Below are 72,089 nucleotides of genomic sequence, written 5' to 3'. Positions count from 1 at the left end.
GGCATACAAAGTGAAGTTTGTTGCCAAGAAGAATCAGAGACATCAAGGTAATTCAAGAGGCAGGATGCATAGTGACATCACAATTGTTATAGATGGTAAGAATCTTCGCACAAATTGAGCAGAAAAATGGATAACATACATCTGTAATAATTCCATTGACTGTTGGACACCCTCATATCAATATTGTCCCAAATGGCATCAGGTATTACTGGCATGAATGCTGGAGGCCTGAAGTAACATGAACATATACCGATGTCTGGTACCACAATTGATATGTTTTCAACATAACATATGCTAGAATATGTAATTCAACATGACAATAGGCAACACTATTGTACTTGAACTTCACATTTTTCTGATGGTCTCAGGGACCCTTAGCATTAACAATACCTCCAGAAGCAACATAGGTTATATGTTTCAAGAAAGCTAATGGTGGCCCTGCTGGTCCACTCCAGCACTGGGGTTCCTTGCCCACAGAGTCTCTGGACACGTGCAAGGACTCCCACAGGATCCCCCATGGGATCTTAAGACCTGTGATGAGGGGAACAAACCATCTACTCCAATCCAATCACGTGGGACATGTGACTGCCTTAATTAGGGAAGCAGAAAAACCAGCCTCATCAGGGTCACAATTCCCTTCTTGTCCATACCAGCACCGGGGTACCTTGCTCACAGTGTCTCCGGACACCCGCAAGGACCCCCACAGTGTCCCCCACGGGATCTTAAGTCCTCTGGTGAGTGGAACACAGCATCTGCTCCAATCCAATCGTGCGGGATCTGAGACTGCCTTAATTAGGGAAGCAGAAAAACTGGCAAATCAGGGTCACAAGTCCCTTCTGGTCCACACCAGCACTGGGGTTCCTTGTGCGCAGAGTATCTGGAGACCCCCAAGGTCCACACAGGACCCTACAAGGGATCTTAAGACCTCTGGTGAGTAGATAACAACTTCTGTCAGGAGGCATGTTCGAACACCAGATATCTGGGCACTTTCCCTGCAAGAAGAGAGCTTGCCTGCAGAGAATACTCTAACCACTGAAACTGAGGAGAGAGCTAGCCTTCCAGGTCTGCTGATAGAGGCTAACAGAGTCACCTGAGGAACAAGCTCTAAACAGAGACAACTATAACAGCTAGCCTCAGAGGTTACCAGATGGAGAAAGGCAAACGTAAGAATCCTACTAACAGAAATCAAGACCACTCACCATCATCAGAACGCAGCACTCCCACCCCACCTAGTCCTGGGCACCACAACACAACTGAAAATCTAGACCCAGATTTAAAAGCATATGTCATGATGATGGTAGAGGACATCAAGAAGGACTTTAATAACTCACTTAAAGAAATACAGGAGAGCACTGCTAAAGAGTTACAAGTCCTTAAAGAAAAACAGGAAAACACAAACAGGTACAAGTCCTTATAGAAAAACAGGAAAACACATCCAAAAAGGTGATAGAAATGAATAAAACCATACTAGACCTAAAAAGGGAAGTAGACACAATAAAGAAAACCCAAAGTGACTCAACGCTGGAGATAGAAACCCTAGGAAAGAAATCTGGAACCATAGATGCCAGCATCAGCAACAGAATACAAGAGATGGAAGAGAGAATCTCAGGTGCAGAAGATTCCATAGAGAACATCGACACAACAATCAAAGAAAATACAAAATGCAAAGGGATCCTAACTCAAAACATCCAGGAAATACAGGACACAATGAGAAGACCAATCCTATGGATAATAGGAGTTGATGAGAACAAAGATTTTCAACTTAAAGGGCCAGCAAATATCTTCAAGAAAATAATAGAAGAAAACTTCCCAAACCTTAAGAAAGAGATGCCCATGATCATACAAGAAGCCTACAGAACACCAAGTAGACTGGACCAGAAAAGAAATTCCTCCCCACACATAATAATCAGAACAACAAATGCACTAAATAAAGATAGAATATTAAAAGCAGTAAGCGAGAAAGGTCAAATAACATATAAAGCAGGCCTATCAGAATTACACCATACTTTTCACCAGAGTCTATGAAAGCCAGAAGGGCGTGGACAGATGTTATATAGACACTAAGAGAACACAAATGCCAGCCAAGGCTACTATACGTGGCCAAACTCTCAATTACCATAGATGGAGAAACCAAACTATTCCAGGACAAAACCAAATTCATACATTATCTTTCCACGAATCCAGCCCTTCAAAGGATAATAACAGAAAACAACAATACAAGGACGGAAATCAGGCCCTAGAAAAAGCAAGAAAGTAATCCCTCAACAAACCAAAAAGAAGACAGCCACAGGAACAGAATGTCAACTCTAACAACAAAAGTAAAAGGAAGCAACAATTACTTTTCCTTAATATCTCTTAATATCAATGGACTTAATTCCCCAATAAAAAGACATAGACTAACAGACTGGCTACACAAACAGGACCCAACATTCTTCTCCTTACAGGAAACCCATCTCAGGGAAAAAGACAGACACTACCTCAGAGTGAAAGGCTGTAAAACAATTTTGCAAGCAAATGGCCTGAAGAAACAAGCTGGAGTAGCCATTCTGGTATCGAATAAAATCTACTTCCAACCAAAAGTTATCAAAAAAGACAAGGAGGGACACATCATACTCACCAAAGTTAAAATCCTCCAAGAAGAACTCTCAATTCTGAATATCTATGCTCCAAATGCAAGGGCAGCCACATTCATTAAAGACACTTTAGTAAAGCTCAAAGCACACATTGCACCTCACACAGTAATTGTGGGAGACTTCAACACACCACTTTCATCAATGGACAGATCGTGGAAACAGAAACTAAACAGGGACACAGTGAAAATAATAGAAGTTATGAAACAAATGGACTTAACAGATATCTACAGAACATTTTATTCTAAAACAAAAGGATATATCTTCTTCTCAGCACCTCACGGGACCTTCTCCAAAATTGACCATATAATTGGTCATAAAAGTGGCCTCAACAGATACAAAAATATTGAAAATGTGCCATGCATCCTATCAGACCACCATGGACTAAGGCTGATCTTCAGTAACAACATAAATAATGGAAAGCCAACATTCACGTGGAAACTGAATAACACACTTCTCAATGATACCTAGGTCAAGGTAGGAATAAAGAAATAAATTAAAGACTTTTTAGAGTTCAATGAAAATGAAGCCACAACATACCCAAACCTATGAGACACAATGAAAGCATTTCTAAGAGGGAAACTCATAGCTCTAAGTGCCTCCAAAAATAAATTGGAGAGAGCACACACTGGCAGCTTGACAACACATCTAAAAGCTCTAGAAAAAAAGAAAGTAAATTTACCCAAGAGTAGTAGACAGCAGGAAGTATCAAACTCAGGGGCTAAATCAACCAAGTGGAAACAAGAAGAACTATTAAAAGAATTAACCAAACAAGGAGTTGGTTCTTTGAGAAAATCAACAAGATAGATAAACCCTTAGCAAGTCTCACTAGAGGGCAGAGGGACATCATCCTAATTATCAAAATCAGAAATGAAAAGAAAGACATAACAACAAATCCTGAAGAAATCCAAAACACCATCAGATCCTTCTACAAAAGGCTATACTCAACAAAACTGGAAAACCTGGATGAAATGGACAAATTTCTAGACAGATACCAGGTACCAAAGTTAAATCAGGATCAATTTTATGATCTAAACAGTCCTATATCCCCTAAAGAAATCGAAGCCGTCATTAATAGTCTCCCAGCCAAAAAACAAAAAAAACAAAAAAACAAAAAAAAAACAAAAACAAAAAAAAAGCCCAAGACCAGATGGGTTTAGTGCAGAGTTCTACCAGACCTTCAAAGAAGATCTAATTCCAGTTCTGCACAAACTATTCCACAAAATAGAAGTAGAAGGAACTTTACCCAACTCATTCTATGAAGCCACATTTACTCTGATACCTAAACCACAGAAAGATCCAACAAAGATAGAGAACTTCAGACCAATTCGCTTTATGAATATCGATGCAACAATACTCAATAAAATTCTTGCTAACCGAATCCAAGAACATATTAAAGCAATCATCCATCCTGACCAAGTAGGTTTTATTCCAGGGATGCAGGGATGGTTTAATTTACGGAAATCCATCAATGTAATCCATTATATAAACAAACTCGAAGACAAAAAAACACATGATAATCTCCTTAGATTTGGAAAAAACATTCGACAAGATTCAACACCCATTCATGATAAAAGCCTTGGAAAGGTCAGGAATTCAAGGCCCATACCTAACCATGAGAAGAGCAATCTAGCAAACCAGTAGCCATCATCAAAGTAAATGGTGAGAAGCTTGAACCAATCCCACTAAAATAAGGAACTAGACAAGGCTGTCCACTCTCCCCATACCTATTCAACATGGTACTTTTAGTCCTAGCCAGAGCAATTCGACAGCAAAAGGAGATCAAGGGGATACAAATTGGAAAAGATGAAGTCAAAATGTCACTTTTTGAAGATGATAGGATAGTATATATAAGTGACCCTAAAAATTCCACCAGAGAACTTCTAAATCTGAAAAACGGCTTCGGTGAAGTAGCTGGATATAAAATTAACTCAAACAAGTAAATGGCCTTTCTCTACACAAAGAATAAACAGTCTGAGGAAGAAATTAGGGAAACAATACCCTTCTGAATAGTCACAAATAATATAAAATACCTTGGCGTGACTCTAAATAAGGAAGTGAAAGATCTGTATGATAAGAACTTCAAGTCTCTGAAGAAAGAAATTAAAGAAGATCTCAGAAGTGGGAAGATCTCCCATGCTCTGGGACTGGCAGGATCAACATTGTAAAAGTGGCTATCTTGCCAAAAGCAATCTACAGATTCAATGCAACCCCCATCAAAATTCCAACTCAATTCTTCAACGAATTAGAAAGAGCAATCTGCAAATTCATCTGGAATAACAAAAAACCTAGGATAGCAAAAACTTTTCTCAAGGATAAAAGAACCTCTGGTGGAATCACCATGCCTGACTTAAAGCTGCACTACAGAGCAATTGTGATAAAAACTGCATGGTACTGGTATAGTGACAGTCAAGTAGACCAATGGAATAGAATTGAAGACCCAGAAATGAACCCACAAACCTATTGTCACTTGATCTTCAACAAGGGAGCTAAAACCATCCAGTGGAGAAAAGACAGCATTCTCAACAAAGGGTGCTGGCACAACTGGTGGTTATCATGTAGAAGAATGTGAATTGATCGATTCCTATCTCCTTATACTAAGGTCAAATCTAAGTGGATCAAGGAACTCCACATAAAACCAGAGACACTGAAACTTATAGAGGAGAAAGTGGGGAAAAGCCTCGAAGATATGGGCACAGGGGAAAAATTACTGAGAAAAACAGCAATGGATTGTGCTGTAAGATTGAGAATTGACAAATGGGACCTCATAAAACTGCAAAGGTTCTGCAAGGAAAAAGACACCTTCAAAAAGACAAAAAGGCCACCAACAGATTAGGAAAGGATCTTTGTCTATCCTAAATCAGATAGGGGACTAATATCCAATATATATAAAGAACTCAAGAAGGTGGACTTCAGAAAATCAAATAACCCCATTAAAAAATGGGGCTCAGAGCTAAACAAAGAATTCTCACCTGAGGAATACCGAATGGCTGAGAAGCACCTGAAAAAATGTTCAGCATCCTTAATCATCAGAGAAATGCAAATCAAAACAACCCTGAGATTCCATCTCACACCAGTCAGAATGGCTAAGATCAAAAATTCAGGTGACAGCAGATGCTGGCAAGGATGTGGAGAAAGAGGAACACTCCTCCATTGTTGGTGGGATTGCAAGCTTGTACAACCACTCTGGAAATCAGTCTGGTGGTTCCTCAGAAAATTGGACATATTACTACCAGAGAATCCTGCAATACCTCTTCTGGACATATATCCAGAAGATGTTCCAACCGGTGAGAAGGACACATGCTCCCCTATGTTCATAGCAGGATTATTTATAATACCCAGAAGCTGGAAAGGACCCAGATGTCCCTCAATAGAGGAATGGATACAAAAAATTTGGTACATTTATATAATGGAGTACTACTAAGCTATTAAAAGGAATGAATTTATGAAATTGGTAGGCAAATGGTTGGACCTGGAGGGCATTATCCTGAGTGAGGTAACACAATCACAAAAGAACTCACATGATATGTACTCACTGATAAGTGGATATTAGCCCAGAAACTTAGTATAGCCTAGATGTGAGATACAATTTGCAAAAACATGAAACTGAAGAAGAATGAAGACCAAAGTGTGGACACTTTGCTCCTTCTTAGAATTGGGAATAATCGCCCATGGAAGGAGTTACAGAGACAAAGTTTGGAGCAGAGACGAAAGGATGGACCATCTAGAGACTGCCATATCCAGGGATCCACCCCATAATGTGCCTCCAAACGATGACACCAATGCATACACTAGTAAGCGTTTGCTGAAAGGAACCTGATATAGCTGTCTCTTGTGAGACTAGGCTGCGGCCTAGCAAACACAGAAGTGGATGCTCACAGTCAGCTATTGGATGGATCACAGGGCCCCCAATGGAGGAGCTAGAGAAAGTATTCAAGGAGCTATAGAGATCTGCAACCCTGTAGGTGCAACAACATTATGAACTAAGTAGTTCCCTGTAGCTCTTGACTCTAGCTGCATATGTATCAAAAGATGGCCTAGTCGGCCGTCACTGGAAAGTCCCATTGGACATGCAAACTTTATATTCCCTAGGACAGGGGAACGCCAGGGCCAAAAACTGGGAATGGGTGGGTAGGGGAGTGGGGGGAGGGTATGGGGAACTTTTGGGATAGCATTGGAAATGTAATTGAGGAAAATACTTAATAAAAAAATGAAAAAAAAAAAGAAAGCTACTGCTAAAAAGGATGATAAACATTATCCACGTTTCTTCAGACACTTTGGTTTACTGATCTTAACATGGGTTCCAGTGGCAGCATGGATCACTGACCACAATGTTGACAAAGGAAGTATGTATTATGGGCAATAAATACCATGGTGTCTATTGCCAGGTATATACATGTGACATCAGCATAAATTTGGTGAAAACAAATTTATGGGCATAAACTTCTTCTCCAGTGGCAGGATTGGTAGTAGACATCACTACTAATTCTGGGGGCAGTGGCGATTTTATATACTACATGATCAACAGCAGAAAGTACATGCATGCATCAGGAACATCAACTGAATTTCCTGTTAAAGATAGGATGTGACATCAATCTGATCTCCATTGCCAGCTAAGAACACTTACCTCAGTATGCCTTCAGCATTAATTAGTAGGGACCTTGGAATTTTTCAGATTCTCAAGTAGCAACACAGATCATAGCCATCACCAGGATCTCCCTCACCAACAGGAATAATGGACTTCTGCACAGTTGCTGGCCAGAGAATGCACCACTGACATCAGCAAGGCTTCTTGTTACACGTATAATCATAGGCATCAAAATAAATTATATGTTTGACTTTGGTGACTATATGCATGGATAAGGAACATCAACAGAATTCCCTTTGACACTTTGGATCTCCAGTGCTAGTTCTTAATACTTACCTCAATATGACCTCTTGTGTCAGTACAGACCTTGGAATTCAGCATGTTATCCAAAATCAAGATAAATCATAGCCTTTACCAGGGTCTCCATCACTAATAAGAACAGTGAATCCATCATGATTGCTGATCACAGCTCCAGCACTTTCATAAGAATAGCTTCATGTTTTCGGTAGGGTCACAGGCATCAAATTTCTCTCCAGTAGCAGCACACAGCACTTATGTCATTGTGATTTAGACAGCACTACTGAGCATGAATTACAGAAAAGACTCCTCTGGTTCAAAGATCTCACATATCAAGGAGCTCTTCCAGGACAACACTGACTTTGGTTCTCTACATGGAGACCAGTAGCCTCACTGATGAGTGACACAAATATATTTCCCTTTGCAGTTGGGATCTAGTCCAAAGTGGCAGTAAGGTCCAAAGTGGCAGTAAGGGTCACTCATGACCTTGGTGCCTATGGCAGAATTTATCTGGGTATACCATCTTGTCTTTGCCAGGAAATATCATGCACATTCAGACATTTTCAGATACCTAGTAGGACCTTGTAGAGAAACCTCTTTTCTAGTGGTAGGATGCATCATGACATCAAAATGGTTAGGCTGGGAGTATACTTCATCTAAAATAGACAGGAACATGGATAATTGATGTAAGTAAATTTCCATTGATATTCAGAGACACTCATATTATTATGGTCCCACATGGGAGCAGGGATAACTGACATCATACCTGCTGGAAACCTGAAGTCTAATGGATATACAATGGTGATAGTTGCCACTATATATGTTACTCAAAATAACATCTCAGACCCCAAAAATAAAAATATTCTGAGAAAACTGTATTGTTAAATTCTCTGTGGACGTTGCTGGCCTCAGGGATCCTTGACATTAACAATCTCCCCAGAATCATCATGTACTATGGGTTTAAATGGGGTTTCTGAATGATGATTGACATCAACATAGTTTCTGTAGGCACTTTGGATTACTGTTATTAACATGGCTCTCAGTAGCACAGTGATCACTGACAAAGTTGTTGCCAATGACATCGTGTCATGGTATCTGTTGCCAGGTATACAACACTATGTTTAATATCTATTAAGAGTGCAGAAGATATTATGGCCATGCACATCCAGTGGCAGGATAGTGTTTTTTTTTTTGTTTTTTTGTTTTTTGTTTTGTTTTGTTTTTGTTTTTATTTTGTTTTGTTTCATTTCTTTTTTGACATCTCTGTTTCTTTTGGTAGTAGTATAGATCTTATAAATTACATGGTTAACTATGGGCCAACATGAATGTAGTAGAGTCTCCAACAGAATTTCCTCTGGATTGTTTGATCTCAAACATCAATTGGATTGCAAGTGCTAGCTCAGAGATACTTACCTCAATATCACCTTGAGAATCAGGATGGACTGTCAAATTCACCAGATCGCACCAACACAGATCACCGCCATAGATTAGGTCTCCATCATCAATGGGAATAGATTCCATCATTATTGCCATTCCTATCATGCCACTCTGACTTTAATATAGCTTCAGGTTTCAGGTAGTAACATAGGCATCACAGTACATTTCATTTTTAACATCTGGGGCTATATCCATTCATCAGTAAACATAAAGAGAATTTCCTGTATCGGGTATTATCTCAGACATCAGTCTGATCTTCAGTGCCATGTAGGAAAATTTACCTCAATATGAATTCAAGCATCAGTAAGGACTTTGGAATTTATCAGATTCTCAAGCAGCAACACAGATCATAGCCATCATCAGCATCTCCATCAGCAATAGATATAATGGACTCCTGCCCAATTTCTGTTCCCAAAATGTATCACTGACATCAGTATAGCTGCTTCTCACAGGTAGGACCACAAACATCAAAATACATTGTTTGCTTGAAATTGAGGTTGAAATTGATAAATCAAGAACATCAACAGGATTCCTTATGATATGTAGAATCTCAGCCACTGATCTGTTATCCAGTGCTAGCTCAGAATACTTACCTCATAATGATCTTGGGTATCAGTATGGACCATAGAATTCAGCAGTTTCTCCAGAAGCAGTACAGATCATAGTCATCACCATTATCTCCATCAGAAATATTAAAAATAGACTCTATCTTGTTACTGGTGACAGCATCCCGCTGGTATGACCATGACTGAAACCTCTTATCTAGTGACAGAATGAAAATGGACATAAAAATGTTTATAAATGGCAGAACACTTATCATGAATGTGGCAGAATTATACATAATTGACATCAGTAATTATTCTAATGCAGTACAAGACTGTCATATTAATGTGGTCCCATAATGCAGCAGGGATCACTGACATGATTGCTGCTAAAGGCCTAAAGTATCATGGCCATACATTGTCTGTTGCCAGTATATATGTGACCTCAACAAAACATATATCAGAACATTTAACTCAACATGACCTGAGGGAACAGTACTGACTGTGAAGTTCACTGTAAATTCTGATGGTTTCTGGGATCCTTGACATTAACAATATCTTCAGAAGCAACATGAAATGTGGGTTTCAATATGGCTACTGATGGCAGCATGGATAATTGTGATTGTCATAATTTCTGGAGACACTTTGGAGAGTCAGGTTCTAATGAGAAAGATTAATGTAGAAGGAATAGGGAAGAAGGTAAGATAAACTAAGGATATCTGCAAAAGTCATAATAAATCTCACTACTAACTTCATAAAAACCTATACCTCACATAAGCTATAAGTGAATGAGCATGTACAGTTTAATTAGAACTTTACAGTTTCAATTTACTTATTAAACCAATGTATGCAATTGTTTATGTATCTTTTATTTCAAATTATATAACATTTTCTATTTATATATGTTTTGCTCAAATAATAAAATTAGGTTCATATTACTGCTAAATATTACCCAAATATGCATGATGGTTTTTATGTGGGGATTTATTGATACTGTATACATATAGCTAAAAATAATAACAATAGGTTCTCCCCTATGTCCTATCACACCCTGAGCTATTGCTTTTTGGTCAATTTTGCATTAATGAGCACGGTTCCTCTCCTGTGTAGTGAACCTTGAATCTAATAAGAAGCCCAATATCTATTGACTAAAGTCACTTAATTTTCTTATTCTTAGGTCAAGGGTGTTTAGGATCCACTCCCTGTTTTATCCATTCTATTCCTTCCATATCCCTGTAGGAGTAAATGTCTCCTTCATATTTTATCTGTTCTTTCTGTTAAACCCAAGTATTAGCTCCTTTCCAGCTGCTATGATAAAATAACATGACCAAGGCACCTTACAGAAGGAATAGATTTTGACCATAAACTTTCAGATAGAAAAGACTTGATGATGGTAGGATTGTATGTCAGCAAGTGTCAGGAATAGAATGAGGAGGAAACACTGAGCCCTCTTCTTTAACAAGCACAAAGAAGGGGACTAAATTGGAAATCCAGCAGTGTTAAGTATTCTCAATGCCTGCCTCCAATTACACACTTCTTCAGGCATCACCATAAATAACTGCACCTCCGTAAATACCAGCACCAAAGTAGGATAAAGTATTCAAATGCCTAAGCCTATAGGAGACATTTCTCATTTAACCCACCATATTGAGGTTCTTCTGTCATTAGGTGCATCCTTCATATCCTGAAAAAAAAAAAAAAGCTAACTTCCATCTCCCAATTGTGACCAGAAAAATAAAAAGTGGTTAAAATTCCTTAGCTAGCAGTGGGATGTTCTAAAGATCTCACCCCTAAATGCTGGGCTTTGTCTGGCTTGATATTGAATTTGTCTTCTACATATAATTATAGTCACTATCATTTCACATGTACAAATGCCTTATTGTTTCTGGAAAACAGACTTTCTTTGTAATCATTCACTACCTTTGGTTCTTGCAATCTTTCAACTATCTTCTCCATGGTGACCTCTGAACCTTGAGAGAAGAAGGTAGTGTTGTGATTTAAGTAAGAAATATTTCCCATAATCTTTAGAATTTATACAATTGGTCCCAAATGGTTAATATTGCTTGCAGGTTTAGAATAGGGGTTAGGAAGGAGTACATTATTGCAGGCTGAATATCAGGGCAATTACCATCTCACTACCACGAATTAATTCTCTCTGCTTTCTGCTTTCAGTTCATGATGTGAGCTCTCACTATCCTGATCTAACATGTATAAGCAAATGAACCTAAGAAGCAACTTGGTTTATCCATTCTAATATCAGAGAGAGAGAGAGAGAGAGAGAGAGAGAGAGAGAGAGAGAGAGAGAGAGAGAGATTTCAAACCAAAATAAATTAATGCAAACACAAAAAGACACTTCATATTCATCAAAAGAAAAAGTTTCACCAAGGTAATCTTTTAATTTTTAGCATCTATGCCATAAATGGAAGGGTACTGGCATTTGTAAACAAAATGAACAGCATTAAAGCTTAAATTATACAAATTCTTATCAGACTGCTAAAGGACTGATAATGCCAATACTACTGGAATCCATTCACAAAATATAAACAGACAGAATATTTCCAAGTTCATTTTATGAGGCAACATTTATCCTGACACCTAAACCACACAAATATTTAACAAAAAAAGTATATCACAGAACAATTTCCCTCATGAACATTAATGCAAATATACTCATAATAAAATACTCACAAAACAAAAAGACATTATATCACACACCATGATAAGGTACATCTCCTCCCAAAGATGCAGAGGTGGTTCAACATACAACAATCAGAAATGTAATCCATCATATAAAATACTGAAACTGTCATGGTTCCCTGTGAAGCAGAAAAGATTCTGTAAGGCAGAGAAAAACACCGAGTGGCAAAACAGTAACCCACAGAATGGGAAAATATTTTCATCAAGCCCAAATCTGACTGAGAGCTAATGTATAAGAAACTCAAGGAACCAGATATTAAGAAACCTAATAATACAATTAAAAATGGGTTACCTTATCTAAAATGAGAATTCTCAAGAGGATATCAAGTGTCCAAGAAACACTTAAAAATTCTCAATATCTATAGCCGTCAGGAAAATGCAATTTAGAACTACTTTGTGATTCCATCTTACACCTATCAGAATGCCTAAGTTCAAACCACAAGGAATAGCAGATGGTGGCAATCAGTTGGAACAAGGGGAATATGTCTCTATTGCTGATGGAAGAGCAAACTAGAGAGCCAGAGAACCGGACAGCTTCTGGGACAGGCGGAAGCACAGAGCCGCTGAGGCAGCACCCTTGGCGGGCCACAGACAGCCGGCCACCGTCTGGACCAGAGGACAGGTGTCTGCCTGGCTCGGGAGGCAGCCTCAGCCTCAGGAGCAGCGGTTGCCATCTTGGTTCCAGGACTCCCTGGAACTTAGGAATTTAGTCTGCACAGGTGAGAGTCTGCACCACAGAAGCTGACAGCTTCTGGGAACTGCCAAAGCAACACAGCTTCTGAGAAAGGCCCTGTTTTGGGCCTTCTTCTTCGACCAGGAGGAGGTCCAAAAACAAGATATCTGCGCACCTTCCCTGTAAGAGAGCTTGCCAGCAGAGAGAGCTCTGAACACTGAAACTCAGAGGAGAGAATCTGTCTCCCAGGTCTGCTGATAGACGGTAACAGAATCACCAGAAGAACAATCTCTAAACAGAGTCAACTATAACTACTAACTCCAGAGATTACCAGATGGCGAAAGGTAAACGTAGGAATCCTACTAACAGGAACCAAGACCACTCACCATCATAAGAACCCAGCACTCCCACTTTGCCCAGTCCAGGGCACCCCAACACACCCGAAAACCTAGACCTAGATTTAAAAGCATATCTCATGATGATGGTAGAGGACATCAAGAAGGACTTTAATAAATCACTTAAAGAAATACAGGAGAACACTGCTAAAGAGTTACAAGTCCTTAAAGAAAAACAGGAAAACACAATCAAACAGGTAGAAGTCCTTACAGAAAAAGAGGAAAAAACATACAAACAGGTGATGAAAATGAACAAAACCATACTAGACCTAAAAAGGGAAGTAGACACAATAAAGAAAACTCAAAGTGAGGCAACACTGGAGATAGAAACCCTCGGAAAGAAAACTGGAACCATAGATTTGAGCATCAGCAACAGAATACAAGAGATGGAAGAGAGAATCTCAGGTGCAGAAGATTCCATAGAGAACATCGGCACAACAATCAAAGAAAATGGAAAATGCAAAAAGATCCTAGCTCAAAATATCCAGGAAATCCAGGACACAATGAGAAGACCAAACCTCCGGATAATAGGAGTGGATGAGAATGAAGATTTTCAACTCAAAGGACCAGCAAACATCTTCAACAAAATTATTGAAGAAAACTTCCCAAATATAAAGAAAGAGATACCTATGAACATACAAGAAGCCTACATAACTCCAAATAGACTGGACCAGAAAAGAAATTCCTCCCGACACATAATAATCAAAACAACAAATGCACTAAATAAAGATAGAATACTAAAAGCAGTAAGGGAAAAAGGTCAAGTAACATACAAAGGCAAACCTATCAGAATTACACCAGATTTTTCACCAGAGACTATGAAAGCTAGAAGAGCCTGGACAGATGTTATACAGACACTAAGAGAACACAAATTCCAGCCCAGGCTACTATACCTAGCCAAACTCTCAATTACCATAGATGGAGAAACCAAAGTATTACACGACAATATCAAATTCACACATTATCTCTCCACGAATCCAGCCCTTCAAAGGATAATAACAGAAAAAAAAATACAAGAATGGGAACAATGCCCTAAAAAAAACAAGAAGGTAATTCCTCAACAAACCTAAAAGAAGACAGCCACAAGAACAGAATGCCAACTTTAAAGACAAAAATAACAGGAAGCAACAATTACTTTTCCTTAATATCTTTTAACATCAATGGTCTCAACTCCCCAATAAAAAGACATAGACTAACAAACTGGCTACACAAACAAGACCCAACATTTTGCTGCTTACAGGAGACACATCTCAGAGAAAAAGATAGACACTACCTCAGAATAAAAGGCTGGAAAACAATTTTCCAAGCAAATGGTATGAATAAACAAGCCAGAGTAGCCATCCTAATATCTGATAAGATTGACTTCCAACCCAAAGTCATCAAAAAAGACAAGGACGGGCACTTCATTCTCATCAAAGGTAAAATCCTCCAAGAGGAACTCTCAATTCTGAATATCTATGCTCCAAATACAAGGGCAGCCACATTCATTAAAGAAAATTTAGTAAAGCTCAAAGCACACATTGCACCTCACACAATAATAGTGGGAGACTTCAACACACCACTTTCACCAATGGACAGATCATGGAAACAGAAACTAAACAGGGTCAAGTTGACATTCTAAACAGTCCCATATCCCCTAAAGAAATAGAAGCAGTTATAAATAGTCTCCCAGCCAAAAAAACCCAGTACCAGACGGGTTTAGTGCAGAGTTCTATCAGACCTTCAAAGAAGATCTAATTCCAGTTCTGCACAAACTTTTTCACAAGATAGAAGTAGAAGGTACTCTACCCAACTCATTTTATGAAGCCACTATTACTCTAATACCAAAACCACAGAAAGATCCAACAAAGATAGAGAACTTCAGACCAATTTCTCTTATGAATATTGATGGAAAAATCCTCAATAAAATTTTCGCTAACTGAATCCAAGAACACATTAAAGCAATCATCCATCCTGACCAAGTAGGTTTTATTCCAGGGATGCAGGGATGGTTTAATATATGAAAATCCATCAATGTAATCCATTATATAAACAAACTCAAAGACAAAAACCACATGATCATCTCGATAGATGCAGAAAAAGCATTTGACACCCATTCATGATAAAAGTTCTGGAAAGATCAGGAATTCAAGGCCCATACCTAAACATGATACAAACAATCTACTGCAAACCAGTAGCCAACATCAAAGTAAATGGAGAGAAGCTGGAAGCAATCCCACTAAAATCAGGGACTAGACAAGGCTTCCCACTTTCTCCCTACCTTTTCAACATAGTACTTGAAGTATTAGCCAGAGCAATTCGACAACAAAAGGAGATCAAGGGGATACAAATTGGAAAGGAGGAAGTCAAAAATATCACTTTTTGCAGATGATATGATAGTATATATAAGTGACCCTAAAAATGCCACCAGAGAACTCCTAAACCTGATAAACAGCTTCGGTGAAGTAGCTGGATATAAAATTAACTCAAACAAGTCAATGGCCTTTCTCTACACAAAGAATAAACAGGCTGAGAAAGAAATTAGGGAAACAACACCCTTCTCAATAGTCACAAATAATATAAAATATCTCGGCGTGACTCTAACTAAGGAAGTGAAAGATCTGTATGATAAAAACTTCAAGTCTCTGAAGAAAGAAATTAAAGAAAATCTCAGAAGATGGAAAGATCTCCCATGCTCATGGATTGGCAGGATGAACATTGTAAAAATGGCTATCTTGCCAAAAGCAATCTACAGATTCAATGCAATCCCCATCAAATTTCCAACTCGATTTTTCAATGAATTAGAAGGAGCAATTTGCAAATTCATCTGGAATAACAAAAAACCTAGGATAGCAAAAACTCTTCTTAAGGATAAAAGAACCTCTGGTGGAATCACCATGCCTAACCTAAAGCTTTACTACAGAGCAATTGTGGTAAAAACTGCATGGTACTGGTATAGAGACAGACAAGTAGACCAATGGAATAGAATTGAAGACCCAGAAATGAACCCACACACCTATGGTCACTTGATCTTCGACAAGGGAGCTAAAACCATCCAGTGGAAGAAAGACAGCATTTTCAACAATTGGTGCTGGCACAACTGTTTGTTATCGTGTGGAAGAATGCGAATCAATCCATACTTATCTCCTTGTACTAAGGTCAAATCTAAATGGATCAAAGTACTTCACATAAAACCAGAGACACTGAAACTTATAGAGGAGAAAGTCGGGAAAAGCCTTGAAGATATGGGCACAGGGGAAAAATTCCTGAACAGAACAGCAATGGCTTGTGCTGTAAGATCGAGATTTGACAAATGGGAACTAATGAAATTCCAAAGATTCTGCAAGACAAAAGACACCGTCAATAAGACAAAAAGACCACCAACAGATTGGGAAAGGATCTTTACCTATCCTAAAACAGATAGGGGACTAATATCCAATATATATAAAGAACTCAAGAAGGTGGACTTCAGAAAATCAAATAACCCCATTAAAAAATGGGGCTCTGAAATGAACAAAGAATTCTCACCTGAGGAATACCGAATGGCAGAGAAGCACCTGAAAAAATGTTCAACATCCTTAATCATCAAGGAAATGCAAATCAAAACAACCCTGAGATTCAACCTCACACCAGTCAGAATGGCTAAGATCAAAATTTCAGGTGACAGCCGATGCTGGCGAGGATGTGGAGAAAGAGGAACACTCCTCCATTGTTGGTGGCTTGTACAACCACTCTGGAAATCTGTCTGGCGGTTCCTCAGAAAATTGGACATAGTACTACTGGAGGGTCCAGCAATACCTCTCCTGGGCATATATCCAGAAAATGCCCCAACTGGTAAGAAGGACACATGCTCCACTATGTTCATAGCAGCCTTATTTATAATAGCCAGAAGCTGATAAGAACCCAGATGCCCCTCAACAGAGGAATGGATACAGAAAATGTGGTACATCTACACAATGGAGTACTACTCAGCTATTAAAAAGAATGAATTTATGAAATTCCTAGCCAAATGGATGGACCTGGAGGGCATCATCCTGAGTGAGGTAACACATTCACAAAGGAACTCACACAATATGTACTCACTGATAAGTGGATATTAGCCCAAAACCTAGGATACCCAAGATATAAGACACAATTTTCTAAACACATGAAACTCAAGAAAAATGAAGACTGAAGTGTGGACACTATGCCCCTCCTTAGAAGTGGGAACAAAACACCCTTGGAAGGAGTTACAGAGACAAAGTTTGGAGCTGAAATGAAAGGATGGAACATGTAGAGACTGCCATATCCAGGGATCCACCCCATAATCAGCATCCAAACACTGACACCATTGCATACACTAGCAAGATTTTATCGAAAGGACCCAGATATAGCTGTCTCTTGTGAGACTATGCCGGGGCCTAGCAAACACAGAAGTGGATGCTCACAGTCAGCTAATGGATGGATCACAGGGCTCCCAATGGAGGAGCTAGAGAAAGTACCCAAGGAGCTAAAGGGATCTGCAACCCTATAGGTGGAACAACATTATGAACTAACCAGTACCCCGGAGCTCTTGACTCTAGCTACATATGTATCAAAAGATGGCCTAGTCGGCCATCACTGGAAAGAGAGACCCATTGGACACGCAAACTTTATATGCCCCAGTACAGGGGAACGCCAGGGCCAAAAAGGGGGAGTGGGTGGGTAGGGGAGTGGGGGTGGGTGGATATGGGAGACTTTTGGTATAGCTTTGGAAATGTAAATGAGCTAAATACCTAATAAAAAAATGGAAAAAAAAGAGCAAACTAGTACAGCCACTATGAAAATCCACATCATGGTTCCTCAGACTATGGGAAACTGTTTTGTCTCAAGATCCAGATATACCTATCTTGAGCATACACCCAGAATACTCTCCATATTACCACAAGGACACTTCCTTAATCATCTTCATTGCAGCTATACTCATAGTGGCCAGAAATTGTAAACAACCTAGATGTCCCTCAACTGAATAGTAACTAAAGAAAAAGTGGTGAATATACACAATGGAACACTATTCTGTGAGGAAAAAAAAAGATACCATCCTTAAATTTGAAGACAAATGGATGGAACTAGAAAAAATTATACTGAATGAGGTAACCCAGACACAGGAAAACACACATGGAATGTACTCATTTATATTTGAACATTCGTTTTTCTTTAAAGGAAAATAATACTACAATCCTCAGATACAGCAAGCCTAAGCAAAACATGAAGAGCTCAAGGAGGGGGAACTTATTGATCTCCTTAGGAAGGGAAACAAATTTTGTAGGTAGATTTGAGTCAGGTGCGGATGAAAACATGAGGAATGAGTGAGTGCATGAGAAAGATGGAGGAACAGAGTACTAGGAGAGAAACTGATAAAAATACAAGAAAAATGAACACCATTGAAATCATTTGACAGTAACAAAAAATGAAATGTCATTAAGGTACTTTGAAAACCAAAGGATACTTAATACTACTCTTACACTAATAAGCACTGATGGGAAAACAATTGAAGTAATATTTATCTAAATTTAATTTTTAATAAAGATTTGTATCTTAAGGTAGCAGGTTCCACGAATAAATAATAAAGCTTATATTGATAAAACCAAACCAACATAGCATATATTATTATATTCAACATGTACATTAAAACCACGAAAAGAACTTCATTGGTAAATAAAATATAAAAGTTTATATAATAAAGGAGTGGGGGTAGGGGAAGAATTGGCACAGTTACACAAACATGGGCAATTTAAACATCAGAGAGTAACTCTAAAGGGAGGGTGTTTGTCTTGGTGGGCAGGACATCTGGCTAAGCTCAAACCATATCAGCAGGTGGTCCACTACTCATCTTGAGCTTGTCTGGGGGATTATCCTTGCATGCCTTTCTTACCTCAAAGGCTAGTTGGTTCCTGGGATGACTTTACATCCTTTGTTCTTTGCTCTAAGCCCAAAAAGCCCTCCTAACTAGCAAGCTGCATGAGACATGGACCTTGAATAAACTTTCTGGGTAGGGCTTTAAAGTCTTGAATTTAGTTTTCTTTGTTTCAATAGGAACCAAATTTGAGATATTAACATAGTCTTTCCTTTTATGGTTACATTATAATTGGCTATAAAGGAGTCTCCATTGTTCTGCACAACCTTGATAAAACATTTTACCATGAACAAATGTAACAATTTTTTTTAAAATTACAATTATAAAAGAAGCAACAAATATATATATATATATATATATATATATATATATGTTTGTTTGGGGTGACCACAACATAGGGAACAGTATTAAAGGATTGCCAGCATTAGGAAGGTTGAGGACAACTGCTATAAATGGTACAAATAAGCTACCAGATGCAAGGTAATAACAAGTGAGTTTATAGTAATAGTCCTCTGAAAATACTACAGGCCTTGATACAATGGTCAAGATATGATTAGATATTTCCTAATAAACAGACTAGTTTTATCTAGTTGAAGTAAGACTACACACACTAACATTTTCTGTACCTTGCTTTTTGTCTTGTTGAGAGTGTCCTTTGCCTTACAGAAGTTTTGCAGTTCCATGAGGTCCCATTTATGGATTGTTGGTCTTAGAGTCTCAGCTATTGGTGTGTTATATTCAGGAAATGTCTCACTATGCCATTATATTCGAGTTTACTTTCCACTTTCTCTTCTATTAAATTCAGTGTATCTCGTTTCATGTTGAGGTCCTTGATCCACTTGAATGTTAGCTTTGTGCATGGTGATAAATATGAATCAGTTTGCATTCTTCTACAGGCAGACTGCCAGTTAGACAAGCACCATTTGTTGATGCCTTATTTTTTTCCACTGTATGGTTTTAGCTTTTTTGTCAAAGATCAAGTGTCCATAGGTGTATGTGTTTATTCCTGGGTTTTCGTTTTTTATCTCATTGATCAACCTGTCTGTCTCTGTACCAACTCCATGTGGGTTATTATTATTATTATTTTTTTTATTATTAATTTTTCTTAAGTGATTCTTCTAGATATTCTTTTATTGTTCAGAATTGTTTTGGCTATCCTGGTTTTTTGTTTTCCCATATGAAGTTGAAAATTGTTCTTTCCAAGTCTGTGAGGAATTATATTGGAATAGTGATGGAAATTGTATTGAGTCTATACATTTTCAACCTAAAATTGTTCCTATGTAAAAGAAATGCGGGGGAAAATGAAGTAATAACTAAAGGAATGGCAGACCAGTGACCAGCCCAACTTGGGATCTATCTCATGGGCAGGTACCAAACCCTGACAGTATTACTGATGCTCTGTTGTACTTTCAGAGAGGAACCTAGCAGAGAGGAACCTGATCTCTGATATGCTATACCAACAACTGAATGAGACAGATGTAGATGCATATATCCAACTACTAGACTGAGGTCAGAGACATGTATGGAAGATTTAGGGGGAGGAATGAAAAAACTGAAGGGGTTGGCAACATGGAAGACCAACAGTGTCAACTAATGTGTACCACTGGGAGCTCCCAAAGACTAGGTCACCAATCAAAGAGGAAATAAGTCTGGTCTGAGGCCACCAATATATATGTAGCATTGGACTGCCTTGACTGGCCTTAGTGGGAGAGGTTCTGCCTAATCCTGTAAAGAGTTGCAGACCCAGGGAAGGGGGATGCCTATGGTGATACCCATCTCAGAGGCAAAGTGAGAGGGAATAAGGTGAAGAACTGTGCAAGGGGGTGCAGGAGCAGGACAGTATTTGAGATGTAAATAAAACAATGATAATGGTAATAATATGCTCTTTAAATAAAGATGAAAAATAACATTTTTCTGACTTCACTGGATCTCAGAACAAAGGAAAAAAAGGACCAATGAAAAAAGAATATGAAAATATTATGGAAACATAGAAAGACAGACTATGTGTGAAAGAGAACTTGGTTGGCACAGCTGGAGACATTGAAGTCTCAGTATATTTCTACTGTGTCTTACATGATCATTTCTGGGGGAATCTAATCTTCACCTTTATCCAACAGAGTCCTTTGAAAATATAAAAATTATGCCTTTTTTAATAATAATAATCACATAACATATATGCACAGTGTGTGTATAAATAGAACCAATTGATATGAAATAATGATTATTAATTTTTAGGCAGATAAGGTAATAAAAGACCAAACAGTTAAAATAGTGTGTTCCTGGAGACATTAAAGCCTGAGTATCATTGGTCTTAGGAGGATTGCATTATAATACATTGTGACTGGTGCAAAAGCTAGAAGGGGAATTGGGGTTGGTATAAAATAAAAATAGAAAATAAAAAGATAGTAGGGGATAAAGACTGAGTATCCAAATACCACTCATGCATTTTGCTTACTGAGAGATTAGACCATGATTGATAGAGATTACAAATGGATTGTCAATCTTTTCCAATTGTTAAAAAGCACCACAGAAAGACATAGGAATCAGTGGACTACTCATTGATAACTTGTGAGTTTGGACATTTGATGGAATTCACTTTGGGAGTTGAATGTGTAGTGTGCACATGCTAAGTGTATAGTTCCATGAGAGAGATAAACAAATAATGCAAGAATAAAGCCAAAGCTCCTGAACAACAAACTATATTAACTATTCTGCTTCTAAGTAACTAACAAAATACACAGGCTGGATCTAGGCCTCTCAGCTTAAAGGTAATAGATGTACAGCTTGGTCGTCACGCGGGTCCTGAAGAACTAGAATGGGGGTTATCTCAAAAGAAACAACAATTTGAAAATTCATTGGGAATAACAAAAAACCTAGGATAGTGAAAACTATTCTCAACAATAAAAGAACTTCTGGTGGAACCACATTCCCTGACCTCAAGTTGTATTACAGAGCAATTGTAATTAAAAAAAAAAAAAAAAAAAACTGCATGGTATTGGTACAGAGACAGGCATGTAGACCAGTGGAATGGGATTGAAGAACTAGAAATGAGTCAACACACATATGTTCACGTGTTCTTTGACAAGGGAGCTAAAAATAATCCAGTAGAAAAAAGACAGAATTTTCAACAGATGGTGCTGTTTCAAGTAGAAGTTAGCTTGTAGAAAAATGCAAATTGATCCATTCTTGCCTTCTCGTACAAAGCTCAATTCCAAATGGATCAAGAACCTCCTCATAAAACCAGATACATTGAAACTAATAGAAAAGTAAGTGGGGAAGAGACTTGGGCACATGGGCACAGGGGAAAATTTCCTGAACAACAAGAGTTAACAAATGGGACCTCATAAAATTGCAAAGCTTCTGTAAGGCAAAGGACACTGTCAATAAGAAAAAATGGAAACCAACAGAATGGGAAAAAAAATTTTAACAATCCTACATCAAATAGAAACCTAAAATCCAGTATATACAAAGAACTCAAAAAGTTAGATGCCAGAGAAAAAATGACCCTATTAAAAATGGGGTACAGAGCTAAACAAAGAATTCTCAACTAGGGAATATCTAGTGGCTGAGAAGCACCTAAAGAAATGTTCAACATCCTTAGTCATCAAGGAAATGGAAATCAAAACAACCCTGATATTCCACCTCACACCATTCAGAATGGCTAAGATCAAAAACTCAGATGACAGCAGATGCTGGCAAGGATGTGGAGAAAGAGGAATACTCTTCCATTGCTGGTGGGGCTGCAAGCTGGTACAACCATTCTGGGAATCATTTTGGTGGTTCCTCAGAAAATTGGACACAGTACTACCTAAGGACCCAGCTATACCACTCCTAGGCATGAACCCAGAAGATGTTCCAATTTGTAATAAGGTCACATGCTCCACTATGTTCATAGCTGTCTTATTTATAATAGCCAGAAACTGGAAAGAACCCAGATGTCCTTCAACAGAGGAGTGGATAAAGAAAATGTGGTATATTTATACAATAGAATACTACTCAACTATTAAAAATTAATTTATTAAATTCTTAGGCAAATGGATGTCTCTGGAGGATAACATCTTGAGGGAGGTAACCCAATCACAAAACACATGATATGCACTCATTGATGAGTAGACATTAGCCCAGAAGTTCTGAATGCTCATGAAAAAATTCACAGACCACATAGGTGTAGATGAGAATGAAGAATTTCAACATAAAGTTACAGGAAATATCATCAAAAAATATATAAGAAAACTTCCCATACCTTAAGAAAGAGATGGCCATGACCATACAAGAAGCATACACAACTCCAAATAGACTAGACCAGAAAAGAAATTCCTCCTGACACATAATAATCAGAACAACAAATGCACTAAATAAAGAAAGAATATCAAAAGCAGTAAGGGGAAAAGCTCAAGTAACATATACAGGCAGAACTATTAGAATTACTCCAGACTTCTCACCAGAGACTGTGAGAGCCAGAAGATCATGGACAGATGTTATACAGACATAAAGAGAACACAAATTTTTGCCTAGGCTACTGTACCCAGCAAAACAATCAATTACCATAGATGGATTAACCCAAGTATTCCATGACAAAAACAATTTCACACAATATCTTTCCACAAATCTAGTCCTTCAAAGGATATTAATGGGAAAACACCAACACAAAGATGGAAACTACATCCTAGAAAAAGCAAGAAAGTAATCCTTCAACAAACCTAAAAGAAGACAGCAGCAAGAACAAAATCGCAACTTTAACAACAATAATAACAGGAAGCAACAATTACTTTTCTTTAATTTCTCTTAGCATCAATAGACTCACTTCCCCAATAAAAGACATAGACTAATAGACTGGCTACAAAAACAGGACCCAACATTTTGCTGCTTGCAGTAAACCCACCTCAGGGAAAAAGACAGACAGTAATTCAGAGTAAAAGGCTGGAAAATAATTTTCTAAGCAAATGGTCCCAAGAAACAAGATGGAGTAGCCATTCTAATATGGAATAATATTGACTTCCAACCCAAAGTTATCAAAAAAGACAAGGTGGTGGGAATCATACTCATAAAAGATAAAATCTACCAAGATGAAATCTCAATTTTAAACTTCTATGCTCCAAATGCAAAGGCATCCACATTCATAAAAGAAATTTTAGTAAAGCTCAAAACACACATTGCACTGCACACTATAATAGTGGAAGACTTCAACAACCCTCTCTCATTAATGGGCAGATTTTGGAAACAAAACCTAAACAGACACACAATAAAAGTAACAGAAATTATGAAACAAATGGATTTAGTTGATGTCTATAGAATATTGTATCCTAAACCAAAAGGATATCCCTTCTTCTCAGCACCTCATGATGCCTTCTCCAAAATTGACCATATAATCAATAACAAAACATGCATCAATAGATATAAAAATATTGAAATAATCCCATGCATCCTATCAGATCACCACAGACTAAGGCTGATCTTCAATAAAAATATAAATAATAGAAAACTCAAATACACGTGGAAGGTGAACAACAATCTACTCTATGATAACTCTGTCAAGTAAGAAATAAAGAAAGAAATTAAAGACATTTTAGAGTTTAATGAAAATGAACCTACAACATACCCAAACTTATGGGAAACAATGAAAGCAGTCCTAAGAGGAGAACTCATAGCTTTGAATGCCTCTAAAAAGAAACTGGATAGTGGATACAGGAGCAGCTTGACAGAACAACTAAAAGTTCTAGAACCAAAGGAAGCAAATTCTCCCAAGAGGAATAGAAGGCAGGAAACAATCAAACTCAGGACTGAAATCAACCAAGAAGAACAAAAAGAACTATAAAAAGAATCAACCAAACCAGGAGCTGGTTGTTTGAGAAAATCAACATGATAGACAAACCCTTTGCTAGACTAACTACAGGGCACAGGGACAGTATCCAAATTATCAAAACCAGAAATGAAAAGGGAGACATACCAAAAGAAATTTAGGAAATCCAAAAAAAATCATCAGATTCTACTACAAAAGCCTATACTCAACAAAACTGGAAAATCTGGATGACTTGTACAGTTATCTAGACAGATATCAGGTACCAAATTAAAACCAGGATCAGATAAACCATGGAAATACTCCCATAACCCCTAAAGAGATAGAAGCAGTCATCAATAGTCTCCCAAACAACAACAACAAAAAAAGCCCAGGATCTGATGAGTTTAGTATAAAATTCTATGAGATCTTCAAGAAGACCTAATACCAATACTATTCAAAATATTATGCAAAATCAAAAGAGAAGGAACACTATTCAATTTGTTCTATGAAGCCAGAATTACAATTATACTCTAACCATATAAAGACCCAATGAAGAAAGAAAACTTCAGACCAATTTCCCTTATGAATATCAATGTAAAAATACTCAATAAAATTCTTGCAAACTGAATCCAAGAATACATCATGATCAAGTAGTAGTCTTCATCCCTGCGATGAGAGGATAGTTAAGTATACAGAAATCCACCAACTTAATCTACTAGAGAAAAAAACTCAAAGACAAAAACCACATGATCATCTCATTAGATGCTGAGAAAGCATTTGACAAAATACTACACCATTTATAGTAAAAGTTGAGGAAAGATCTGGAATTCAAGGCCCATACTTAACATAATAAAAGCAAGAAACAGCAAACCAGTAGCCAACATCAAACTAAATGGTGAGAAACTTGAAGCAATCCTACTAAAATCAGGGACTAAACAAGGTTGCCCACTTTCTCCCTACTTATTTAATATAGTACTTGAAGTCCTAGCGAGAACAAATCAACAACAAAAGGAGAACAAATAAATACAAATTGGGAAGATGGCAAAATATCAATATTTCCAGAAGATATAATAGCATGTATCAGTGACCCCAAAAATTACACCAGATAAATCCTAAACCTGATACACAACTTCAGTGCAGTAGCTAAATATACAATTAACTGAAACATGTCAGTGGCCTTTCCCTACACAAAGAATAAAGAGGATGAGAAAGAAATTAGGGATACAACACACTTCACAACAGTCAAAAAATATAAAATACGTTGATGTGACTGTAACTAAGGAAGTGAAAAGTCTGTATGACAAGAACTTCAAGTCTCTGAAGAAAGAAATTGAAGAACTCAGAAGATAAAATGATCTCCTATACTCATGGATTGGCAGGGTTAATATAGTAAAAATGTCTATTTGCCGAACAAAATCTACATATTCAATGTAATACCCATCAAAATTCTAACTCAATTCTTGACTGAGTTAGAAAAGGCAATTTGCAAATTCATCTGGAATGACATAAACAAAAACAAAAAACAGAAAAAAAAACAAAAACAAAAAACTAGGATAGCAAAAACTATTTTCAATAATAAAAGAACCTCTAGGGGAATCACCATGGCTGACCTCAAGCTGTACCACAGAACAATTGTGATAAAAACAGCATGGTACTGGTACAGCAACAGACAGGTAGATCAATGGAATAGAATAGAAGACACAGAAATGAATCCACCCTGAGATTCTACCTCCCACCAGTCAGAATGGCTAAGATCAAAAATTCAGGTAACAGCAGATGCTGGCAAGGATGTGGAGAAAGAGGAACACTCCTCCATTGTTGGGTTTGCAAGCTTGTACAACTCTGGAAATCAGTCTGGCGGTTCCTCAGAAAATTCGACATAGTACTACTAGACGATCATGCAATTTCTCTCCTGGGCATATATCCAGAAGATGTTCCAACCAATAAGAAGGACACATGCTCCACTATGTTCACAGAAGCCTTATTTATAATAGCCAGAAGCTGGAAAGAACCCAGATGACCCTCAACAGAGGAATGGATACAGAAAATGTGGCACATTTACAAAATGGAGTACTAATCAGCTATTAAAAAGAATGAATTTATGAAATTCCTAGGCAAATGGATAGACCTGGAGGCCATCACCATGAGTGAGGTAACCCAATCACAAAAGAACTCACACAATATGTACTCACTGATAAGTGGATATTAGCCCAGAAACTTAGAATACCCAAAATATAAGATACAATTTGCGAAACACATGAAACTCAAGAAGAACGAAGACCAAAGTGTGGACACTTTGCCCCTTCTTAGAATTGGGAACAAAACACCCATGGAAGGAGTTACAGACACAAAGGTTGGAGCTGAGGTGAAAGGATGGACCATCTAGAGACTGACATACCCGGGGATCCATCCCATAATCAGCCTCCAAACACTGACACCATTGCCTATACCAGCAAGATTTTGCTGAAAGGACCCTGATATAGCTGTCTCTTGTGAGACTATCCCGGGGCCTAGCAAACACATAAGTGGATGCTCACAGTCAACTATTGGATGGATCACAGGGCCCCCAATGGAGGAGCTAGAGAAAGTACCCGAGGAGCTGGGGGTATCTGCAACCCTATAAGTGGAACAACGATATGAACTAACCAGTAACCCCCGGAGTTCATGTCTCTAGCTACATATGTATCAGAAGATGGCCTATTCGGCCATCAGTGGAAAGAGAGCCCATTGGTCGTGCAAACTTTACATGCCCCAGTACAGGGTAACATCAGGGCTGAGAAGTGGGAGTGGGGGAGGGGAGGGGGGGGAGTGGGTCGGGGACCGTGTGGGGGACTGTTGGGATAGCATTGGGAATGTAAATGAAATAAATACCTAATAAAACTTAAAAAAAAGAAATGAACCCACACAACTATGGTCACTTGATCTTTGACAAGAGAGCTAAAACCATCCAGTGGAAAAAAGACAGCATTTTCAACAAATGGTGCTGGCACAACAGGTGGTTATCATGTAGAAGAATGAGAACTGATCCATTCTTATCTCCTTGTACAAAGTTTAAGTCAAATGGATCAAAGACCTCCACATAAAATCAGAGACACTTAATTTTATAGAGGAGAAAGTGGGGAAAAGCCTCGAAGATATGGGCATAGTGGAAAAAATTCCTGAACAGAACAGCAATGGCTTGTGCTGTAAGATCAAGTATCAACAAATGGCACCATATAAAATTGCAAAGATTCTGTAAGGTAAAAGACACTGTCAATAGGACAAAAAGGCCACCAACAGATTGGGAAAGGATTTTTACCAATCCTAAATCTGATAGGGGATTAATATACAATATATACAAAGAACTCAAGAAGCTGGACTCCAGAAATTCAAATAACCCAAAAAAATGGGGTACAGAGCTAAAAAAGAATTCTCAACTGAGGAATACCGAAGGTTTGAGATGCACTTGAAAAAATGTTCAGCATCTTTAACCATCAGGGAAATGCAAATAAAAACAACCCTGAGATTCTACCTCACACCAGTCAGAATGGCTAAGATAAAAAATTCGGGTGACCTCAGATGCTGGCGAGGATGTGGAGAAAGAGGAGCACTCCTCCTTTGCTCGTGGGATTGCAAGCTTTTACAACCACTCTGTAAATCAGTCTGGCAGTTTCTCAAAAAATTTAACATAGTAATATCTGAAGATTCAGTAATTCCTTTCCTGGGCATATACCCAGAGAAGGACACGTGCAGTAGTATGTTCCTGGCAGCCTTTTTTATAATGGCCAGAAGCTGGAAAGAATCCAGATGTCCCTCAACAGGGGAATGGATACAGAAAATATGGTACATTTACACAATGGAGTACTACTCAGCTATTAAAACAGTGGATTTATGAAATTCCTAAGCAAATGGATGGACCTGGAGGACATCATCCTGAGTGAGGTAACCCAATCACAAAGAAGTCACTTGAAATGCACTCACTGATAAGTGGATATTAGCCCAGAAACTTACAATACCCAATATACAATTTGCAAAAAAAAAAAAAAAAAAAAAAAAAAAAAAAAAAAAAAAAACACAAGAAAATCAAGAAGGAAAACAACGCATGGACACTTCATACTACCTTAGAATAGGGAACAAAATACCCATGGAAGGAGTTACAGAGACAAAGTTTGGAGCTAAGTCGAAAGGATGGACCATCCAGAGACTACCCCACCCAGGCATCCATTCCATAATTAGCCACCAAATGCAGACACTATTGCACATGCCAGCCAGATGTTGCTGAACAGACTCTGATATAGCTGTCTTGTGTGAGGATATGCCAGTGCCTGGCAAATACAGAAGTGGATTTTCACTGTCATCTATTGGATGGAACACAGGGTCCTAATGGAGGAGCTAGAGAAAGTATTCAAGGAGCAGAAGGGGTCTGCAACCCTATAGGTGGAACAACAATATGAACTAACCAGTATCCCCAGAGCTTGTTTCTCTAGCTTCATATGTAGCAGAAGATGGCCTAGTCAGCCATCACTGGGAAGAGAGGCCCGTTGGTCTTGCCAACTTTATATGCTGCAGTACAGGGGAGTGCCAGAGCCAAGAAATATGAGTGGATGGGTATGGGAGCAAGACGGGGAGGGGGAGGGTATAGGGGACTTTCAGGATAGCATTTGAAATGTAAATGAAAAAAATATGTAGTAAAAAAATTGAAAACAAACAAAAAACAAAGAAAAGGAATACACCTCACAAGGAAGTTGTACAAGGCATGAAATAGGACAAAAGGAGTTATAGAGAAATATGCAAATTAAAAAATATCAGTGGGTTTTGTGTGTGTGTGTGTGTGTGTGTGTGTGTGTGTGTGTGTGTTAGGTCAACATTAATTTAAACACACCAGATGCATGCCTGGTACCTGAAGAAACCATAGGAATGCAAATAAGTGCACAAAACAGTGGTTGGAAAAATGACTCATCTGTTAAAATCACCTGTTCTATGCAGATGACCAGGCACAAAACACCCACATCGTGGCTCACAATTTATGCACAGCTAAAGTTTCAGAGAATCAGTGCACACTTCCAGCCTCTGTAGGCAACAGAGGCATAAGTGAGAGAGAGGGCCAGAAGGGTCTAGCATGTTCTTGTAATCAAGGTCAGTACTAGGAAGGTGGAGACAGGAGGGTACCAGGGGATATAGGGGATCTGGATGCTCCCTTCTGATCTCTTAGGACAGAATAAACTCTTGTGGTGTGCTTATGTACATTCAGAAAGAGTCCACACACATTCATTGTTACGCATATGAATAAATACAAACCAAAATGGCATGCAAGAGCCTCTACTGTTGAAATAAAGTAGTGCCGTTTGCAGTGTTTCATATGTTTCACATTTGTTCAAGTTTTTCAAGTATGTAAGGGCTTAAAACCTAGAAATTGTCTTAAAGCCAGTAGTAGCTCATTCCCACCTTCTGAAAACTCCCTTTGAAGCGATGGTGCCTGGTACTCCATGTACGCATGAGCAGGATATATTCAGCCAATCAGCACAGACCTGATTTCTCCAGCTTGCATCACAAAGGGTCCTCAGAATCCTCAGTCCAGGAATCTCTGCTGACAACGGTTTTTTACCATTGAGGAGTTGAGCACGGAAGGGTGCAGTTGTGAAGGTGTTCACCTCTGAGATAACCTTTAAGTGATAATCGGCTCTGCTCAGGGTTGTTGGACAGTTAATCGAGGTATGACAGGGTGGGGCATATCAGGCCCAGGTGGCCACTAGGTGAGGGAATGCCTCATGATCGCCATTTCCTATGGCTTCTGATTGTTAACTGAAGGTGGAGGACCATATTCATGGCAGAGGATTGAACAGGTCAGGGCCTTAGAAGATTGTGAACCCTTGGAGGACACAATCATGGGGCCTTGGGATAGGATCAGAGAGCTGGCTGCAGGATTGTGGGTCGGGGGAGCATGGGGCTGTGAGTGAGGAGCCTTGGCGCTTGTCCTGTGTGCTGTAAGGAGCCTTAGGGTCCAACTTGGCGCTTGCCCTGTGTGCTGTCCCGGATCCAATTAAAACACACTGAGGATTCCTCCCTCTTCATTGTCTTCTCTACGGTGTGTTCCTTTGGTATAGACTGTATGGACATTGCAGAGAGGGGAGTGGCGTAGGAAGAATGAATGAAAAGAAGAAGAGGAGACATTACAAGAGATTAATAAGTAATCTGGGAAGGATTCTGAACAGGGATCCTCCTGTCTAATCGCCCATGTATTGGGATTAAAGACTTGGACCACCAAGTTCAGCTTTTTCTCTCAGTTTTAGTTCTGTAGGATGGGATCTTCCTTTGTAGCTCAGACTGGTCTGGCTTGGGCTGGCCTTTAACTTATAATCTTCAGATGTTTGAAATCCTCGGCTTCCCCCAATCCCAAATTTCTCCAATATAAGGATTTTCTGTGTGGGTAGTGGTGGTGAGTGTTTGTTGTAGACTGAGCATTGGGTCTTCTTGACATGAATATATAGTTACCATGTTCATCATCTTTCTGGATAGTACTATGAATTTACTTTAAAACTGAGATATACTGAAAATCAGAATTGCTGATGTTTTGTTTAAAAAGAATCTTTGGGAGATAGTACCAAAATTCAGATGCCTCAAAGTTTAAATGCAAACACATTTTGCTCATCATTTTTGGTGAGAAAGGGAGGACTCACGTATTAAAGGCTGGCCTGTTTTTGCCTTTTTTAAACTGAGAAATGACAGATTGTTAACTTGGGTTCTAAAGAAGGATTTAAAATAAGTAAGTTAAAGAAGATTTTAAAACAAAGTTGGGAGGGAGAGGGACATGATAAATGGGATACATGAAGGAAATTTTAAGGGGAAGCATATATATATATATATATATATATATATATATATATATATATATATATGTGTGTGTGTGTGTGTGTGTGTGTGTGTATACATATACACATACACACACACACATACACATGTACACGTGTGACCATATTGAATATGTATGCAAAACTCTCTGATAAAAACAAATTATTAAAAATATAAGTGTTAAAAAACAAAAGAAACAATCTTTCAATGAGCTAAGATAATTATATAATTATTTGACTTTTTGACATTTTTAACTATTTAAATGATACCTTTGGATTTAGATAACTACATTTTTTTCTTTTTTCCTTTTTATTTTTATTTTTTAACTAAGAAGACAACTGAGCGCTTAAGAGAAAAATGTCTATTAAGAAACTGTGGGTGATACCAAAGGATGGTTACTTATTACTTCTTGACTATGATTCAGATGAAGAAGAAGAGCAGGCTCATTCTGAAGGTATCCAGTCTTCAGTATTGATTGTGTCCTGAAGTTCATTAGACCTTTCCCAACTCACCTGCAATGGAAGAAGTCTTTTCTAAGTTTTCATATACTTCATTTCTAATTTTACCTATATCTATATATTCCTATACCTGAGTTTTAGCAGTGCATATACCTACTCTTGGCACTGTAGACATAATATGTTGAGAAACGATAACTTGCTATGATTTTACCCCAGAAAAAGACATGAACGTTGTTCCTATATGTTAGCAAAACATGAATTTATTTCATAATATCTGCAAATAAATTATTTCATTCCTTTTTTCTATTGTATATTTTCTTTATTTACATTTCAAATATTATCCCCTTTTCTATTTCCCCTCTGCAAATCCCCTCTCCTCTTACCTCTCCCCCTGCCCCCAACACACCCACCCCCAATTCCTGGCCCAGGCATTCCTTAATACTGGGGCATAGGACCTTTACAGTACCAAGGGTCTCTCCTCCCGTTGATGACATACTAGGCCATCCTCTCCTACATATGCAGCTGGAGCCATAAGTCCCACCATCTGTTTTATTTGATTGGTGCTTTAGTCCCAGGGAACTCTGGGGGTACTGGTTAGTTCATATTGTTCATCCTCCTATGGAGCAGCAAACCCCTTATGATCCTTGGGAACTTTCTCTAGCTCCATCATTGGGGACCCTGTGCTCAGTACAATGGATGTCTGTGAGCATTCACTTCTGTATTCGTCAGGCACTGACAGATCCTCTCAGGAGACAGCTATATCAGTCTCCTGTCCCCAAGCTCTCGTTGGCATCTGCCATAGTGTCTGGGTTTGTTGATTATTTATTGGATTGATCCCTGAGTGAGGCAGTCTCTGGATTCATTCAGTCTCAGCTGCAAACTTTGTCTCTATAACTCCTTCCATGGACATTTTGTTTCCCATTCTAAGAAGGAATGACGTATCCACACTTTGGTCTTCCTTCTTCTTGAGTTTCATGGGTTTTGCAGATTGTATCTTGGTTATTCTGAGCTTCTGGGATAATATCCACTTATCAGTGAATGCATATCATGTGTGTTCTTTTGTGATTGGGTTATCTCCCTTAGGAAGATATCATCCAGATCCATCCATTTGTCTAAGAATTTCATGAATTCATTGTTTTTAATAGCTGTGTAGTATTTCATTATGTAAATGTACCACATTTTCTGTATCCATTCCACTGAAGAGGGACATCTGGGTTGTTTTCAGCTTCTTGCTATTATAAATAAGGATGCTATGAACATAGTGAAGCATGTCATTATTACAAGTTGGAATATCTTCTGAGAATATGCCCAGGGAGGAGTATTGCTGGATCTTCCAGTAGAACTATGTCCAATTTTCTGAGGAAACACCAGACTGACTTCCAGAGTGGTTTTACCAGCTTGCAATCTCACCAGCAATGGAGGAGTGTTCCTATTTCACCACATTCTCGCCAGCATCTGCTGTCATCTGAGTTTTAGATCTGAGCCATTCTGACTGGTATGAGGTGGAATCTCAGGTTTATTTTGACATGCACTTCCCTGATAATTAAGGATGATGAACATTTTTAGGTGCTTCTCAGCCATTCGGTTTTCCTTAGTTGAGAATTCTTTGTTTATCTCTGTCCCCATTTTTTAATGGGGTTATTTGATTTTCTGGAGTCCAGATTCTTGAGCTCTTTATATATATTGGATATTAGTCCCCATCTGATTTAGGATTGGTAAAGATTTTTTTCCCATCTATTGGTTGCTGTTTTGTCCTATTGACAGTGTCCTTTGACTTATAGAAGCTTTGCAATTTTATAAGGTCACATTTGTCTATTCTTAATCTTACAGCACAAGCCATTGCTGTTCTGTTCAGGAATTTTTCCCTTGTGCCCATGTCTTCGAAGCTCTTCCCCACTTCCTCCTCTATAAGTTTCAGTGTCTCTGGTTTTATGTGGAGTTCCTTGATCTACCTAGACTTGAGCATTGTACAATGAGATGAAAATAGATCAATTTGCATTCTTCTACATGCTAACTGCCAATTGAGCCAGCACCATTTGTTGAAAATGTTGTCTTTTTTTCCACTGGATGGTTTTTGCTCCTTTGTCAATGATCAAGTGACAATAGGTGTGTGGGTTCATTTCTGTGTCTTCAGTTCTATTCCATTTATCTACCTGTCTATCAGTATACCTGTACCATGCAGTTTTTATCACAATTGCTCTATAGTACAGCTTGAGATCAGGCACGGTGATTCCAGGAGAGATTCTTTTATTGTTGAGAATAGTTTTTGTATCCTAGGTTTTGTTCTTATTCCAGATGAATTTGCAAATAGCCCTTTCTAACTCAGTTAAGAATTGTGTTGGAATTTTCGTGGGGATTGCATTAAATCTTTATATTGCTTTCGGCAAGATAGCCATTTTTACTACATTAATCCTGCCAATCAATGAGCATGGGAAATCTTTCCAACTTCTGAGATTTTCTTTGATTTTTCTTCAGAGACTTGACATTTTTATCATACAGATCCTTCTTTCACTTACTCAGTTAGAGTCACACCAACGTATTTTATATTATTTGTGACTATTGTGAAGGGTGTTGTTTCCCTAATTTCTATTTCATCCTGTTTATTCTTTTTGTAGAGAAAGGCCACCGATATGTTTGAGTTAATTTTGTATTCAGCTACTGCACTGAAGCTGTGTATCAGATTTAGGATTTCTCTGGTGTAATTTTTGGGGTCACTTATATATACTATCATATCTTCTGGAAATAGTGAGATTTTGCCTTCTACCTTTCCAATTTGTATTCATTTGTTCTCCTTTTGTTGTCTAATTGCTCTGACTAGGACTTCAAGTACTATGTTGAATAGGTAGGGAGAAAGTGGGCAGCCTTGTTTAGTCCCTGATTTTAGCGGGATTGCCTCCAGTTTCTCACCATTTAGTTTGATGTTGGCTACTGGTTTGCTGTCTACTGCTTTTATTATGTTTAGGTATAGGCTTTGAATTCCTGATCTATCCTGGACTTTTACTATGAATGGGTGCTGTATTTTGTCAAATGTTTTCTCAGCATCTAATGAAATGATCATGTGATTTTTGTCTTTGAGTTTGTTTCTATAGTGGATTAAGTTGATGGATTTCTGTATATTAAACCATCCCTCATCACAGGGATCAAGTGTACTTGATCATGATGGATGATCATTTTTATGTATTCTTGGATTCAGTTTGCAAGGCTTTTATTGAATATTTTTGCATCAATTTTCATAAGGGAAATTGGTCTGAAGTTTCCTTTCTTCATTGGATCTTTGTATGGTTTGAGTATAATTTTAATTCTGGCTTCATAGAACAAATTGAATAATGTTCCTTCTCTTTAGATTTTGCATAATGGTTTGAAGAGTATTGGTATTAGGTCTTCATGAAGATCTGATAGAATTCTTTACTAAACCCATCAGATCCTGGGCTTTTTTGTTTGGGAGACTATTAATGACTGCTTCTATTTCTTTAGGTGTTATGGGAGTATTTCTAGGGTTTATCTGATCCTGAATTATATTTGGTACCTGATATCTGTCTAGAAATGTGTCCATTTCATCCAGATTTTCCAGTTTTGTTGAGTATAGGTTTTTGTAGTAGGATCTGATGATTTTTTGGATATCCTAAGTTTCTGTTGTTATGTCTCCCTTTTCATTTCTGGTTTTGTTAATTAGGATGATGTCTCGGTTTCCTTTAGTGAGTCTGGCTAAGGGTTTACCTATCATGTTGATTTTCTCAAACAACCAGCTCCTGGTTTGGTTGATTCTTTGTATAGTTCCTTTGTTTCCAATTGGTTGATTTCATTCCTGAGTTTGATTGTTTCCTGCCTTCTATTCCTCTTGTGAGAATTTGCTTCCTTTTGTTCTAGAGCTTTTAGTTGTGCTGTCAAGCTGCTCCTGCATCCTCTATCCTGTTTCTTTTTAGAGGCATTCAGAGCTGTGAATTTTAGTCTTATTACTGTTTCCATTGTGTACCATATGTCTGGTTATGTTGTAGCTTCATTTTCATTAAACTCTAAAAAGTCTTTAATTTCCTTCTTTATTCCTTCCTTGACCAAGTTATCATTGAGTAGGTTGTTGTTCACCTTCCACATATATGTGGATTTTCTATTATTTATATTATTATGGAAGATCAGCATTAGTCTGTGGTGATCTGATAGGATGCATGGGATTATTTCAATATTTTTATATCTGTTGAGGCATGTTTTGTGACTGATTATATGGTCAGTTTTGGAGAAGGCCTCATGAGGTACTGAGAAGAAGGGATATCCTTTCGATTTAGGATACAGTGTTCTATAGATATCAACTAAATCCATTTGTTTCATAACTCCTGTTGGTTTCACTGTGTCTGTTTTTAGTTTTTGTTTCCAGGATGTGTCCATTAATGAGAGACGGGTTTGGAAGTCTTCCACTATTATAGTGTGCAGTGCAATGTGTATTTTGAGGTTTACTAAAGTTTCTTTTATGAATGTGGCTGCCCTTGCATTTGGAGCATAGATGTTCAGAATTGGGAGTTCCTCTTGGTAAATTTAATTTTGATGAATATGAAGTGTTCCTCCTTGTCTTTTTTGATAACTTTGGGTTGAAAGTCAATTTTATTTGATATTAGAATGCCTACTCCAGCCTGTTTCTTGTGACCATCTGCTTGGAAAATTGTTTTCTAGACTTTTACTCTGAGGTAATATCTGTCTTTGTCTGTGAGGTTTGTTTCTTATATGAAACAAAATGCTGGGTCATGCTTACACATTAAGTCTTTTAGTCTATGTCTTTTTATTGTGGATTTGAGTCCACTGATATTAAGAGATATTAAGAAAAAGTCGTTGTTGGTTCCTGTTATATTTGTTTTTAGAAATGGAATTTTGTTCATGTGGCCATCTTCTTTTAGTTTTGCTGCAAGATTACTTTCTTGCTTTTTCTAGAATGTAATTTCCCTCCTTGTTTTGGTGTTTTCCCTTCATTATCCTTTGAAGGGCATGATTTGTTGGAAGATATTGTGTAATTTTGGTTTTGTCATAGAATACCTTGGTTTCACCATCTATGGTAAAAGAGTTTTACTGTTTATAGTAGCCTTGGCTGGCATTTGTGCTCTCTTAGGGTCTGTATGTCAACTGTCCTGGATCATCTGGCTTTCATAGTCTCTGGGGAGAAGTTAGGTGAAATTCTGATAGGTCTGCCTTTATATGTTACTTGAACTGTTTTCCCTTACTGCTTTTAATATTCTCTTTTTTGTGTGCATTTGGTGTTTTGATTATTATGTGATGGCAGGAATGTCTTTTGTGGTCTAAAGTATTTGGGGATCTGTAGGCTTCTTTTATGTTCATGGGCATCTCTTTCTTTAGGTTAGGGAAGTTTTCTTCTATAATTTTGTTGAAGATATTCACTGGCCCTTTAAGTCTGAAATCTTACTTCTCATCTATACCTATTATCCTTAAGTTTTGTTTTCTCCTTGTATCCTCAATAACCTTGATGTAATTATTTCATTTATAAAACTGTTTGAAAAACTCACGTGGGCAGTTTTTCCAGAGAAATGCAAATTGAAAATACTTTATTAACTATTACTTATATAGCATACTTTCAAATGTTTCCATTTTCTATTGTCAATATAGTAAAGAGGCCAGCATTTGGCAAACATGAGAATATGCCGCCTCACGTAGAAGCAGATGAAGATATAAGGTAATATTTTCAATTTTTCCCAGTTCAATAGAGTACTTCAAAAGTAGTGTTTGTGATCCCTTCACTGGAGGAGTAGATTCAGGAAAATCAACAATTCATGGTCAGATGCAGCTATATATTGAGTTCAAGCCCAGCTTGGGGTCCTTAAGTCCTTGTCATCACAAACACATAGCAACTAGGACAATATACCCACCTGCATGGGATCTTCCCAGATATACACACAAACAAAAGGAGAAACATAATAAAAATAAGAGGGGGACCATCTGGGAAGAAGAAGGGTCTCAGCAAGTGTGGGAGAGTTATGAATAAACTACTGTGTGTTGTAAATGTATGAATTGTTAAAAGTAAATAATTCAGGTTCACTTTGGTTGTCTGCCATGTATTTTATATGCAAATGACATTTGTTCCAAACCAAACATTATATATTTATTCTAAATAATTAAAAGAAGTTCCTGTGTAAAGTTTTTTGTGTGCTAGGCAAATGCTCTACCAGTCCACTATATTTCTAGCTTTAAAATTTTATTGTCCTTTCTTCACAGAGATGAACAAGACAGTATGTTGGATAAATCTGGAGGTAGGTGTTTTTGGAGATATTTGCCTGTTGTTTGAAGAGGACATAAGATGGCATCAGATCTCTATAAACCCTACAGCATAAGAGGATAATTTTAGGTTTCACAGTAATTGTAGTTTTCTTTAAAACACATACAGATGACTACTCACCCAACATTCAGAAACAAAGATTAGCTGAAGGTGTACCTCAGTGGTACAGCACCATGTAATAGCTATGAGTTTCATCTTCAGTGGTGAAAAAACAAAACAAAACCCAACCAACACACGAAATTAACAAAACACCCACCAAACAAACAAAACACAGCAATAAGCCTAGCAAATGAAATGTTAGTTTTCCCAGTTTGCCCAATTAACTGTAAAGTGAGCAAGAAATGCAATTGGCTATTATAAGGAAACAAACAAAACCAGCATTAAGCATTTTAGGAACCTAAATTTAGGCATGATTAGAGAAATACACCCCCCCCCCCAAAAAAAAAGACAGTGGCTACAGCAACATAACAAACCTTGCAGAGTGGCTAGAATTATGGCTCACTTGGTAAAGTGCTTTCCTTGAAAATATATGGACTTAAGGTGGGGACCTAGAATCCACTTTAAAAATGCAGGCTGCAGTCCAGTGCTGAGTAGGTAGAGATAGCTAGCTGGCTAGCCAGGCTAGTGACGTTGGTGAGCTGCAGATTCAGAGACACCCTGTCTCTGAAGATTTAAGTTGGATCAGGCAGTGGTGGCGCATGCCTTTAATCCCAGCGTTTGGGAGGCAGAAGCAGGGGATTTCTATGTTTGAGGCAACCCTGGTCTACAGGTTGAGTTCTAGGTCAACCAGGGCTATACGGAGAAACCCTGTCTGGAAAAACAAACAAACAAAAAATGTAAGTTGGAATATGATTGAGAATAAAGCCTTCTTCTGCACACATATACTGAAATGTATACACATCATTTTTGCTGAATCTCTTTTTATGATTTACAGAATCCTTTAAAATTATGTTTTTTTTCTTTTTCTGGAAATAGACAATATTAGGAAAGTGTCATATTTCTATAATCTCCACTGTATATTAAAAATAAACATCTATCGAGAGAAATGATCCAGCATACCTTAAAACACACACAGGACAGGGATGGAAAGATAGCTTTCAAATTAAGACCACTTGTTGCTCGAAAACCAAGGTTTAGTTCCTAGGACCCATATAATGGCTCACAACCATTTGTAATTCTAGATCCAGGGGAATTGGCATCCTATTCTAGTTTCTATGAGCACCAGACATGCATGTTGAACAAATACAAACATGCAAAAGCACGTTAGTTAAATAAATAAAACAAATCCGAAATACACATAACAGCCCCTTCAACTGAAACAAAGTAGGAGAGTCTTCTTTAGGGTTCATTTTATTTTAAGTTTCAAGTTAGTATTGCAAACTTGGAAAATGGAAAACTTCTGGGTAGTAGTGGCAGCTAAAATACTATCTCTTATTTGCTGCTTGGATGACAGATGACTGATAGAGCCTCTCTCACTTTAGTAAGCATGTGCAAACACGGCCAATCAGCAAGGGGCTTGGCTGAGATTGTTTTCCAGCTGCCCAATCCCTGTTACCCAGTATGCTTTGTGGTGGCCACGAAGCTGAGTTCTTGAGGAAGGGAAGTTTCTTGAGGAAGCATGGTAGGGGGAAGTCTCTGTGGAGGTAGTCAGTGACCTGTTAAAAGATGGTTAATAATGGTTCAGGTGGGGGTCCGGGTGGGGTGAAGGTGGCGGGGCGGAGGTGTTACTTCCAGAGTAAGGAGAGGAGGTGACCCTCCCTGGACTCCGGATAGCACTGCTGCTGGGTTCACAATCGACTTTACCCACTTAGACCTCTGCGGTGAAAAACGGAGAACTTCACTAAGGGCAGGAGTTTGAAAAGCCTAGCATCTAGCAGAAAGCAGGAAGGCCATGGAATTGGAGACCCTGAAAGTCTTCCTTGGGCCTGGGGATGTGAAGTGTGAGTAAACTGGAGGTCAGTTAGTGGCAGAAACAGACTAGAACCTTTTCTGTGCTGCTGCTACCCGACAGAAATTCATTAAAAACAAACTGAAGACGAGTCTTCATTTTCTTCTACCTGGTGTTGAAAGGCCAGATTGCCGAAATTTGTATATATATAGGATCCAAACGGCCTCAAAATCCCGAGGCTCCTCTCAGCCTCTGAAGTGCTGGAACTTCAGACATACTTCAGGCCAGGCTGTGTTTATTTATGTGTTGTTTTGGTTTAGGGAAGTAAGCTCTAACTCTGTATCTCAGGAGTGTCTGAAACCTCATGTGCAGCTTGAACTGGCCTCGAAACTGAAGTCCTCAGCCTTACAAATGTACTGGGACCTGAGGAAACATACTTGTTTTATTTTTTACTTTTAAAATTTGTGGGGGTTTTTCATAGTTGAAGATTGAACCCAGAGCTTCTTGCTGTAGCAGTGAAATATATGTCCAGCCAGACAGAACTTTATAATTTAGATTTGTATTTCGATGAAAAAGATTGAGGAGCTTGGTTGTGATAATAGCAACTATGATTTTATTTGGAGATTGAGATGCAGACACATTTGCTCTAACTTATCAAAAACCTTGCAGGAATGGGACCAACATGCAGATCCTCCTATGTTTAGATATAAACCCACATGAAGTCACAGTTAAAGCCATCATAGTGTGTGTGTGTGTGTGTGTGTGTGTGTGTGTGTGTGTCTGTGTGTGTGTGTGTGTAAAAGAGAAAGAGAGAGAGAGAGAGAGAGAGAGAGAGAGAGAGAGAGAGAGAGAGAGAGAGAGAGTTTTAAACTAAAAAATAACAAACCTCTATTCTTTTATAGTAAGGAAGACCAAGATACTTTATTCAACTTAAATAATTCTTTTTAAAAATGTGTACATATTAAAGTTAAGGTTATTAATGGCTATCTTTGAAGCCAACTATTGTGTTCCATGTTTAAATACTAAAGTCTTTAGTATTAAATCAGAGGGTAATAGAAATATGGTTTTATCTTTAAACTCTTCATGCAATTATGAAGTGCTGTTTTTGTAAAAATCATTCCTTAATGTTATTTTATATTTCAATTTTATTAGTTTAAGTGATTTTTTATTCAAAAGGCTTGAGAAAATTTCTTTTTTTATTTTAAATCAGAAAACGTAAGTTTCTCAGAGGAATGGCAGCGTTTTGCACGTTCTGTAGAGACACCAATGGAAAACTGGAATTTGTTAAGTGGTGAACAGCAAGTTAGGAATGCTTCAGAATTGGACCTTATGGAAGGTACCAGATATTTAATGATGGGCATTGATGTTACACTTCCTTTTTTTCTCAGTTGTTCTTCTTAGGCTTGTAAAGGAGATCAAAAATCTCATATTGTATCTCTCGTCTTTAATCACAACATATAAATAAATAGCTTAAAACATATTTTTAGATGACAATTAGACATTACTTGATTTTGTTTAACTTCTAGGCAAATAATAGATCTGCTTTAAAACCTAATGTTGGCACTATGCCTGAATGATCACAAAGTATTTCATTAAAATTTGCAAAATAACATAATTGTTTTAATATCTTGTTTTATTACGAACCCAGTACAGAATCCAGTAACTCATGATGATGGGAATGCAAATCCTGAAGAAGTAGTTGGAGATACACGGTAATATGTTCAAACTTACTATTTCCTTCTTAGTGTAAGTACTTCCAGAAAAGTTTAATTGATTGTATAGCAAGTAATGTATATTAATAATTGAAATATGATATATACTATAAACAATATTTCTATAAGATTAATCCTTAATTTGAATGGTTTTCTTGGAGGCTGTAATGTTGTGGGTCAAACTCTCATCGTCCTGCTTGTAGGACAAAAGCTGAGCAATCAAACAGTATCCCCAGCATCCTTACTTTGTAAAGCTTTAATTACTTCACAGATCTCCAGTACAAAATATACTGGGAAATTTTGAAGGTACATTTTTGGATATATAATTTGTTTAAAACTATATAGTATTAACATAATTTATATATTAGATAATATTGATTAATATACTATATGACATCTTAATGACTTATTTATATGTAGTATTTTGTGAATATTTTTATTTTAATTTAATTTATTTATTATGTGATAATATCTTTATTTACATTTCAAATAATAGCCCTTTCCTGGTTTCACCCCAGAAACTCCCTATTCCATTACCCCTCCCTGTGATACTATGAGGGTGTTCGCCCACCCACCCACTCCCACTTCCCCACCCTCGCATGTGCATACACTGGGGCATTGAACCTTCACAGGACCAAGGACCTCTCCTCCCACTGATGTCTGACAAGGCCATCTTCTGCTATATATGCACTGGAGCCATGATACCCCCTCTTTTGTTGATGGCTTAGTCCCTGGGTGCTCTGGGAGGTCTGGTTCATTCATATTGTTGTTCTTCCTATAAGGTTGCAAACCCCTTCAAATCCTTCAGTCCTTCCTCTAACTCCTCCACTGGGAACCCTATGATCAGTCTGATGGTTGGCTGTGAGCATCAGCCTCTGTTCTTGCCAAGCTCTGAAAGAGCCTCTCAGGAGAAAGTCATATTAGGCTCCTGTCAGCAAGCACTTGTTGGCATCCACAATCGTGACTGGGTTTGGTGTCTGCATATGGGATGGATACACAGTTTGGGCAGACTCTAGATGGTCATTCCTTCAGTCTCTGCTCTGTACTTTATCTCCATGTTTCCTCCCAGGAGTATTTTGTTCCCCATTCTAAGAAGGACTGAAACACGCACACTTTTGTCTTCCTTCTTCTTGAGCTTCATGTGGTCTGTGGATTACATTTTGGGTATTCTGAGCTTTTAGACTAATATCCACTTATCAGTGAGTGCATACCATGTTTGTTCTATTGGGATTGGGTTACCTCACACAGGATTATATATTTTAGATCCATCCATTTGCCTGTGAATTTCATGAAGTACTTGTATCTGTACCATTACCATACATTTTTATCATTATTTCTCTATAATACAGCTTGAGGTCGGGAATGATTCCCCCTGAAGTTCTTTTATTGTTGAGAATAGTTTTTTGATATACTGGATTTCTATTATTCCAAATGATTTTTCAAATTACTCTTTCTATTTCTATGAAGAATTGAGTTTAAATTTTGATGGAGATTGCATTGAATCTGTTGATTGCTTTTGGCAAGATGGCCATTTTTACTAAATTAATTGTGCCAATCTATGAGCATGGGAGATCTTTCCATCTTTTGAGATTTTCAATTTCTTTCTTCAGGGACTTGAAGTTCTTATCATACAGATCTTTCACTTGCTTGGTTCGAGTCACACCAAGGTATTATAATTTGTGACTATTGTGAAGGGTGTTGTATCCATAATTTCTTTTTCAGCCTGTTTATCCTTTGAGTAGAGGAAAGCTACTGATTTGCTTGAGTTAATTTTACATCCAACCACTTTGCTGAATTTGTTTATCAGGTTTAGGAGTTCTCTGTTGGAATTTTGGGGGTCACTTACATATACTATCATATCATCTGCAAATAGTGATATTTTGAATTCTTCCTTTCCAATTTTTATCCCTTTGACCTCTTTTTGTTATATAGTTGCTATGGATATAACTTCTAGTACTATAAAATTCTACTATATTATATACTACTGTGAATAGGTAGGAAGAGAGTGGTCTTGTCTTGTCTGATATTAGTGGGATTGCATCAAGTTTCTCTCCATTTAATTTGATGTTGGATACTGGTTTGCTCTATATTGCTTTTACTATGTTTAGGTATGGGCCTTGACTTGATCTTTCCAAGAATTTTATCATGAAGAGTTATTGAATTTTTGCAAATGATTTCTCAGCATCTAATGAGATAATACTGTTTTTTTTTCCTCAAGATTTTTTACATAGTGGATTACGCTGATGGATTCCCATATATTGAACCATCCCTGTATCCCTGGGATGAAGAACACTTGATCATGAAGGATGATCATATTAACATGTTCTTGGATTAGGTTTACCAGAATTTTATTGAGTATTTTTGCATCAATATTCATAAGTGAAACTGGTCTCAAGTTCCCTTTCTTCATTTGGGTCTTTGTATGTTTTGGGTATAAGTGTAATTGTGGCTTCATAGAAAATTGAATAGTGTTCCTTCTCTTTTGATTTTGCATAAAAGTTTGAAGAGTATTGGTATTAGGTCTTCCTTGAAGGTCTGATAGAATTCTGTACTAAACCCATCTGATCCTGGGCTTTTATTTTTTGTGAGGGGGTTGGGAGCCTATTAGTGACTGCTTCTATTTCTTTAGGGGTTATAGGAGTGTTTACAGGGTCTATTTGATCCTGATTTAAATTGGTACCTGATATCTGTCTAGACAGTTGTCCATTTCATCCAAATTTTCCAGTTTTGTTAAGTATAGGCTCTTATAGTAGGATCTGATGATTTTGGGGGGGGGGGTTCCTAAGTTTCTGTTGTTATGTCTCTCTTTTCATTTCTGGTTTTGTTAATTTGGATACTGACTCTGTGCCCTCTCTTTAGTCTGCCTAAGGGTTTATCTATTTTGTTGATTTTCTCAAAGAACCAGCTCCTGGTTTGGTTGATTCTTTGTATAGTTCTTTTTGTTTCCACTTGTTTGATTTCAGCCCTGAGTTTGATTATTTCCTGCCTTCTACTCCTCTTGGGTGAATTTGATTCCTTTCGTTCTAGAGCTTTTAACTGTGCTGCCAGGCTGCTAGTGTATGTTCTCTCCAGTTTCTTTTTTGGAGGCACTCAGAGGTATTAGTTTTTCTCTTAGGAATGCTTTCATTGTGTCCCATAAGTTTGGATATGTTGTAGCTTCATTTTCATTAAACTCTAAAAGTCTTTAATTTCTTCCATGACCGAGTTATCGTTGATTAGACTGTTGTTCACCTACCACGTGTATATATATGGGTTTTCTATTATTTATATTTTTATTGTTATTATTATTATTATTATTATTTGGGGGGTTAAGACAGGGTTTTTCTGTGTATCCGTGGCTGTCCTGGAACTCACTTTGTAGACCAGGCTGGACTTGAACTCAGAAATCCACCTGCCTCAGTGTCCCGAGTGCTGGGATTAACGGCATGTGCCCCCATGCCTGGCTTATTTCTATTATTATTGAAGATAAGCCTTAGTCCGTGGTGACTTGATAGGATGCATGGGATTATTTAAATATTTTATATCTGTTGAAGCCTGTTTTGTGACCCATTATATGGTCAGTATTGGAGAAGGCATCATGAGGTGTTGAGAAGAAGGCACATTCTTTTGTTTTATGATAAAATGTTCTATGATATCTATAGATATAGATATCTGTTAAAACCATTTGTTTCATAACTTCTGTTAGTTTCACAGTGTCTCTGTTTTGTTACTGTTTCCAGGATCTGTCCGTTGCTGAGAGTGGGGTGTTGAAGTTTCCCACTATTATTATGTAGGGTACAATATATACTTTGAGCTTTAGTAAAGTTTCATTTATGAATTTGGTTGCCCTTGCATTTGGAGCATGGATGTTCAGAATTGTGAGTTCATCTTTGTTGATTCACCCTTTGACAAGTATAGTGACAGTCCTTATCTTTAAAAAACAAAAACAAAAACAAAAACAAAACAATAACAAAAAAAACAATAACAAAAACCTTTTGGTTGTAAGTTGATTTTATTCCATAGTAGAATGGCTATTCCATCTTGTTTCCTGGAAATATTTGCTTGCAAAGTTTTTTCCAGACTTTTCCTCTGAGGTAGTGTCTGTCTTTGTCACTAAGGAGGGTTTCCTGTATGCAGCAAAATCCTGGGTTCTGTTTATGTATCCAGTCTATTACTCTATGTCTTTTATTGGGGAATTGAATCCATTGCTAAGAAGAAATATTAAAGACCAGTGACTGTTGGTTGTTTCCTGTTACTTTTGTTGTTTGAGGTGGAATTATGTTTATATTGCTATCTTCTTTGGGGTTTCTTGAAAGAAGATTTCTTTCTTGATTTTTGTATGGTGTAGTGTTTCCCTCCTTGTGTTGTAGTTCTCCATCTATTTTTTTGAAGGTTTGGATTCGTGGAAAGATATTGTGTGAATTTGATTTTATCATGGAATACTTTGGTTTCTCCATCTACGGTAATTGATAGTTTTGCTGGGTATAGTAGCCTGGGCTGGCATTTGTGTTCTCTCAGAGTCTATATAACATCTGTCCAGAATCTTCTGGCTTTTATAGTCTCTGGTGAGAAGTCTGGTGTATTTCTAACAGGTCTGCCTTTTTATGTTATTTGACTTTTTTCCCTTACTGCTTTTAATATTTTATCTTTAGTGCATTTGTTGTTCTGATTATTATGTGTCGGCAGGAATTTCTTTTCTGGTCCAGTTTATTTGGAGTTCTGTAGGCTTCTTGTATGTTCATGTGCATCTTTCTTTAGGTTTGGGAAGTTTTCTTCTATAATTTTGTTGAAGATATTTGCTGGCCCTTTGACTTGGGAATCTTCTCTCTCTTCTATACCTATTTTCCTTAGGTTTTGTTTTCTTATTGTGTCCTGGATTTCCTGGATGTTTAGGGTTAGGAGATTTTTGCATTTTGCATTTTCGTTCACTGTTGTGTCAATGTTTTCTATGGTATCTTCTGTACCTGAGATTCTCTATTCTATCTCTTGTATTCTGTTGGAGATGCTTGCATGTATGTCTCCTTGGTTTTCTTTCTCCAGGTTCATCTCTCTTTGTGAGTTTTTATTCTGTATTTCCATTTTTAGATCTAGATGGTATTTGTTCAATTCCTTCACCTGTTTGATTGTGTTTTCTTTAACTCTTTAAGGGATTTTTGTGTTTCCTCTTTAAGGGCTTCTAGCTGTTTTCCTGTATTTCTTTAATGGAACTATTTTTGTTCTTAAAGACCTCTATCATCATCATGAGATGTGATTTTGAATCTGAATCTTTCTTTTCCAATATGTTGAGGTATTCAAGACTTGCTCTGGTGGCCAAACTGGGTTATGATGATGCCGACTAGTCTTGGTTGCTATTGCTTATATTCTTGCACTTACCTCATGCCATCTCATTTTCTTTGGTGCTACCTTCCCTTGCTGTCTCTGTCTGGAGCCTGTCCCTCCTGTAATCCTAGTTGTGTCAGAACTCATAGGAGTCCAGCTGTCTCTGAGATCTTGGGATCCTGGGATCCTGATATTTTGGGGGTGTCTGAGCTCCTGGAAGTCATGCTGCCTCTTGGATCTTGAAATCCTGGTGTGACCAATCTCCTGAGATCCTGCTGTGTCAGAGCTCCTGGGGGTTAAACGTTTTCTTGGTGTTGCAAGATTTGGTGGGGTGCCAGAGCCCTAGGTTTTCTCTAGACACAGTTGCATACTGCAAGGAACCTGTGCCTCTGGCCGGGAGGATGATTTTGTTTCCCTGGTTCTTGTGGGGGTCCCAGATACACAGGTTGTTGGGAAAGATGTTGTGCCCTCAGCTGTGCTCTTCTGTCAGAACTCCAGTGTTCCTGGGTGTGTCTGATCTCCTGGGAGTCGAGCTTCCTCTGTGATCCTGTGATCTTGGGCATTTCAGAATACCTGGGAGTCATGCTCCCTATGGGTGTTTTAAGAGTGGGTGCAGAGCCAGTACCCCAGGTCTGATCCAAGTGCATTTTCAGACCAGAAGGAATCCATGCCACTGGCAAGGCAGGAGTTCCTGTGTCCCTGGATCCTTAGGGACTCAGTTACTCCTGATGTTGGGGCCATTCCTGTGATCCTGGTAGTGTTAGAGCACCTGGGATTTGAGCTTACTAGGGGTATTGTGGGACTAGGTCAGCACCCAAGATCTACTCATGACACGGACTCTTGCAAATATTTTTGATTTAGCATCATGGACTTATTTTTGCCTGTGGTACAGAAGTGAAAATGGTGCTTTTTCAACAGGTGTGACATTAATTAAACTTAATTTTAATTTTTTCGTATATTTGTGTCTGTGGTGCATATATACACATGTGGAGGGCAGAGGAGGATGTTGGGTTTTGCTCTATTTCTTTCCACCTTATTCCCGTAAGACCTGCTCTTTCACTGAACATGTAGCTAGATAAGCAGCCAGCAAGTCCTAGCAATTCTCACTCTGCCTACCACAGTGCTGCTATTGTAGAAGCAACCATCCATGGTTAGTTTTCCAAATGGGTACTAGAATCAAACTTGCGAACGTCCTCCTTTCACAGTAAATCCTATTTATTACTGAGGCATTTTCATAACTGCATTGAAGGGATTTTTAGAGGAAAAAAATGATGTAAACTTTTCTACATTCCATGTATTCAAAGCTAAGTGATATGTATACAAAATTCTGTACATGCAACAGTATTTCGTTGACCCAGTATTAATTTTATATTAAGTCAGTTTCTTTTCTAAAACTCCTCTGTGCTTTTCTTTATATGACACAATGGAAAAATGAATTCTTTAATATAACCCTTATTACTTATTTTTTTAAATTTTATTTTATGGGTATGTTTGTTTTGCTTGATTGTGTGTATGTACACAGCTTGTATGTCTTGTACCTGAGGAGGCCAGATGAAGGCATTGAATTCCCTGGAACTGGAGTTATAGGTTGTGAGCAACCTTGTGGATGCTGGGAATCCATTCTCACATCTCTGGAAGGGAACCAGTGCTCATAACTGATGAATCATCTCACCAAACCCCTCACTGGTTTTTATAAAATGAATTATGTAACTGAAAGTGAAAGACAAATTTACTAACCAGTGAGGGAATGAAACTCAGATCCCAAAGAATCTATTTTAAATTATATGTAATTGAATGTTGCATGAGCTTTCTTTGAGGATAATAATTTGTCTTTGATATATAGTCTCACTATGTATGTCAGGCTGGCTGGAATTTTCCTATGTAACCTATGTTGTCCTTTACACTGGAAATCTCCTGCTAAGCTTCCTAGACTAGGATCATAGACCCAAAACGTCTTACATGGCTTAAGAAACAAAGCTCTTAATACCTATTTTTCAGACATATTTGTGTATTAGTGTTTTGCTTACAGGTATATATGTGCACCACATATGTGCCTGTTTCCCATAGATATAAGATGATTATTTCAGACACCTTGGACCTGGAGTCACATAAAGAGAAAACACATGGAAACTTATATCAAAGATTCTTTCAAAAAAAAGCAACCAGAAATTAGAATGACTTTGGCAAACAAACAAATGGGAGAGGTAGAGTTGTTAGGTTTGTAGGGTCACATTTGTATCATTTTAAAAATTATATGTGGCTGAAGTTAAAAAAAAACATTACTGAACTTTTAGTAAAAATGTGCGTCTTTGATTTTGTCTAAGCAGTTAACCCTATAACTTCATGCCTTCAAGGAAACTAAATCTAAATCTTAGAAATCTGTGAAAATTTTTATTTTCTACTTTAAGTACCTGTTAATGAGATTTTAAAATTTGGTTTACATTCATTGTGGAAACACAGAAGTCTTGCACAAAATCTTAGAAATGTAATTTGTTGTTTATTATGTTTAACAATATGGAAAAAATCAATTACATATGCAGACAATTTGTATATTTTAATTGACTTATGTTTTGCACTAAGTCTTAACTGAATCAATATAGCAAAATAAATTAGACATTATATTTGATAGAAAATAATGAAAAAATACTTTGAAATACAATTAATTTTCTAAAATAAGATATATATGTATTAAAACTACTTTAATTTTTGAAAAGCTAAAACATAAAAGAAGACTTCTCTGATAATCTTTCAGGGAAAAAAAACTATAATGATTTCCCATTAGATAATATTTTACTGCTGTTTTTCTTTTTATAGTATGAAATGGTCAATTTAATTTGTTTTGAGTGTTCTTTTTCATATTGGTATGAAATGTGACTGCTTTTATTACTGTGCTTTACAGAAAGAAGATCAACAACAAATTGTGTGAGCAGAAGTTTGATATGGATATACAGAAATTCAATGAAGAACAAGAAAAATCAGTGGTTGGTATCATAACTAACTTTATAATTAACCTAGAATAACTAAGTATCAAGTAGGAATGGAGAAACTAGCCTTGTGTTGGGCACATGAAACGAAGTTAAGTTTCATTATCTATCTATCCTTGGTTCTGTTCTAGTCCTACTGAATTGTAAAGCAGAGAAGTATGATCACATACTATATCAATGAAAACCACTAGGTATTTTCTGGTAGACCCGATTATAAATTTTCAAGAGGCAGACTTTTGCTGAAAGATGAAGAGAGGATTACCAGTTTCTACAAAAGTAAGCACACTATGTCAGCCTCAGGTACAGTTGAAAGGAGAGAGAAAGCTTACTTACTGGTGTCATCTGGACTCTGTTGTTAATATTCGAAAGCCAACTCAAACTGGCAAATCAGTTCTTACAATCCTAAACTTAGTACAAATTTTGTAACAACAGTGGATAGAAACAACCTTTCTCAACAGCCCTGGCAGAATATTCCTGTGGAAGAATATCACCAAACTATTTTAGATCATCTCTCCATTACTGTACCAATGACTGTAGTCAGCACATAGTTTCCAAGTAATATCTGAGATGATGACCATATTAACTATTTTTTATTTGATTGGTTAATAGTTTGAGAAGTATTCAATTTGAAATGAACAGGAGATCCATTCCTGCCTGGGAAGGCATTGAGGAAGCCGCCATTATGAGTCAGTTCTGGAAAGAGATAGGGACTAAAGATAAAAAGTAAATGAATACTCCAATTGAAGGCAATTTTTAAACCTTGAACCCTGGATGAAATTTCAAGGGGGAGTAATCATCCATGTATATGAGGAGTCTAAAGACGGACTCCCAGAGTACTTCAATATTTGTAATTCTGCATGAGGTAGGGGTAGGGGGGTGAGAGTGAACCAGTAAGGGAAGAGAAAAATTGGTACAAATAAAACTACCATGAGTGAAGGAAAACATTTAAGGAAGAAAAGTTCACTAACTTTGTCATATGCTGCTAATGGGCCAAATAAAATAGATTTGCAGGGCTGGAAGATGGTTTATTTGGTAATCTTTCTCACTGTAGGCATGGAGACTCGAGTTTATATTCCCTGAGTAAGCATGCACGCACACACCTCCACCACCACCACTACCACCAACACCACCAACAACAAAACAAACTAGCAAAACTAAAAACAAACCACCACAACAATAAAAGTTGGTGTGGTGGTGAGCATTTTAGAACCACCAAACTCAGATTTAGTTCAGAGATAAGAAGATTCCCAGAGCTTCCTGGCCACCAGTTGTAGCCTAATGGATGAGCTCTAGGTTCATTGAGACCCTGTCTCCCAAACAGTGGGATGCAACCAAAGAAGACACCCAATATTAATCCTTTGTCTCCATATGTATGCACGTGTACATTTTTTAAAGGGAGACTTCACAAAGTGCAGGTCATTGTACTTAATCAGGATGATTTGAGTGGAAATGTGAGGTACAAAACTGATCACAGTGAATAAAGGACAAAATAGGAATCTAGTAGCACAATGAGAAAAGGTGGAAACGGCTTGTCTTAATTTTTTTAAATGCAAATTACCATGGTTGTCTGCCAACATAAAGAATACGAAGAGAAATTTATATTACTTCTTCCATGTGTTACTTGAGATTGGAACCTAGAGAAAACAAATCTACCACTAAACTTTGTCCCCAGACATCTTTTTACACTTTATTTCGAGGCAGGGTATCTTTAAGTGATCAAGACTATTCATGATCTTGTGATCATTCTAACTCAAACTTTATAAAAGTTAGTTTTATAGGCATTACACTGACAGCCAGCTAAAGTCATGAATTTAAAATAACAGTTACAATTGCTGAAACTCTTGACAATAGTTGAGAAAAGTGAAGATGTTGGACTTAGTAAAGAATAAGTATAAGGCATCCTTAAGAAAGGAAGAGAAAGTAGAAGACATGGCACATACACCTTAGGTGGGGACTAGATACAGAGATGAGGTAGTGAACCACCTCCTGGGATTACTTCTGCTAGTTAGAAAAAGGAGGCCACCATATGGTAAAAGCATTAACACTAGCTAGAGTTAAGCTTACAGGGCTAGGATTTTACCAAGTTCATGTTTACATGGTGCATGCCTATAAACTTAAGTACTTGAGAGGCTAAGGCCAGTCTCTGCAGCATGGCAAACAATTTCTCATAAAAAAAAAGTTTTATTAACCCACAATTGGTAGTATAATTGTATTTCATGTTACTTAAAAATATAAGTATATTTAGTCATAATAGTTGTTAAAATGTTAAATCACTTGGAAAACTATTCCTTTTACTTTTCATATGGAATTATTTTTGCTCACGTAAACATTTTAGTATTGGAAATACATTAAGTGGTTGGTTGTTAGCCTAGCATTCATGCTGCATGGCAGTAACAACAAAAATGAACAGAATTGTTACAGTAATGTTTTCCTTTTACATTTGTAGAACAATTATCAAAAAGAACAACAAGCATTAAAACTGTCCGAATGTAGTCAGAGTCCGACCATGGAAGCAATTGAAGACATGCATGAGAAGTCCATGGAGGTATGTTGCACATGGTCCATAAAATGTTCTTAGGAAACGAAATATGTTTTAGGAATCAAAAAGTTTAACTACTTGCTATTTTGAATTATTTCTTGCTGAAGTGACTGATATTATCTGTAAAATCCTAATGACTTTGTAGGAATTATTCAAGACATGAAATGATAAATTGGGAATTTGACCTCAGATGTACCTCATAGTTTATTAACACTATAATTATCCTGCTTAACTAAACATAGCACATCTATACATCATTTGCACAGAATCTTTCATATTTGTATCCTTGGGAGTTTCTTTAGTAAGAAGTGCTTTTCTGTTTTAGGGTTTGATGAACATGGAGACCAACAACTACGATATGCTTTTTGATGTAGATGGTGAAGAGACATTATGAAGCATACTCTGAAGTACTCTTCTCCTTTCCCATCTTCAGACTAATGAAGCATACATATTTCTCACTTGCGGGTACATTTGTAACCTAATAAAAAATTCACTAACATTTTTGTCTCCTATGAAACAGAGTTTGAAAGGCTCTTTAATCCTTGTAATTCTGATGATTCTAAGAATGAAGTTAACCCCCATGATTACAAAGTTAACTAGGAGGTATACCTTTAGAGTCAAAATAGAACTCCTTTATTTTTAAACATCTTTAATCATTTTCTTGTTTAAGTGTAAGAGCCTCTTTATATTAACTTCCAAACAAAATCTAAATGAATAAGTGAGTGGCAAATAGTCCTTTGTACCGAACTTCCACACACTAATGTAGTGAATTATTTAAAATTTATTCCTTAATCTTTTTTTAAAGTCCAGACTTTATCCCCCTCCTTGTCCACCCTCTGATTGTTCCACATCCCATACCTCCTTGCCTCATGCTCCCACACCCCCACTCCTCATCTCTAAGAGGATATCCCCACCATCCTACCCCCACCCCACCAGACCTCCCTACTCCCTGTGGCCTCAAGTCTCTTGAGAGTTAAATGCACCTTCTCTAACTGAGAACAGACCTGGCAGTCCTCTGCTGTATATGTGTTGGGGGCTTCATATCAGCTGGTGTATGCTGCCTTTTTGGCGGCTCAGTGTCTGAGAGATCCTGGGAGGTCCAGGTTATTTGAGACTGTTGGTCCTCCTCCTTCAACTCCTCTTCCTCAGCTTCTTCTAGCTTTTCCCTAATTCAACCACAGGGGTTCCCAGCTTCTGTCCATTGGTTGCATGTAAATTTCTGCATCTGACTCTTTCACCTGCTGGTTGGGTCTTTAAGAGGGCAGTCATGATAGGCCCATTTTTGTGAGCACACCATAGCATCAGTAATAGTGTCAGGCCTTGATGCCTCTTATTGAGCTGGATCCCAATTTGCGCCTGTCACTGGATCCCCTTTTCCTTAGGTTTTTCTCCATTTTTTTCCAGTAGTTCTTTCAGACAGAAACAATTCTGGGTTAGAGCTTTTGACTGTGGGATGGCAACCCCATCTTTCCACTTGATGTCCTGTCTCTCCACTGGAGGAGGACTCTACAAGTTCCCTCTCCCCACTGCAGGGCATTTCATCTAGGGTCCCTCCCTTTGAGTCCTGAGAGTCTTTCACCTCCCAGGTCTGTGGTATATTCTAGAGGGTTTTCTAACCTCCTACATATCAAAGATGCCTGTTTCCATTCTTTTTGCTGGTCCTCAGCGCTTCAGTCCTTTTCCCCAACCCCACAATACCTGATCCTCTCCTCTTCTCCTTGTCTGCTTTCCCACCCAGGACCCCTCCACCCTCCCTGTAGTGATTTTTTTTAACCTTCTTAACATTTCTAATTATTTTTATTCATAAGGATAATTGAAATTTATTTTTGATTCATTATCTTATTAGTTCCCAAAGGTACAAGATACAAATATAGAAGGCACATTGGTTTGGTTTTATTTCATTTATTTTATTTTTGAGATAGGCACTTAGTATTTTTTGTATGTCTAGTAAGGTCTAGAATGTTTTGGTTCAGCATTCCATGTAGGTGCTATACAGGAATGTGACAACATACCTGGCTTACACTGTTCTTAAGAAAATAGTCCCAAAAAATCTCCTATAAACACTATAAAATTAACACTGTCAGTTCTGAGAGACGAAAATATTTCCTGTTCACTTACAAAATTCATTGACAGAAAGTATATTTGTTTCTTGAAACAAACTAAACTGCTAACTGTGAGGCAGGATAAAAGAACTGATTAGCCCCATCTCACTGTTCCAGGCCCAGCCCCTTCTCTCTGTTCCCATTGTTCTTGTTTCTGAGCTCTCTGTCTCTGTCTTTGTTCTCAGCTTCCCCTCTATCTGTTCTCTGCCCTACTTTTTCTGACCTAATGACTTTGCTTCTTCTGTCTGTCTGCCTCTATCCCTTCCCCAGTTCCTCACTCTTCTCCCCTCCCCCAATAAATCCATTTTATACCAGGTCTGTTGCATGGTATAATTTCTCAGGGGCACACCTTGCATGAGCCCACCAAAGGTACTCCCTTGCCATGTTATATTTCATAACACTAACACATTAAATGCAACTGACAAAATCTATAAATATTAGTTTGAGACATGGATTTTTGTATTCTCATAAAGGCATCAAAACATCATTTCATTGTGCTTGGCCTTCAGATAAATAACACCTAACCTTACCTAATGCTTAAGAATGCTTCACATATGTCTTCAAACATAAGTAATCAAGAATGCCTTCTATTTTCATGTTCAGCAAACATATAGAAGTTTGATTTTTAGATTCATTCTTTTTTTAGTATTAGTATTTTATTTATTCATGCAGATTCAACATCTTGCAAACTTTATATGTTTCAGTATGGGGGAACAACAGGGCCAAGAAGTGGGAGTAGGTGGGTAGGGGAGTAGGGGGAGGGTCTAGGGGGTTTGGGGGATAGCATTTGAAATGTAAATGAAGAAAATACCTAATTTTAAAAAAGAAATAATTCTGATAGGCCTGAATTTATGTGTTACTTGACCTTTCTCCCTTACTGCTTTTAATATAATATCTTTATTTAGTGCATTTGTTTTTCTGATTATTATGTGTCGGAAGGAATTTCTTTTCTGGTCCAGTCTATTTGGAGTTCTGTAGGCTTCTTGTATGATCATGGGCATCTCTTTCTAAAGGTTTGGGAAGTTTTCTTCTATGATTTTGTTGAAGATATTTGCTGGCCCTTTAAGTTGAAAATCTTCGTTCTCATCAACTCCTATTATCCATAGGTTTGGTCTTCTCATTTTGTCCTGTATTTCCTGGGTGTTTTGAGTTAGGATCCTTTTGCATTTTGTATTTTCTTTGATTGTTGTGCCGATGTTCTCTAAGGAATCTTCTGCACCTGAGTTTCTCTCTTCCATCTCTTGTATTCTGTTGCTGATGCTCACATCTATGGTTTCAGATTTCTTTCCTAGGGTTTCTATCTCCAACTTTGCCTCACTTTGGGTTTTCTTTATTGTGTCTACCTCCCTTTTTAGGTCTAGTATGGTTTTGTTCATTTCCATCACCTTTTTGGATGTGTTTTCCTGTTTTTCTATAAGGACTTCTACCTGTTTGTTTGTGTTTTCCTGTTTTTCCTTAAGGACTTGTAACCCTTAAGCAGTGCTCTCCTGTATTTCTCTAAGTGAGTTGTTAAAGTCCTTCTTGATGTCCTCTACCATCATCATGAGATACGCTTTTAAATCTGGGTCTAGCTTTTCGGTTGTGTTTGGGTGCCCAGGACCAGGTGGGGTGGGAGTGCTGCGTTCTGATGATGGTGAGTGGTCTTGATTTCTGTTAGTAGGATTCTTTTTTTTTTAAATTAGGTATTTTCCTCGTTTACATTTTCAATGCTATCCCAAAGTTACCCCATACCCACCACCCCAATACCCTACCCACCCACTCCCCCTTTTTGGCCCTGACGTTCCCCTGTACAGGGGCATATAAAGTTTGCAAGTCCAATGGGCCTCTCTTTGAAGTGATGGCCGACTAGGCCATCTTTTGATACATATGCAGCTAAAGACAAGAGCTCCCGGGTACTGGTTAGTTCATATTGTTGTTCCACCTATAGGGTTGCAGTTCCCTTTAGCTCCTTGGGTAATTTCTCTAGCTCCTCCATTAGGGGCCATCTGACCCATCCAATAGCTGACTGTGATCATCCACTTCTGTGTTTGTAAGGCCCCGGCATAGTCTCACAAGAGAGAGCTATATCTGTGTCCTTTCAGCGAAATCTTGATAGTGTATGCAATGGTGTCAGCATTTGGAAGCTGATTATGGGATGGATCCCTGCATATGGTAATCACTAGATGGTCCATCCTTTCGTCACAGCTCCAAATTTTGTCTCTGTAACTCCTTCTATGGGTGTTTTGTTCCCATTTCTAAGAAAGGGTAAAGTGTCCACACTTTGGTGTTCATTCGTCTTGAATTTCATGTGTTTGGCAAGTTTTATATTATATCTTGGGTATACTAAGTTTCTGGGCTAATATCCACTTATCAGTGAGTACATATTGTGCGAGTTCCTTTGTGATTGGGTTACTTCTCTCAGGATGATACCCTCCAGGTCCATCCATTTGCCTAGGAATTTCATAAATTCATTTTTTAAATAGCTGAGTAGTATTCCATTGTGTAAATGTACCACATTTTCTGTATCCATTCCTCTGTTGAGGGGCATCTGGGTTCTTTCCAGCTTCTGGCTCTTATAAATAAGGCTGCTATGAACATAGTGGAGCATGTGTTCTTCTTACCGGTTGGGACATCTTCTGGATATATGCCCAGGAGAGGTATTGCGGGATCCTTCTGTAGTACTATGTCCAATTTTCTGAGGAACCGCCAGATTGATTTCCAGAGTGGTTGTACAAGCTGGCAATCCCACCAACAATGGAGGAGTGTTCCCCTTTCTCCACATCCTCGCCAGTATATGCTGTCACCTGAGTTTTTGATCTTAGCCATTCTGACTGGAGTGAAGTGGAATCTCAGTGTTGTTTTGATTTGCATTTCCCTGATGGTTAAGGATGTTGAACATTTTTTCAGGTGCTTCTCTGCCATTCGGTATTCCTCAGGTGAGAATTCTTTGTTCAGCTCTGAGCCCCATTTTAAATGGGGTTATTTGATTTTCTGGAGTCCACCTTCTTGAGTTCTTTATATATATTGGATATTAGTCCCCTATCTGACTTGGGATAGGTAAAGATCCTTTCCCAATCAGTTGGAGGCCTTTTTGTCTTATTGACGGTGTCTTTTGCTTTGCAGAAGCTTTGCAATTTTATGAGGTCCCATTTATCGATTCTTGATCTTACAGCACAAGCCATTGCTGTTCTATTCAGGAATTTTTCCCCTGTACCCATATCTTCAAGGCTTTTTCCTACTTTCTCCTCTATAAGTTTCAGTGTCTCTAGTTTTATGTGGAGTTCCTTAATCCACTTAGATTTGACCTTAGTACAAGGAGATAGAAATGGATCAATTCGCATTCTTCTACATGAAAACTGCCAGTTGTGCCAGCACCATTTGTTGAAAATGTTGTCTTTTTTCCACTGGATGGTTTTAGCTCCCTTGTCAAAGATCAAGTGACCATAGCTGTGTGGGTTCATTTTTGGGTCTTCAATTCTGTTTTATTGGTCTACTTGTCTGTCACTATACCAGTACCATGCAGTTTTGATCACAATTGCTCTGTAGTACAGTTTTAGGTCCGGCCTGGTGATTCCACCAGAGGTTCTTTTATCCTTGAGTAGCGTTTTTGCTATCCTCAGTTTTTTGTTATTCCAGATGAATTTGCCGATTGCCCTTTCTAATTCGTTGAAGAATTGAGTTGGAATTTTGATGGGGATTGCATTGAATCTGTAGATTGCTTTTGGCAAGATAGCCATTTTTACTATATTGATCCTGCCAATCCATGAGCATGGGAGATCTTTCCATCTTCTGAGATCTTCTTTAATTTTTTTCTTTAGAGACTTGAAGTTCTTATCATACAGATCTTTCACTTCGTTAGTTAGAGTCACGCCAAGGTATTTCATATTATTTGTGACTATTGAGAAGGGTGTTGTTTCCCTAATTTCTTTCTCAGTCTGTTTATCCTTTGTGTACAGAAAGTCCATTGACTCTATTGAGTTAATTTTATATCCAGCTACTTCATTGAAGCTGTTTATCAGGCTTCGGAATTCTCTGGTGAAATTTTTAGGGTCAATTATATATACTATCATATCATCTGCAAAAAGTGATATTTTGACTTCTTCCTTTCCAATTTGTATCCCCATGATCTCCTTTTGTTTTCTAATTGCTCTGGCTAGGACTTCAAGTACAATGTTGAATAGGTAGGGCGAGAGTGGACAGCCTTTTCTAGTCCATGATTTTAGTGGGATTGCTTCCAGCTTCTCACCATTTACTTTGATTTTGGTTATTGGTTTGCTGTAGATTGCTTTTAACATGTTTAGGTATGGTCCTTGTATTCCTGATCTTTCTAAGACTTTTATCATGAATGGGTGTTGGATTTTGTCAGATGCTTTCTCAGCATCTAAGGAGATGATCATGTGGTTCTTGTCTTTGAGTTAGTTTATATACTGGATTACATTGATGGATTTCTGTATATTAAACCATCCCTGCATCCCTGGGATGAAACCTACTTAGTCAGGATGGATGATTGTTTTGATGTGTTCTTGGATTCGGTTAGCAAGAACTTTATTGAGGATTTTTGCATCGATATTCATAAGGGAAATTGGTCTGAAATTCTTTATCTTTGTTGGGTCTTTTTGTGGTTTAGGTATCAGAGTAATTGTGGCTTCATAGAATGAGTTGGGTAGATTACCTTCTACTTCTATCTTGTGGAATAGTTTGTGAAGAACTGGAATTGGGTCTTCTTTGAAGGTCTGATAGAAGTCTGCATTAAACCCGTCTGGTCCTGGGCTTTTTTTTTTTTTGGCTGGGAGACTATTAATAACTGCTTCTATTTCTTTAGGGGATATGGGACTGTTTAGATGGTCAACTTGATCCTGATTCAACTTTGGTACCTGGTATCTGTCCAGAAATTTGTCCATTTCGTCCAGGTTTTCCAGTTTTGTTGAGTATAGCCTTTTGTAGAAGGATCTGATGGTGTTTTGGATTTCTACAGGATCTGTTGTTATGTGTCCCTTTTCATTTCTGATTTTGTTAATTAGGATTTTGTCCCTGTGCCCTCTAGTGAGTATAGCTAAGGATTTATCTATCTTGTTGATTTTCTCAAAGAACCAACTCCTCCTTTGGTTAATTCTTTGAATAGTTATTCTTGTTTCCACTTGGGTGATTTCACCCCTGAGTTTGAGTATTTCCTGCCTTCTACTCCTCTTGGGTGAATTTGCTTCCTTTTCTACTAGACCTTTTAGTTGTGTTGTCAAGCTGCTAATGTGTGCTCTCTCTAGTTTCTTTTTGTAGGCACTCAGAGCTATGATTTTTCCTCTTTGGAATGCTTTCATTGTGTCTCACAAGGTTGGGTATGTTGTGGCTTCATTTTCATTACACTCCAAAAAGTCTTTAATTTCTTTCTTTATTCCTTCCTTGACCAAGGTATCATTGAGTGTAACACAAAAGTGCCCCTCCTTGTCTCTTTTTGATGACTTTGGGTTGGAAGTCAATCTTATCAGATATTAGGATGGCTACTTCAGCTTGTTTCTTCATACCATTTGCTTGGAAAATTGTTTTCCAGCCTTTCAATCTGAGGTAGTGTCTATCTTTTTCTCTGAGATGAGTTTCCTGTAAGCAGCAAAATGTTGGGTCTTGTTTGTGTAGACAGTTTGTTAGTCTATGTCTTTTTATTGGGGAGTTGAGACCATTGATATTAAGAGATATTAAGGAAAAGTATTTGTTGCTTTCTGTTATTTTTGTTGTTAAAGTTGGCATTCTGTTCTTGTGGCTGTCTTCTTTTAGTTTTGTTGAGGGATTATCTTCTTGTTTTTTCTAGGGCGTGGTTCCCATACTTGTATCACGAGATATGCTTTTAAATCTGGGTCTAGCTTTTCTGTTGGGTTGGGGTGCCCAGGACTAGGTGGGGTAGCAGTTCTGCGTTCTGATGATGGTGAGTGGTCTTGATTTCTGTTAGTAGGATTCTTACGTTTGCCTTTCGCCATCTGGTAACCTTTGAGGCTAGCTGTGATAGTTGTCTCTGGTTAGAGCTTGTTCCTCAGGTGACTCTGTTAGCCTCTATCAGCAGACCTGGAAGGCTAGTTCTCTCCTTAGTTTCAGTGGTTAGAGTATTCTCTGCAGGCCAGCTCTCTTCTTGCAGGGAAGGTGCCCAGGTATCAGGTGTTCGAACCTGCCTCCTGACAGAAGTTGTGTTCTACTCACCAAAGGTCTTAAGATCCCATGGAGGGTCCTGTGCGGACCTTGGGGATCCCCAGAAACTCTGCGCACAAGGAACTCCGGTGCTGGTATGGACTGGAAGGGAATTGTGACCCTGATCAGGCTGGTATATCTGCTTCCCTAATTAAGGCAGTCTCAGGTCCTCTGTGATTGGATTGGAGTAGATGGTGTGTTCCACTCACCAGAGGTCTTAAGATCCCATAGGGGATCCTGTGGGGGTCCTTGCAGGTGTCCGGAGACTCTGTGGGCAAGGAACCCCGGTGCTGGAGTGGACCAGCAAGGCCACCAGTAGCTTTCTTGAAACATATAACCTACGTTGCTTCTGGAGGTATTGTTAATGCTAAGGGTCCCTGAGACCATCAGAATAATGTGAAGTTCAAGTTCAATAGTGTCGCCTATTTTCATGTTGAATTACATATTCTGGCATGTGCTATGTTGAAAACATATCAATTGTGGTACCGGACACTGGTATATGTCCATGTTACTTCAGGCCTCCAGCATTCTTGATGCCAATTGGGACAATATTGATATGAGGGTGTCCGACAGTCAATGGAATTATGACAGATGTATGTTATCCATTTTTCTGCTCAATTTGTGTGAAGAATCTTACCATCTATAATAATTTTGATGTCACTATGGATCCTGCCTCTTGAATTACCTTGATGTCCCTTATTCTTCTTGGCAACAGACTTTACTTTGTATGCCAGATGCCTGGTGTCATAGGCATCCAGGTCAGGGGTGAATCTTACTCCCACTTTCGACTAATTAATGACACCCGAGACCCCAAAGCAAAGTGAAGCTTGCTCTTACTTTGGACTAATTAATGACATCAGAGATCCCAAAGGCCATATAGTCATTCATCCATGATGTCACTGGTAACCATGTTGAGATTTATAGTCAGAGTTTGTAGCAGGCATGGTGTTTCAACAAGTGTTACCTTTGAAGGGGTCGATGACACCTGAGATGCCCCAATCATAAATATCTATTGTGAGCATCATTTTCAGTACTGCTGCCTAAGTTTATAATGACAAAAGAGCTGTGTACTGTTATTGAAGTTCCCTTTGATGTCAGTGATCACATCTGAATATTGAAGCTATGCTGATATCATTGCTGTTTGCTGTGATAAGCATGCATAATGGTATCTATTACATGAATTTCCTGTTATTAATGGAGACCCTGGTAATGGTTATGAGCAGTGTTGTTTCTGGAGAAACTGCTGAATTCCAAGGTAAATGCTGATACACAATGCCATATTGAGGTAAGTGTTGTTATCTGACACTGGATAGAAAATTGATGTCTGAGATCCTACCCACCACAGGAAGTTCTGTTGATGTCCCTGATGCATTCATGTAGCTCCTGATGTGAAACATGTATGGTATTTTCATTATTATGATTCTACGTGTAAAAAAAAAAAAAAAGAAAACTATGTTGATGCCAGTGATGTATGCTGTGACCAGCAATTTTGATGGAGTCCAAGTTTGATTTTATTCCTATTGCTAATGGAAACCCTAGTGGTGGCTATGATCTGTGCTACTGCTTGAAAATATAATGAACCTCAAGGTCCACAATAATGCCCAAGTTTATTTTGAGGGAAGTATTCTTATCTGGTTCTGGAGATCAGATTAAAATGTGGAAACCTACCTGCAACAGGATCATCAGTTGGTATTTCTCATGTATGAGTGTAGCTCACAATATCTAACATGTGATAAATATTGATACTTGTGATCCTGCTGGAAACATGAAGTTATTTTGAAATCAGTGATGCCGCTATGACCAGCAACCATGATGGGGTATTTTATTCCTGTTGCTAATTGAGACCCTGGTGATGGCTATGATCTGTGTTGTTTCTTGAGAACCTGATGAATTCAAAGGCCCGTAGTGAAACGATAGGTTATATTGAGGTAAGTGTTCTCAGTAATGGAGATCAGATTGATATCTAAGATCCTAACAGCCACTACAAATTCTGATGATGTCACTGATACATGAATACATTGCATGATGTTGACTAAGTAATGTGCAAGATCCTTACTGCCACATGAAATAATGTGAATATCAGTGATTTATCCTGCAACTAAATGAAACAATTATGACAATGATTTATTCTGCTCTGTGAATTGAGGTTGATGTCATTGATATATAACTGTCTTCACACCCCATTGGATTGCCCTAGGTCCATGCTACCATTCGCAACCTGGTTGCCAATGATCCCTGCTGTCCCTGGTTACTATGTTAATATCACTATTACATAGTTCCTGTAGAAACTATGGTGATATCAATCATCCATTCTGCCTCAAGTAGCCATGTTTAAACCCACAGTCCATGATGCTTCTTGGATTATTGTTAATTTCAAGGATCCCTGAGGCTAGCAGAGTCTTAGGTGAAGTTTTAGATAAATTCTGTTGCGTCACATCATGTTGAATTACATGTTCTGAGATATATTATGTGGAGGTCACATATAGTGTGGCAATGGACACTGTTGCTTATTACATATACTTCAGGCGTCCAGCAGCCATGGCAGTGATACCTTCTGTCTTATGGGACCACATTAATATCATTGTCTCCTACTGCCAATGGAATCATTGTTGATGTCTGTTATCAATGCTTCTGTCAAATTTATGTCAAGTATCCTTCTACCTGTAAATATTTTGATATCATGATTCAAAGTGCCACTAGGGGAGTTTCTTTACATGGTCATATCTACCTTTGAACCTCTCGTGATATCCCTGGCAACTGATACCATGGTATATTTCAGATTCCTACTCATACAGGCAACCAGGCAGTGAGTGATTACTACTAACACTTTGGAACAATTTGATATCAGTGATCCCAAATGCTAGGGAAACTGGCCAAGGGAATTTGGAAATTGATGTCACTCATCCATGCTGCCACTGGTAACCATGTTGAGATCCTCAGTCAGTGTCTTTGAAGATGTCGTGATGTCTGTGATAAATCAACAAGAATAATGTGTTCTGAAGTTCATTGTCAGTACTGGTGTCTAAGGTCATAATGAAATAAGTGCAGTGTGCTGCTACTGGACACATGTTTGATGCCACTGAACATATTTGCAAGCTGAAGCTATGTTAAGGTCAGTGTTGTATTCTGCAACCAGAAATCATGATGAACTCAATTCTTATTGCTTATGGAAACCTTGGTGATGTCTATGATCGGTGCTTTTTCTAGAGAACATACTGAATTCCAAAATTCATACTGACACTTGATGTCATGTTGAGGTAAGTGTACTTATGTAGCACTGAATATCAGATTGACGCCTGAAATCCAACCTGCCACAGGTAATTTTGTTGATGTCCCTGATACTTTCATGTAGCACCTGCTATCATCCATGAAATGTACAATGTTCTTACTACCACCAAAAGAAGTAGTGATGTAAGTGATCTATCTTGTTCCTGGAAAAGCGTTTTATGACCCTAATTTTTTTATGCCCTCTGAATCAATGCTGATGTCACTAATATATACCTGGCAACAGACCCCATGATATTGTCTGAGAATATTGTTGACAATGGCAAAATTATTGTCAGTGATCCTAGCTGACACTGGAACCATGTTGAATTCACTAATGCACAGGTGCCACAGAAATGTGGATGATGTGAATCATGCATCCTGCCTCTAGTAGCCATATTGAAATCCATTGCCTGTGTTGCTCCTGAAGGGACTGTAAATGTGAAGAATCCCTGAGACTGTCAGAATCTTCAATGAAGTTCAGTCAATAATGCTATCTTAGGTCATGTTGTGTTACATGTTCTGAGGTATGTTATGGTGAGGTATATATAGTGGCATCAGATACCACTGTATGTCCATGATACTTCAGGCCTCTAGCAGAAAATATGTCAGTGATCCCTGATGACTCTTCTGCCCAAATTATGACTTTCATTAACTGCCAATGGAATTACTACTGATGACTGTTATCTATTCTTCTGTCTAAAATCTCAGAAGTGTCTTGCCATTCATAAGCAATTTGATGTAACGATGCACGTGGCAACTGGAAAAGAGATTTGTTTACATGAAACCCTCTGAAAGTATTTTTATGTCCCTTGTACTTACTGGCAATGGACACTATGTTATATCAGAGATCCCTGCTGCCATAGACAAACAGATTAGGTGTGTTTTCTACTCCCATTTTGGACAATATTGATGACATCTGTGATCCTGACTACCAAGGAAAATATATTGACATTACTGATTCATGCTGCCACTGGTAACTATTTTGACACCCATAGTCTGTGTGGTCATTGAAAAGCTACATGATGTCTATGATAAATCAACCATAAGAATCTGTTGTAAAGTCTATGGTAAGTGTTGCTGCCTAAGTTCATAATGAGTTAAGTGTTGTTCGCTGTTACTGGAGACTAGTTTGATGCCTGTAATCCTAACTGAAACCTGAAAATACCTTGATGTGAGTGCTGCATGCTGTGACCAGCAATAATGATGGAATCCATTTTTTTTTCTATTGCTGATGAAAAACCCAGTGATGGCCATGATCTCTCCTATTGTTTGAGAACCTTCTGACTTACAAGGTTCATGTTGATGGTAGAGATCATGTTGAGGTAAGGGTTCTGAGGTGACACAGTAGATCAGATTGATGTCTGAGATTCTATCTTCCATAAGAAATTCTGTTGATGTTCCTGCCAGCTATCAACCATGTAATGTACATGGTTGCTACTGCCCCTGGAATTGCGCTGTCAAGATAAATATTGCCACCTGATAAGAGGTTTATGATCATAATTTTTCTTCCCTTTTAATCTATGCTAATGCCATTGACATATAAATGGCAATAGATTCCATGGTATGGCCTTCCTTACATGCTGTCATTGGCCACCTTGTCATTAGTGATCCCTGCTACCACTGAGAACTATATTAATGTCACTCATTCAAAGTGCCTACAGAAAATATGATGATATCCATTATGCTGCCTTCAGTGGCCTTGTTTAAACCCACAGTCCATGATGCTTCTGATGAGACTGTTAATGTCCAGGATCTATGAGACCATCTGAAGATAAGGTGAAAATTTAGGTTTTACTGTTTCTCCATGTCATGTTCAGTTTCATATTCTGTTACACTGAGGACACATAGTGACAAAAGATACCATTTTTATATTCATGACATTTCAGGCCTCAAGCAGATGTGATCACAGTAATCTCTGCTAACTTATGGGACAACATAAATATGAGCGTCTCCAACTTCCTATCTAATCTCTACTGATATCAGCTATCCAAATTTTTCTGCTGTTATTTATGAGAAGTATGCTTTCAGCTCCAACAATTTTTATGTCAAAGATCCATCCTGTCACCAGAGAAGAGGATTCTGTACATAGTCATTCATGCCCTCTTAAATATTTTGATGGCCTTGATACTTCCTGACAACAAACAAGGTGGTATATACCAGTTCTAAGCTGCCACTGGCAACCAGGTCCTGAGGGATTGTTACTGCCTCTTTGGAACAGGTAATGACATCAGAGATCCCAACTTCCCAATTGCCAAGTTAAAAGTATTGACATTACTTATCCATAAAGCATCTGGTAAACATGTTGAGATTCATAGATAGTCTTGACTTTGAAGAGTCTGACTTTGAATTCTGTCCTGTCTATGATCCTTTAGTCAAAGAGTCAATTGTAAAGTTCATGATCAATATTGCTGCCTAAGGTCATAAGGAGTTAAGTCCTCTGTGCTGCTAGTGGAGATACTTTTGACACCTGGAATGGTATTTGAAACCTGAAAGTATGTTGATATGGGTAATGAATATTTTGACCAGCAATCATGATTGATTCCATTGTTTCTATTACTGAAGTTGATGGAAACCCTGATCATAAGGATGAACTCTGCTGCTGTTTAAGGTAATTCCATATTTTATAGTCCATACTGACACTGGTTATCATATTGAGGTACAGGATCTGAGGTGCACTGGAGATCACATTGATATCTAAGATCCTATTGGCCACAGGAAATTCTGTTGATATCCCTGATGTATGCATGTAGCCCCTGCTCTGGACCATGAGTTCACTAATATATACATCATGGGAAGACAAATCGTTCTATGTCTATACTCTTTGATACCACAAGCAACAATATTGTCATTGATCCTTTCTCCCATTTAGGGCCACATTAATGAGTGATTCCAACTGTCATTGGAATCTATACTGATGTCAGTGATGCATGCTTCTCTCACCTGTGTGAATGTCATTTATTATATATATACACTTAGCTGTGATAATTTTGAAGTCAATGCTCCATTCTGACACTATAGATGTGATTTCTGTTCATGGTTCTCCCTGCTCTCTGAAAGAATCACTATGTTCTGATTCTTTCTGGCAATAGACGCCATGATATATCCAAGAACTTTGATGCCAGAGGCAACCAGGATGTTAATGATACCTACTGACACTTTGGACCAGATTGTGATACCAATTGTCCTATTTGCTAAGATACATATGTTGATTTTACTCTCCCACTGTACCATTTGTAACCACTTGTGCTGACTCTGAAGATCTTGGTAATGTCTATGATCACTGTGGACAAAAGCATCAATTATGAAATGCATGGTCAGAACTTCTGCCCAAGATCCCAATGAGGTTAGTAGTGTGTTTTCCTATTGGAAACTTGTTTCAAGCCTCTGATGTGACTTAGAACCTGAACCTATGTTGCTGAACCCAGGAAACATGATGGTATCCATAGTTTCTATTCCTTGGAAGACCCTATTGATGTCAATGATCTGTTTTGCTGCATGAGAACAGTCTAAATTCCAAGGTTCATATTGATGTACAAAGTTATACATTGAGGTGAATGTTTTGAGCTGGCATTGGGGATAAGCTTGATGTCTGAGAGCTTACCTGCTGCTGAAAACTGTGCTGATATATCTGATACATGAATGTATTTTCTTTTTGTAGACCTTGTTGTGGGTAATATTCTTGCTGCTGCAAGAAGAGATTTGATGTAATTGATCCCTCCTGCCACCAGAGAAAAGATTTATGTCCCTAATTGAATCTTTTCAATATCAGTGATACACTTGTCAGCAGACACCATACTATATCTACAGTTCTTACCCCCAATAGCAAACATCATATTAGAGATTTGTGCTGCCACTTTGGACCATGATGATATCAGTGATTCCCAACTACCTATAGTAAAATTATGATGATAGCCATCCATATTGCTACATGTAACTCTGTTCATATCTATAGACAGTGCTGCCTCTGAAGATCTTGCTAAAATCTATTATCCCTACTGCTAGAAGACTCTGTCTTGAAATTCTTGGTAAATACTGTTGCCTAAGTCATGTTTACTTAAGTGTACTGTGTTACAATCAGTTATGATTTTCATGCCTGTGACCTGACTGCCTTCTGACATCAGTAATCACGACAGTGATTATTGTACCTCTCAAGATATTATGGGGCACAGGAATCTATGAAATGTCCATGATTTATGCATATAGACCCTCCTGGTTTTTTTTAAATAATTTATATGCTCTTTACTGCAACCAGAAGAACTGATCACAGTATCATTGATCCATCCTGGCAATGGAGAAGACGCTTATGTTAATACTATACCCAGGTTCTGAATCTATGCTGATGTCAAAGATACACCTGGAAACAGTAACCATGTTTTTTTCTGGCAAGATCTGTGCTACCACAGGCAACCTTGATTTCAGTGACCCCTGTTACAAATGAGTACCATATTAATATCAATAATTCAAAGTGCAGTTAGAAAGTATTTTGAGGTTTATAACCAATGATGGCACTAGCATCTATATTGAAATGTATGGTCTGTGTTGCTTCTGATGGAATCAAGGAGCCCTTTGGCCACCAGAGTCTATTCTGAACTTTAAGGTCAAAACTGCAGCTTGAGGTCATGTTGTAAAGTGTTCTAAGATATGTTATATTGATTTCATTGATATAATGTGGGAAAAAATACCATTGTTGTATGTCCACAATCCTTGATACCGGGATCATCCAGGATCATCCAGGATGTCCATGTTCTCTGCTGCCACTTGGAACATTAATACATGCTACTCCAAATGCCACCAAAATATATACTGATATCATCAATCCACACTTCTGCCAACTGAAACCATGTTAGGTATATGATGTGTACTGCCAGCTCTAACCAATTTGATGTCAAAGGTCTATCCTGCCACTACAGTGGACATTACTGTCTATGGTCTTATATGTCCTCTGAAACTGTGTACATGCCAATGATACCTCCTGGCAACAAACAACATGGTTCATCTCAGATGATTGCTTCCATTAGCCACAAGAAGATTAGGGATTCTTGCTGTCAGTTTGGACCCTATTGATTATATCATTGATCTCAGTTGCATTGGAAAATATCTTGATGTCACTTAATCCTGCTGCCTGTGGTAACCATGTTGATATCCCTAGTCAGTTTTTGCTCTCAAGAGCTTGGTGATATCTGTGAGCCCTACTGCCAGAAGAATCTATCTTGAAGTTCATGGACAGTGCTGCTACCTACTTCATGTGGAGTGTTCTGAGTTCCACCTCAGAGATGTGTTTGATCCTACTTGCAACTGGAAGCTATACTGATATCAATAATACCTGCTTTTACCAGCAAAAAAAGATGGTGTACATAGGTATTATTGAGATCCTACCTGCCACAAGTAACTATAGTGAATTCCTTGATGCATGTAAGCAGCCCTCAATGCAGATCATATTAATTAAATATCCTTTTTGACACCAGATTCGCTATTGAAGTCAATGATCCATCCTGCCACTGGAGAAGAAATTTATTTGCATGATCTCTTCTTCCCTCTGAGTCTACGATAATATCACTGATTTATCTTGCAATAAACACCACGGAATCTATACTGATGTTGGACCTGCACTCTGCAACAAATGTGTGCAAGGCCCAGGTTCAGCCTGTGTATGCTCCTTAGTTGCTAGTTCAGCATCTGAGAGCCTCAGTGATCCAAGTTGTTTGATTGTGTTGGCATTCCTTTGGAGTTCTTATCCCCCTTGGGGCCCTCAATTTTCTCCCCAACTCTACCATAAGAGACCCAAGCTCCATTCAATATTTGGCTGTGGGTGTCTGTGTCTGTCTGAGTCAGCTGATGAGTAGAGCCTCCTAGAAGTCAACATGCTTCTGTCTGCAATCCTATAACTGTATCATTAATGCTGTCAGGGATTGGTTGTTGCCCATGGGATGGGTCTCTAGTTTGGGCAGTTATTGCTTTGCCATTCATTAGTGTTTTTTCTATCTCTTGTCCATGTATTTCTCATAGACAGAAAAAATTTTAGGTCCAAAGTTTGAAGATGTGTTGGTGTGACGATAGCTTCACTGGAGTTCCTACATAGACACAAGAGGTGGACCATTCAGATTCCATAGCACAATATTGTAAGTCACAGTTAAGATCATCCACATTGGTATTTGAGTGCCTTCTCTTTCCCAGGTTTCAGTCTCATCCTCAACATGCCACATCCCTACACTCTATACCCCTGCAAGTTTCAGTTTTCCCTTCATTCTCATGGTCATCTAGACATCTACCCTGCCCCTACCCACACTGAATTCTGAACACTGCCATGTCATTACCCATTCTTTCTCTCACTCACTTAATTTTGCCCATCTACTGCCCATGATTTTTTTAAGTGAGATTCAATCATCCTCACTTTGTCCTTTCTTCTTGTTTAGCTTTCTTGGGTCTGTGGAGTACAGCAAGTTTATCCTGTATTTTAAGACTAATTTCAATTTATAAGTGACTACATGCCATACATGTCCTTTTGTGTCTGGGTTAACTAGCTCAGGATGATATTCTCCATTCCATCTATTTTCCTACAAAATCCATGATGTCTTTGTTTGTAATAGCTCTATAGTATTCCACTGTGTAGATGTGTCACATTTTCTTTATCCATCTGTCAGTTGAAGGACATCTAGGCTGTTTCCAGTTTCTGGCTATTATGAATAAAGCTATGGACATGGTTGAGCAAGTGTCCTTTTGGGGACAGTGGAATATCTTTTGGGTATAGGCACAGGAGTGGTATAGCTGGCTCTTGAATGGAACTTGAATACAATATTTACAGTTTTCTAAGAAACACCAAATTGATTTCCAAAGTTGATGCAGAAGTTTGCAGTTACACCAGCAATTGAGGTATGTTCCCCTTGATCCACATCCTCACTAAAATGTATTACCACTTGAATTTGCGATGTTAGCCAATATGACTATAGTATGATAGAATCTCAGAGATGTTTTGATTTGCATTTCCCTAATGACAAAGCACATTGAACATTTCTTTAAGTGCTTCTTGGCCATTCAAGATTCTTCTGCTGTGAATTATCTGTACCTAATTTTTCTCCTAGGTTATTTGGTTTTTTGGAGGTTAACTTCTTGAGTTTTTGGTAAATTTTGGACATTAGTCCTCTATTTGATGTCCATTAAGTGAAAATTTTTCATAATGTGTAGGTTGCTGATTTGTACTATAGGCTATGCCCTTTGCTTTACAGAAGCTTTCCAGTTTCATGAGGTCCCATTTATCAGTTCTTGATCTTAGAGCCTGAAATATTGGTGTTCTTTTCAGGAACTTGTTTCCTGTACCAATGTGTTGAACCTATTTCCTACTATCTCTTCTATGAGATTTAGTGTATCTGATTAATGTTGAGGTCTTTGGTCCATTTGGACTTCAGGTTTGTGCATGATAGATGTGGATCTATTTGCATTCTTCTATAAGCAGACATTCAGTTAGACCAAAAAATACTTGCTGAAGATGGCTCCTTTTTCCATGTATTCTTTTATCTTCTTTGTCAAAAATCAAATGCCCATAGGTTTGTGGGGCCATCTCAGGATCGTCCATTCAATTTAATTGATCCACCAGTTTGTTCCTATATAATAGAATGCAGATTTTAATATTATTTCTCTGTATTATAAATCAAGGACAGGTATGGTGGTACCTCTGGAAGTTCTTTTATTGGTTAAGATTGTTT

The 72,089-nt window shown here is 38.1% G+C and overlaps 1 protein-coding gene across 1 annotated transcript; it reads left to right on the top strand.

Annotated features, from left to right (window-relative positions):
• Positions 1–30,446: 30,446 nt before the first annotated feature.
• Gm4836 (predicted gene 4836) lies at positions 30,447–53,369 on the top strand. Its single transcript, NM_009529.3, has 9 exons — positions 30,447–30,583; positions 32,052–32,174; positions 37,783–37,849; positions 38,389–38,423; positions 41,548–41,673; positions 41,986–42,049; positions 50,247–50,328; positions 52,778–52,876; positions 53,196–53,369. The coding sequence occupies exons 2-9, from the start codon at positions 32,078–32,080 to the stop codon at positions 53,262–53,264; spliced, it is 639 nt and encodes a 212-aa protein (NP_033555.1). The 5' UTR covers positions 30,447–30,583; positions 32,052–32,077; the 3' UTR covers positions 53,265–53,369.
• The last annotated feature ends 18,720 nt before the right edge of the window (positions 53,370–72,089 follow it).

Source organism: Mus musculus, chromosome X (assembly GCF_000001635.26).
Source record: "Mus musculus strain C57BL/6J chromosome X, GRCm38.p6 C57BL/6J".
In the NCBI taxonomy this organism is placed as follows: Eukaryota; Metazoa; Chordata; class Mammalia; order Rodentia; family Muridae; genus Mus; species Mus musculus.
This window is presented reverse-complemented; position numbering and strand designations above follow the sequence as displayed.

Bases quoted from the DNA above. Each gene is read 5' to 3' on its own strand.
- Gm4836 (NM_009529.3), top strand. From the start codon at position 32,078: ATGTCTATTAAGAAACTGTGGGTGATACCAAAGGATGGTTACTTATTA. The intron at 32,175-37,782 runs GTATCCAGTCTT...TTGTCAATATAG, and splicing joins AGAGCAGGCTCATTCTGAAG to TAAAGAGGCCAGCATTTGGC. The intron at 38,424-41,547 runs GTAGGTGTTTTT...ATTTTAAATCAG, and splicing joins TATGTTGGATAAATCTGGAG to AAAACGTAAGTTTCTCAGAG.